The sequence below is a fragment of a genome, unplaced genomic scaffold, assembly GCF_019419815.1.
Source record: "Pyrus x bretschneideri cultivar Hongxiangsu unplaced genomic scaffold, Pyrus_bretschneideri_v1 Contig39, whole genome shotgun sequence".
NCBI lineage: Eukaryota > Viridiplantae > Streptophyta > Magnoliopsida > Rosales > Rosaceae > Pyrus > Pyrus x bretschneideri.
The window spans coordinates 2,914,613-2,966,855 of record NW_025999712.1 but is presented as its reverse complement, the minus strand read 5'-3'; the positions used below and the strand labels follow the sequence as shown (position 1 = coordinate 2,966,855).

Genomic DNA, 52,243 nt, shown 5'->3' with positions numbered 1-52,243 from the left:
CATGCCCTTAGCAATGATTTCTCTACCTGCAAGAAGACTAGCCCAGGCCCAAGAGGACCAACCCCCCTTACAACCCTCAAAGAAAGAACAATTGGGGAAGTATCTTTCCTTGATAACTTGGGCCCACAGTGACTCGGGATCCTGTAGTAGACGCCAGCATTGTTTTGCCAATAATGAAAAATTGAACTCCTTTAGGTTCCGAAATCCCATGCCCCCCTTCCTGTTTGGGCAAACCCAATGACTGCCGACTAACCCAATGGATTTTCCGCTCTCCCCTCTTTTGCCCCCTCCAGAAATTAGCAACTGCATCATCAATATCATTGCATATATTGTCGGGAAAGTAGAAGAAATTCATGGGGTAAGCAAACAAGCAAACAAAATGTAGCAAGTTGCTGAATGAACAAATGTCAAGGGTACCTTTCCTGGGCACCAAAATATCCAATAATAATCCTATCGAAAAGAAATATAATCGAAACCACAAAGTATTTACATAAAGATAGATTAGAGAGCAGACAGGGAGATTAGAGAGTAGATAGAGATGAATAGCAGAGAGGAGATGGTCTCTTCGTGGAATGACAGCTCTTGTCACCGGTGGAAGCAAAGGAATTGGGTTAGCTTCTACAAATTTGGATACTTAAGAACATTAATCTTCTTTTAGTTTCAATTTTCCTATACATGCAATACAATACTCTCTTTATTTCTCCACTTGTCCCATGTTTTCTTCTGTTTTAGAATTATGGGTTTGAATTATTTTCTTACTGCTCTATGTTAAATTAGTAAAGTTTTATTTAGGTATGCGATAGTGGAGGAATTGGCAGGGCTGGCTCCAGTTGTGCATACTTGTTCCTGAAATGAAGTTGACCTTAATGACTGCCTGAGTCAGTGGGAGAAGAAGGGCTTTTAAGTCACAGACTCAGTCTATGATGTGGTGCCAAAAACCCAAAGAGAAGAGCTTATAAACAAGGTCTCATCAATTTTTGATGACAAACTCAACATCCTTGCAGGTAGAAGACTAATCAGTTGAAATAACATATGTACATGAATCATGAATCATCATCACACTTCCACGACAAACTTAACATCCTCTCGTAAATAAATCTATTTGTTGTACACGTTTCAAATTTTATTAATTCGTCAAATTGTACGTTTTTAAAAACTCAAAGATGTACACGTATGTATGTACCTTTTATGTTTAATGCACATAATTTTCATGCATTTTTCAATAATACATATAAGGTAAAATTGTTATGTTATGCTAAACCTTTTCAATAATGTCTTGTATATATAAACAACGTGGGGATTGTCATACCGAAAGCAACTCTAGAGTACATTGATGAGGATTATGTTGGCGTGAGTCAACCATTTAGTTTAGGAATGTAATCTTATAATTTATTCCTTGTATAATTGGGATTTTTATTCCTGTTATGTGAGATATTGTACAACTATATATTTACTTTTTAGAGAGAAGAATAAACACACAATTCAAACCCTAAAGACTTTTATCTTGGTATCAGAGCAGGTTTCGGCCTGTCTCTAAACCCTAATCTTGTTCACTGCCATCTTCAGTGCTTCTCTTTATTGGCTGCGTAACAGCCATTGGAACCAAGCTCAGAAGTCTCGAAACAAAAGACCTATGTTAAAACCCCAAACTCAGGTCTCGAAACAAGAGACCCGATCCCGTTACAATCCAAACCCAGAAAAGCAAAACAAAACAAACAGCAGACCATATAAACCTAAACTACCAAGCCTTGTGTCTTGAAGCAAGAGACACCACATATTGGAAAAAATTAGAAATCTAAAGCAAAGATCACTTCCATGGCCGACAACCAAGCTATGAGTCATGTCATGGGTTTAGCGCAAGCCTTGAATGAGTTCTCCAATCCGACTTCTAGCGCGCACTGCCAGATTTCATCCCAGCGAGTTGGGCTAGCTGATCCAAAAGCCCAAATCCAAGTGGGGCAGCAAGCAGGGCACGCTGACACAAGTGTTGGGCCAATCTCTTGAGTCAGCAGTGAAGGGACAAAGGGCCTCCTGAGCCCACCAGCAGCAAACTGTCAGTTTTTCGGCCACGCGAGTGATCCGGAACCAAACAATTTGGACAAGCAGCTTTCATTATTGAATTTGATTTCATCCCAAGAACAATCCGATGATCCAAATAAAATTGGCATTGCATTCACAACATCCACTAAACGAGATTCTGGTTGGATAATTGACTCCGGAGCTACGGATCATATGACATATGATGAATCCTTGTTTCACCACTTAACCGTGCCACCCAAGGAGTGTTATCACAGCAAACGGTGAAATTGCTCCAGTTATAGGAGCATGTTCCATCGCACTTACTCCCTCTCTATCTCTGCATAACATTTTTCATGTTTCATTGTTGGATCATTTACTTTCTGTTGGTCAATTTACGGAAAAATTAGATTATGTTGTACTCATGTTTCCCACATTTTGCCTACGACAAGATATCCAGACATGGGCGATCATTGGGCATGGTACTAAGAGGAGAGGGTTATATTATGTGAATGATGTGGTACCAGTCACAAGAACAAGGTTAAGAGAATCTGGTTATGGCATCGTCGACTAGGTATCTTTTGGTTATTTAAGAAAATAACTTCTGTCTTTATTTAATGGCGTTTCAGACTCTGATTTTCAGTGTCAGGATTTCATTCTTGCAAAAAGTCATCGTACTTTTTACCACTTGAGTCTCAATAAAAGATTATTGCCTTTTGAGTTAATTCATTCTGATGTATGGGGTCTCTCACCAATAGTGACGTGCCACGGTATTCGATGGTTTGTTACCTTTGTAGATGATTGCACCATAATGACTTGACTCTATACCATGAAACAAAAGAGTGACGTTGGGTAAAATTTCCAACAGTTTTATCGGATGATTGGAAATCAATTTTCTCTTCCTATCATAGTCCTGAGATCCGATAATGGTGGAGAATATCTTAATTTTGAACTATCACAATTTTTTGCAGAATACGACATACTTCACGAAGCTACTTGTCCTCAAACTCCTCAACAACATGGTGTGGCAGAACGTAAGAACAGACATATATTGGAAACTAAACGGGCTTTTCTAACTGGGGCTCATGCTCCTCATGCCTATTGGGCGGATGTAGTTACATATTCCATTTATCTTCTTAATCGAATGCCCTCTCGAGTTCACAACTTCCAAACTCCTATGGAAGTCTTGACGGATTATGTCACTCTACTATCTTCTTTTCAATTATCACCTCGCATATTTGGATGTGTGGCTTATGTGCATCTTCACAAGAATCAACAGAGTAAATTAGATCCGTGTGCTATTTGTTGTGTATTTATGGGATTTAATAGCCAATAAAAGGGATATCGATATTACCATCCACCTACTCAGCATTTCTATGTCACCATAGATGTCATGTTTTTTGAAACCGAGATGTTTTTCATCTTTGATCAAACCCACGGTACTCTTAGGGGGCGTTAAATAGTAAAGACGAAGACTACAGTTGGTTTGATCTTCCACATGAACGAGTCAGTTAGCATGCTCCCAGTGGTACAGGAGAGGCCGAGACTGAAGACTTAGGTGTTATGAGCAATCCACCTGACTGTGCCTTACCAGAGCGTCGCGACACAACAAGCCAAAGCCTAGTGGATCTTGATTGTGAAACCCTTGACCGAGAGATAACTCATGCAGCGTCGAATAGTAGGCCTACATATTTATGGATTTAGTAGAAGGTAATAGGTCCGCGAGTGATACTGAGACTGTGCAAACAGAAAATAAACCTCATTTTCCTCCACTAGTACATGCTCATGTCCCCGTGGATATCCAAGAGGTACGTTCTCATACTGCATATATTGTTGAAAATTCCTATATTTTACTTCCTAGGCAAAACCGTGGGAAACCACCTGACAAGTTTTCTCTAGAAAGAAAAGTGAGATATGAAATTGCACAGTATGTGTCCAATCATGGACTATCACCCAAATACCAAGCCATGGTGAATTAAATGGCTGGGATTAAAATTCCAACAAAAGTGGAAGAGGCTTTGCAATATCCCCATTAGGTAGAAGCTATAGGAGTAGAGATGGAAGCCTTACAAAGAAACGGAACGTGGAATGTAGTGTCACTACCATAAGGGAAGACACCAGTGGTATGTAAATGGGTGTTCACCATAAAACGCAAGGTAAATGGATCCATTGACTAATACAAGGCAAGATTGGTGGCTAAAGGGTACACATAGACATTTGGAGTTGACTACCAAGAAACGTTTGCTCCGGTCACAAAAATGAATAGTATTCGAGTCCTTTTATCTTTAGCAGCTAATCTGGACTGACCTTTGAAACAGTTCGATGTGAAGAATGTTTTCTTACATGGAGATCTGGAAGAAGAAGTATACATGGATCTTCCACCAGGATATGAAACATCAAATGAAGCAAGGAAAGTATGCAGACTCCGAAAAGCTCTCTACGGACTTAAACAATCACCCAGAGCATGGTTTGGAAGGTTCACTGAAGCAATGAAAAAGTACGGCTATAGACAGGGAAATGCAGACCATACCCTGTTCATTAAATGCATGGGAGGTAAAGTTACTTTGTTGATTATCTATGTGGATGATATGGTAGTTACTAGTGATGAAACAGAAGAGATAAAAAGGTTGCAGGGGTATCTTTCATCAAAATTTGAGATGAAGGATATAAAAGGCTTGAAATACTTCTTGGGCATTGAAGTTGCTCGTTCTCGTGATGGTATTTACTTTCTCAGCGGAAGTATGTTCTTGATCTTCTCTTTGAAACTGGAATGTTGGCTTGTAAACCAGCTGAAACTCCCATTGTGTAGAATCATCACCTGGCGATACATCAGGATCAAGTTCCTACCAATAAAGAAAGATATCAGAGATTGGTAGGATGGTTAATTTATTTATCACTTACACGTCCGGATATTGCGTATACAGTTAGTGTTGTAAGTCAATTCATGCATGCTCCTAGTGAGGATCACATGGTAGCGGTGATGTGTATACTGAGTTAATTGAAAGGTGCACCGGGTAGAGGACTGATCTTCAAGAAGCATGGACATATGGAGGTAAAAGGGTATACTGATGCTGATTGGTCGGGAAACATTACTGATCGTCGCTCCACATCAGGCTACTTCACATTCGTAGCAGGAAATCTTGTAACTTGGAGAAGCAAGAAGCAAAATGTAGTGGCTAGATTCACGATCGAGGCAGAGTACAGAGGGATGACACATAGAATTTGTGAATTGTTATGGTTCAGGATTCTTCTCATTGAGATTGGGTTCAAGCTGTGAGATAAATAACCAATAATCCCGTTCAGCATGATTATACAAAGCATGTGGAGGTAGATAGACACTTCATCAAAGAAAAGTTAGATGTCAAATTGATTGATATTCCATACGTGAAGTTTGAAGAACAATTAGCAGATGTGTTAGCTCATGCGGTTTCAGTAAGGGTGTTTCAAGACTCACTCGACAAGTTGGGCTTATGGGATATCAACTTGAGGGAGAGTATTGACGTGAGTCAACCATTTAGTTTAGGAATGTAATCCTATAATTTATTCCTTATATAATTGGGATTCTTATTTCCTATTATGTAGGATATTGTACAACTATATATTTACCTCCTAGAGAGAAGAATAAACACACAATTCAAACCCTAAACACTTTTATCTGATTACTCATTCATAACCAATCTTGAATCTGCTTACCACTTGTCCCAACTTTCACATCCTCTTCTCAAAGTTGCACGAGTTGCTAACATTATTTTTTTGTCCTCTACTGCTGGTATGGTCTCAATAGATGTTGCATCTATATATTCTGCCACTAAAGGTGCTTATAGTTAATTTCCTTATATAGATTTCGACTTTTATTAAAAAATTGAAAGGTATCATATATTGTTTATAATTAGTTAAAAATTCATTCAAATATTAAAAAAAAAAAAAATCACTTTTAGACAAACACCTTATATCCGATTAAAAGCTAATTTTGTGTGCAACACAATCAGTGAACCAATTTCAACAAAGTTGCACAGAAGAAGCCGATAACACACAAACACAAAATTAAAATAATCACGAGGAAAGACTGAAAAAATCTCACCAAGGAGATACTTATTGACAAAAATACTAAGACAAAAAATAGATAAGTCACAATCTATAAGAAGATAAAAGAGGGAGGCTAGCAAAATGGGGAAAGGGATTGCCACCGGCCTCCAGTTGGAGGAAGGGCAGCAACTATGGAGTTTATATATTTACATTTTGGTAAAACGGGAAAGATGAGCGGCTATTATTTTTTTCTCTTATGGTGGTGAGAAGAGAAGCCTCTAAAGTTTGACTACAATGTTTTTGGTGTGTGATTTTTAGTTTTTGGCCAAAGTGTGGTTTTTCTATATTGTATCTCAGGTGCAATAAATCAATTAGCCAAAAACTTGGCATGTGAGTGGGCAAACGATAACATAAAGACCAACAGTGTGGCACCTTGGTACATCACAACTCTCCTTGTTGAATCTGTAAGATCATCCTGATCACGTTCTTGTGCATGCCTTTTATTTTCCTTTTTTTAATACAATATCGTTGTTGGAGCAGAAAAATCAAAACCAGGTTTAAAATACTTGTGTGAGATATTTTAACCATTTATATTACAAGTCCCTTTCATCTCATAACTTCAAGCCAAGAAGTATTCCATTGATGGGTTTGTCAAAAGTCCATAGTCGAAATTAGAATAAAAAGTTGGATTTTGAATTTTGACAAATGATAAATATATTCTATACTAAATTCATTTAAACTAAAGTGATGGTTGAGCAGTTGAACCCATAATACATGAAAAAGAAAGGAGGACATAAATAGTACCCTTCTAAAAACGCTAACAATAAAAATACAACGAAAAGAGAGGGGCTACGAAACCTAACCCTTCTAAAACTAAACCTAAAAGTCTAAAACTGCAAATTAAACAAATTAAGGAACATCACAAGGTTACACACACACACAAAAAAAAAAAAAAAAAAAAAAAAAGTGAGTCAAACCTGCATGCAGATATGCAAATTAATTTGAAAAGTGGTACCTAGGAAAACTAGCATAGTCTGAAAACAAAGTAGCATGAGCTGGCAACGGAGGAGAATCATGTCGTACTAAATTTGAAGAAGACAAGCCCATGTTAGCAAAATTATCCATAACAACATTTCCTTCGTGATATATGTGAAAGCCGTAGAAAGTCATCTTTAGAATGCGGTCCAAACAAATAGACCATTGCGTACAAAGAGGCCAATGAGGATCAAAATCAGTCAGAGCAAAAATAACATTAGAAAAGTCACTTTCCAACCAAAGGCAATGCCAGCGCCACTAATATGCAAACTCTACACCAATAACAATTACTGATAATTATGCAAAGAAATAGTTACGATGGCCAATCCTTTGGCAGAAGCCGCCAAGAAATTGACCATCACACGCCCAACCCCGATATTCCCCGAATACCAAGGTAGGTGCATGATGGCCGACACTCGAATGTGACGAAGCCATATTAGAATGTATGAGAACAAGAAATAAATAAGACTTATAAATTTAAATATAATTAATATGAAAATGAGGAACGTGTTAAGAGCATACAAGTAATCTAGAACACTAAAAAGAAATAATATAAAATTGAATGAAATAAGGAATGGGTCCTACACCGAGATGACTCAAAGATGCCGATGTGAAAGTGCCTTGATGCCGGGTTGTACGCCTCGAATCTAAGTCTTGAGGGGGTGCAAAACAAACATGATTGTACCAAGTTAATATATATATATATATATATATATATATATATATATATATAATACTGAAATAGTTATCAACATACTAACCCCTAAAGTTTTATGGAAATTCAATAGTATAATATGTAATAGGTTTTTGAAACCCTAGCATGCCATAAAACTTTTCATGAAACATATCACGTATATAATGTGGTAACTAGTGGTAGCAGTATCGTCCGAAGGCATAGAGAACTCCTCATTTAGAACATTTCATTTGCCAAACAAGCACCAACCTACGCCCGGCTGTAGCCAATATAAGTATCATTTGCCAAACAGGTACCAACCTACACCCGGCCGAAGCCAATATAAGTATCATCACTCGTAGCCAGAACAGTGGCCACTAAAAACATTGAATATAGTCTTTCCCAAAATATAATTACATATATCTCAAAATCATCTTCATAGCATATAGGCATCCATCATATATACTATAAAGAAGTGTGTAAAAGCATGTTCATAAGCAGTATACAATCATCCATCATATATACTACAAAGAACATCAGTTCGATAAAATATGATAATTTAAAATATTCTCAGTAAGCATAATATCTCATAAAACGTTTCATAAAACCAATCATTAAATCATGCTTTTGATGTATTCATTTTTACTATTAAAACATGTATTTTAGAAGGGGGTCCACTAACAGATACTTCACCGTCGAAGAGCCACGCAAACTAGCGAAGACAGAAACGTCACAAATAATTGTCCCTAAGCACATAAAGGGTCCAATTAATAAAACTCTATTCAAACGACTGAATTTGGTAAAGTGGATGTAAAAAATAGATCCAGGACATCGAGATTAGCCTAGGAAGGTTCCCGAACAAAACCTAAAAATGTCAACAAAAAGTCAACTTTGATTGGTCAAAATCAAAGTTAACGGTCAGACCAGTCAACAGTCAACAGGTCCGGGTTTGTCAACGATTCACTGGTCTGAGTTAGACCGAGTTGGGCTTGAGACTACTAGGTCGGAAGCCCAGGTTGGATGGCCTAAGAGCCTGTCTCTCTCTAGGTTGGGTTCGATTTACACAGGCCCCAAAGGCCCAACTTCCACACGGCTGGAAGGCCTGCTTCAAAGGGTTTAGGGCTGCAAGGGTTTGGGCTATGATGCAAAGGCTCGAAGTCTAAATCCCACATGACCCTACGGCTTGGGTCCGAAAGGATTAAAGGGTTTTCAAATGAGCTGGGCTTGAAGCCTGGCCCGATTGTTTTTGGATTTTTAAAAGAAAAAAATAAATAAAAATAAAAAAGGTTTGGGTTTAAAGCTCACAGGCTGAAACCCTTTGGTCTTGGGCTAAGGGTTTAGCGGGCTAAAAGCCCTAGGTTCCTCGACCCAAGGGCTTTGGCTATACCTGTTCTTGCTGAGGAATAAGGTCGGAGCCTCTCGAGCTTCGGTCGACTTCGTTGCTCACACTTAGGACTCAATCTAGGTACCAAAATGAAATAGAGACGAGAGGGAAAGATTTGTTACCTCTTAATCATCATGGAATGGCTAGAGGTGGCTGGTTCCTTATTCAAAACCCACTCGGCTCACCTAAGTCTGGGTTTAGGCGCCCTCTGGGTGTCTTGTTTCTTCACAGAGACGAAGGAGAAGGATGGTGCTACCATGGTAGACGTGGTGGGGTCACCGTCGTCGTTACTTTCATTGATTTAGGTGTGTGGATGTGTGAGTGAATCAAGGTGAGGGAAAAAGTCCGAGGGAGAGACGGTGAATGTGTGAGAGAGAGTAATAGAGAGCTCAAAGAGTGAGTGCTCGGGGAGAAGAAAAAGGAAAAAGGAAAAAGGAAATGGGTAGGGGTCTTCCACGTGGCAAGCGGGGGAGAAGGGAATTGAGGATAGAAAATCAGGGGTGGTCCCCCTTGGTCACACCATTTAAGGTCCAAAACAAACCCCTTTCAAACATATTTTTAAAACCAAAGTGAAATTACGAGACTAACCTTCCATTTCGTAAAACTCGTAAAATAAATCAAGACGGGTTGTCATAATCTACCCTCGTTAAATAAAATTTCGTCTCGAAATTTAAAATAACTTGCTACACTGAAAAGCTTGAAAATAGGGAGAAGAAAATATATATGTATAGAAGAAATCAAGTCAAAGTGGTTGCAGAAAAAGGAAAGTGCCATATCATCGCGATCGAGTTACAATGATTTCTAGGCTCATACTTTCTTTCCCAGTGTAAAAGTAGAAAACATACTTTATAAAGATATAAAGTCGAAAACATATATTGATGTAGGGTCAAAAATAAGTACACAAAATATGATAACGTCAAAATAGATAAGTAATAACATAGAGGTCGAAAAATTCATACTGAACTCAACAGTGAAAGTGGAAATGACTCGACCAAACATTTGTAACTTCAGAAAACACATACAACTATAATATGTAAGTTAAAATACTTGTACTGAAAATCAAAATCGAAAATGAAAGTGGGTCTCGCCCATGCATATGTAACATCACGTACCACAAGAAAAATTATCTTTGGGTCGAGCCCTAACAATGACTACTCAGTAACCTCTACCATAGACGGATATACCTACCCACTTGCTTAATGAACCCAACGAATAAGCTATTGATATCACAGTCGACCCACTGTGATATCGACCACCCATTGTTGTCTTGATAAGCAAGCAGTGATTTTTTAAGGGTGCATAATTTCTCACATCGTGAATTCGATCCTCTGGATATAAGTTTGCAAAAATTCCTCTGTCAACCAGTGTTGCCTGTAGAAGTTCTCGTACCATGTCGCCAAAAGTGCCAAAATACCATTTTGCTCCCCAACGTGAGAGTGTGCAAAGATCATCCAATTATCGCCTTGACCGTGATGTGGTACCATTCCAGAGTGTACCAATCAGATATGCTAAAAGCGTTTCAACATCCATGTACTCACGAACAATAAGGTCTTGGAGTGAAACAGTGGAAAGATGCGTTGAGGCGCACATATCTCTTTATCTTGCTACAATTTATAAGCATCATATCGTTGGAAAAGAACTACTATAGTACGATATGATGTTCATGAATTGTAGCAAAATAATGAGTGGTGACTATTCATTTCAGCGTGAAGATAGTGATTGATGATGCAATCCGCTGACCACCTGCACTATAATCTTCATCAGTCTCTTACTAAAAGACAGCTCAAACCTCACATCCACGTGGAACTCTTTCCAGTATTTCTGGTAAGCTTGTCAAAAGGTTATGCTCTAAACGTTCTTGTCTGAATCGATATGAAACATACCTGTTAATATAACTTGTCAGTTAATTTCGTTCAACAACTCGTGAAATAATTTGAACCTCCTGACAAATTTATATGATTTCAGTAAATTCGGCTTTTTAGCTTTTCTAATCTAATATGGTCTTACTGGATAATTGTCTGAATAGGTTCGGATGATCCAAATGAACTTGGGGTGAAGGGTAATAGAAAACATCAGTACGACAGTATGATCCAATTTTACATTGAGGAACAAACAAGCAAGGGAAGGTGAACATGAAAAAGTAGAAGTCACTGTTTATGATTATTTGGTTAATCATCGCAATATGCAACCGCGTTACTCTACTGATCTACCGTGCCTCAAAATTGGGAAGCCAAAACATCCAACCTATATCCCCCTTGAGCTTTGTGTGTTTTTCTATCGAGGTATTCAGCAACTACGCTTGCACAATGGGGAAAGTACACGATGGTGTAATCGACATTTCTATACTCTAGTTAAAAACAATGTTCGAAGAATTTAATGTGAAGCTAAGGGTCAAAGGTTAGGGGACTTGACTTCGTTAATGGAGTAAGCAAGAAAATTATTGATAGAACAATCACCGAGAATTGTTCTAAAGATCCACACGAATTTTCTCAGTGGAAATGAGTCTAAGAACATTGATTCGATCCCACCAAACTACCATTTACCAAACTTCGTAATAACTAGTGTTTACTCGCTTTTTCCAACATGAACTTCGAAAGTTTCAAGTAATTTCCATAAGGATATGACTCTACTTGGCATTCCTAGGGAATACATGTCATAAAATACAACACTGCTTTAGATTTCCAGTTAGTCTTAACCAACTCGTACCACTAAGATTTTTTCGTTTTCCAACATTCCGATGTAGATCCGACTTTGCCCCCAATTCTTAGGGAAACGCATGTTGCAGAGTGGCATCACAATTTCAGATTTTCAGCTGGTCTTAACCAGACTTCCTCTTACTGAAATTTCTAATTCACGTCACTTTAATGTAAAAACTGACTCCACCCGCAATTCCTAGGGAACACATGTTGTAGAGTATCGGTTCGATGTTGAAAGTCATTCAAAAAACCAATTCATCATCGATGAAGCATAGTCCCAACACGAGTTTCTTCTTCTTCCATAAGGTGTGGCTATTCATGCAGTATAAGGGTTGCACAACCATGTTGAAAGACAACAAATCTGGAAGTCATGACATCCAAATGATGTCATGACCGATAAACCACTATAGTAACGGAAAATCCAAAGTATGCTTTAAACAACCACGCTTTGATACCACATTGACATGCCCCACCCTAATATTCCCCGAACACCAGGGTATGTACATGCTGGCCGGCACCCGAAAGTGACGAAGCCATACTAGAATGCATGAGAACAAGAAATAAATAATACTTATAAATTTAAATATAATTAATATGCAAATGAGGAACGTGTTCAGAGCAAACAACTAATCTAGACTACTAAAAAGAAATAATATAAAATTGAATGAATGAAGGAATGGGTCATACAGCGAGAAGACTCGAAGATGCCGATGCGGAAGTGCCTTGATGCCGGGATTGTACACCTCGAATCTAAGTCCTGAGGGGGCGCAAAACAAACAAGAGTAGACCAAGTTGATATACATATAATACTGAAATAGTTATCAACATACTAACCCCTAAAGTTTTATGAAAATTCAATAGTATAATATGTAATAGGTTTCTGAAACCCTAGCATGCCATAAAACCTTAACTTATCACGTATAAAATGTGCTAACTAGTGGTATCAATATCACCCGAAGGCATAGAAAACTCATCATTTAGAACACGTCCTTCAGAACACTTCATTTTCCAAACAGGCACCAACCTACGCCCAACCGTAGCCAATATAAGTATTATTTCCAACTTACACTCGGCCGAAGCCAATATAAGTATCATCACTCATAGGTAGAACATTGACCACTAGATAAGCACAAAAACATTGAATATAGTCTTTCCCAAAATATAAGTACATCTATCTTAAATCATCTTCCTAGCATATAGTCATTCGTCATATATACTATAAAGAAGTGTGTAAAAGCATGTTCGTAAGCAGTATATAGTCATCCATCATATATACTACGAAGAACATCAGTTCGATAAAATATGATAATTCAATATATTCTCATTAAGCATAATATCTCATAAAACATAATCATTAAATCATGCTTTTCATGTATGCATTTCTACAATTAAAATATGCATTTTAGAAGGGGTCCACTCACAGACACTTCGCCGCCGAAGAGCCACGCAAACTAGCGAAGATGGAAACACCACAAATAATTACCCCTCCAATTAATAAAACTCTATTCAAACAATTGAATTTGGAAAAACAGATATCCAAAAAGGATCCAAGACGTCGAAATTAGCCTATGAGGTTTTCGAACAAAACCAGAAAAGTCAACAAAAGGTCAACTTTGACAAGCCAAAGTTAAAGCCAATGGTCAACGTTGACCAAGTCAATGGTTAAAGGGTCCGGGTCGGTTAAAAATTCATGGGTCCGGGTTGGGATTGAGACTATTGAGCTGGAGGCCCAAGTTGGATGGCTCAATGGCCTATCTCTCTCTGGGTTGGGTTTGATTTACACAGGCCCCAACTTCCACACGGCCCGAATGCTTGCTTCAAAGGGTTTAGGGTTGTAAAAGTTTGGGCTCAAATGCAAAGGCCCGAACACATAATCTCACATGGCCTTAAGGCCTGGGTCTGAAAGCTTTAAATGGTTTTCAAATAGGCTGGGCTTGAAACCTGGCCCGATTGTTTTTGGGTTTTTAAAAGAAAACAAAATAAATAAAAATAAAAAAGGTTTGGGTCTAAGGCTCACGGGTTGAAACCTTTTGGTCTTGGGCTGAAGGTTTAGTGGGCCAAAAGCCCTAGGTTCCTCGGCCCAAAGGTCTTGGCTACCTGTTCTCGTTAGGGAAGGAGGCTGGAGCCTCCCCGAGCTCCAGTCGACGTCGCTGCTTACACCTAGGACTCTATCTAGGTACCAAATTGAAATAGAGACGAGAGGGAAAGATTTGTTACCTCCTAATCGTCGTGGAATGGCCGGAGGTGGCCTGTTCCTTGCTCAAAACCCACTAGGCTCACCGGAATCTGGGTTTAGGTGCCCTCTAGGTGTCCCGTTTCTTCACAGAGACGAGGGAAAGTACTACCACGGTGGCCGTGGTGGTGTCGCCATCGCCGTTGCTTTCCTTGATTTGGGTGTGTGGATGTGTGAGTGAATCGGGGTGAAGGAGAGAGGGTGAGTGTGTGAGAGAGAGTGATAGAGAGTTGAGAGAGTGAGTGCTTGGGGAGAAAAGAAAGGATAAAGAAAGTGGGTAGGGGTCTACCACGTGGCAGACGGGGGAGAGAGGAACCGGGGATAGAAAATCAAGGGTGGGCCCCCTTGGGCACACCATTTAAGGTCCAAAACAAACCCCTTTCAAACACATTTTTAAAACCAAAGTGAAATTATGAGACTAACCTTTCATTCTGTAAAACCCGTAAAATAAATCGGGGCGGGTTATGCAATGACAATTTCTAAAAACTCCTCCACAAGCAATATGACTGGAATTTCCTTTGGATAAACCATTTGTATTAAGTTTAATCCAAGGAAACCAAGGAGAAGACCAAAGCACAGGACCAATAGCTGACACCTTGCCAAGGATAGGCTGGCGTCTTGAGAATAAGTAGGAATAAAATTCCCACCATGAACGATCCCAGAATTGATAGACATGCAAAGACGATGAAAATAGATTGGGTAACCCTAAAAAATAAACTTATTTCGAGATTTCCAAATAGCCGAAATAGTAGAAAGATCCGCAAAAATCCAGAGATTGTGTAGCTGTTAGGAAAAAGGCTTACGTAGGCATCCCAAAAAGCAACTAGAGAATCTGAAAAAGACATAGAGGTACATAATTGACATGCTAACCACTTCCAAAGCTGCCTAGATAGCCGACTACCATTAGTCTAAACATCTTAGATCACGTTCGATATATCTTTTGTTTATTCATGTATAGGTTCGATTTTAGACCTGACTTGTTTATAGCAAGTTTTTTGATGAAAAGTTTACAGCAAGTTTAGATCATACTTCTAGCCTTATTTAATATGTTTATGAAGTGCTTGTAATATATGTGTCCTACACATCAATTCTCTCTTCTATAAACGCAGTTTCTCGGAAATGACAAGAAATTGGAGATGATAAACTCTTGGTGCCCTTTATGACGTCCTAGAAAGCCAGAGGTTCTCTTCCTTGGTATCATTTCTATGCCTACCTGCATCCTCTTACATTACTAGGCAGACTATTATCGTCGATGGCAGGGTAACCGTCAATGGCCGACTACCGTTATTCTAAACATCTTAGATCGTGTTCAATATATCTTTTGTTTATTCATGTATAGGTTCGATTTTAGACCTGACTTGTTTATAGCAAGTTTTTTGATGAAAAGTTTACAGCAAGTTTAGATCATACTTCTAGCCTTATTTAATATGTTTATGAAGCGCTTGTAATATATGTGTCCTACACATCAATTCTCTCTTCTATAAACGCAGTTTCTCGGAAATGACAAGAAATTGGAGATGATAAACTCTTGGTGCCCTTTATGACGTCCTGAAAAGCCAGAGGTTGTCTTCCTTGGTATCATTTCTATGCCTACCTGCATCCTCTTACATTAGTGGGCAGACTATTATCGTCGACGGCGGGGTGACCGTCAATGGCTTGCTCTTCCAAGGAGCATGACTTGTAAATAGTTCTATATGTATGCATATGTAGTAGAAGAGAGTGCTTGAGATCAGGGAAAAAAAATATATCTTATCTAATTCCAAAAAATCTCTTAACGCTAGTTTGGACGGAACAGTGATAGAAAGACGATATTGATTTGCGGGGCTAATATTCAGTGACTACATTAATCGATTTTTAATTTCAGAGACCATCATGATTGAGGGGGTCAATTTCATGGACCATTTGTGATAAAAACCCTTCCTTTGTTTTTTTTTTTTTTTTTAATTTTAAATAAAATATTAAATGATCTTGCAGATGATTTTCTAATTTATACATTATTAATAATTAAACCATTTTTTTTTTATTTGTTCTAACATGTGGCATAAATTTGGACTCCAAATCAGTAAAATATAAGTTCCAAACTTTTCATTTCATCACTTAATCAAATTTGAGGGCTGGTATATAAAATTGAGAGAGGTATAATATTGAAATTGGACGAAAATTTAAGGTTACCCAAATTCAAATTCAAGGACAATCATTTTGCATAGTTTGTGACATCATAACAAGCAAACAAAAAGTTGCAAACGTCCGTGGATGAATTATGGGTTTGAATTATTTTTCTACTAGTCTCCCCCTCAAACGAATTCAAGTCCAAACAAAAGATTTGACAAAATTGATAACACAAGGTAAGTATGAACATCAACAAAAACGCAAAAGTTCGTGGATGAATTATGGGTTTGAATTACTTTTCTACTAGTCTCTCCCTCAAATGAATTCAAGTCCAAACAAAAGATTGGACAAAACTGATAACATAAGGTAAGTATCAACATCCACAGAAAAGTAAAAGTCCGTGAATGAATGTTCCGTTTGTTCAATCAACTATCTAGTTGGTATCACAACTTGGTCCTAAGGGTGTCCAATAATTGAGCTCTAATACCATTGTGTGCCTGGAGTCATTAGAAAAATTAACTCCACATCCGGCTAAAAGTTAAATAAATAAACTAAAACTGAAATGGGGTGAGAAATTAGTTCATCTTAGGAAAAGAAACTCAAGAATTATTTACAAGGCCAAAATACAAAAATTAATTGAACTACTAGCCTCGCATCTAATTCAATCTCATTCCATCTACCATTTTGATTGTCTATTTCTAAACCTGCAAAACAAAAGAGAAGTGAGTTAAAACAGCTCAGTAAAGACATAACTTTTTAACAGTAAATTGCCCAATTAGAGTATAAGAAATTAATATGTTTGTACAAGATTAAACAGGTAATAATATAAAGCTAAATGAAATTAATCGCACTGCTTAATTATCATGGTCACATGGGAATCTGACGGTGGTGGTGGTTTGATGATTGTGGTTGTTTGATTTTGGCGGAGCTTTTTGCACTTTGTGGTGGTGGTGGTCTGTGTCGTATGCGAGAAAGGGAGAGGAGAAGGCGCGGTCCACGATCGTTGAGGAGGAGCTCAGGGGGACGGTCCCGGAGTACATAGCCGAGACGACGTTGCAGGGAGGGGGATCGTCGCCTGCACTGGGTGGAGAGGAAGACGAAGATCTGCGTTTCAATTTTTTTTTTTTTTTTTAATTTTTAGATAAAATATTAAATGATATTGCAAATGATTTCTAATTTTTACATTATTAATAACTAATTTTTTTACTTTTAATTTGTTTTAACCATGGGGCACAAATTTGGACTCAAAAGTTAACAAAATGTGAGCTGCACTTGTTATATCATCACATAACGACTTATTTGACAGATTCACTAACGATTGTATGCCATTGGTACCAAATAAGAGGTATTTTATTAATCTTTTAAAAGAGAAGTAGTTGGTGACATTTCAACCTCTCTCTGACCACCATTATATGATTTACCAGCACATGTAATCGAATTCTGAACATGCTATGTGAAATATGAATTTGAAATTTGTCCTCAATTACTGAACCATCCTGTAACAATTGGATTGGAAGTTGTATCTAATTGAATGACATTGTACGATGTTGAAATTGGATGAAATATAATTTAGTCAAATTCAAATTGAAGAACAATCAATTTGCATACTTTGCCATATCATAACAAGCAAACAAGAAGTTGCAAGTTGCTAAGGAGAAACCATTAGTAGGCGGCTGGCACGCTTACTTTTCCGTGGCCACCGAAATACGACAAATAATCATTATCGATTAGAAATATACAATATAAACCACTAAGTATTTGCATATGGATAGATTAGAGAGCAGACAGAGATGAATAGCAGAGAGAGGAGATGGTCTCTTCGTGGAATGACAGCTCTTGTCACCGGTGGAACCAAAGGAATCGGGTTAGCTTCTCTAAAGTTGGATAATTAAGAACGTTAATCTTTTTTTTTAGTTTCAATTTTTCTTACGCAATACAGTATTCTCTTTATTTGTCCAATTGTCCCTTGTTTTTTTCTGTTTCAGAATTATGGGTTTGAATTATTTTTTACAGTTCTATGTTAAATTAGTAAAGTGTTTATTTAGGTATGCTATAGTGGAGGAATTGGCAGGGCTGGGTGCAATTGTGCATACTTGTTCCCGAAATGAAGTTGACCTTAATGACTGCCTGAGTCAGTGGGAGAAGGGTTTCCAAGTAACTGGCTCAGTCTGTGATGTGATGTATAAAACTCAAAGAGATAAGCTTATAAATAAGGTCTCATCACTTTTTGAAGGCAAACTTAACATCCTTGTAAGTAGAAGACTGATTATTTGAAATAACATATATGCATGAATCATGAATCATCATCACGTTTTCATGACAAACTTAACATCCTCGTAAATATTTTTGTTTGCTATAAACGTTTCAATAATTCCTAAATCATCATCACGTTTTCAATCTATGAATGCATCATGAATCATCATTACGTTTTCATGACAAACTTAGCATCCTTGTAAATATTTCTGTTTGCTATAAACGTGTCAATAATTCGTAAAATTGTACTTTTTAAAAAACTCAAAGATGTACACTTACGTATGTATTTTTTACATATGATGCATGTAATTTTCATGCTTTTTTCAATAATACATACAAGCTAAAATCGTTATGTTATGCTAAACCTTTCCAATAATATCTTGTTATAGATAAACAATGTGGGGACTAGCATACTGAAAGCAACGCTAGAGTACACAGCTGAAGACTACTCATTCGTAATGAGTACCAATCTTGAATCTGTTTACCACTTGTGCCAACTTTCACATCCTCTTCTCAAAGCTTCAGGAGCTGCTAACATCGTTTTTTTGTCCTCTACTGCTGGTGTGGTCTCAATTGATGTTGGATCTATATACTCTGCCACTAAAGGTGCTTATAGTTAATTTGCTTTTATAATTTTGACCTTTATAAAAAAATAAACATATATTGTCTTTAATTTGTAAAAAAAAAAAAACATTAAAAAAAAAAAAAAAAACCCTTCATTCAAATTCTTAAAAACTTCACTTTTAGACTAATATTTTATAGGGTTGTGATTTTCACACACCTTTAACTACTTTTCCCACATCCCTCCATATTTTTTAATACTTAATTTGTATCCTACTCTTTAATCTTCCATATATACCCCTCCTTATTTAATCTTTCATCAATTACCATAAAAAAGTAGGAAGGGTATATATGGAAGATTAAATAGTAGAATACCAATTAAGTATTAAAAAATAGGAAGGGGTGTGGAAAAAGTAGTTAAAGGTGTGTGAAAATCACAACCTTATTTAATATAAGATTAAAAACTAACTTTGTGCGCAAGACATGCAGCGAACCTACCCACCAATACAAACTTAAAACACTCACGAAGAAATACCCACAAAAAAACCTCACCAAAAAGACACTTATTAATAAAAATACTAAGACGTAAATAAATAAGCAACAATCTATGAAAGGATAAAGAAGAGAGGCTAGAAAAATGGGGCGAGGGATTGCCATCGGCCTCCAATCAGATCAAGAGACCGGCAACTATGGAGTTTGAGGCGAAAAGAGGAGTGGCTAGTTGCATAAGAGGTTGAGACAAGAAGCACCTAAAATTTATTTACAATGTTTTTGTTCTGTGATTTTTAATGTTAGACCAAAGTGTGGCTTTTCTTATTGTATCTTAGGTGCAATAAATCAATTAGCAAAAAACTTAGCATGTGAGTGGGCGAAAGATAACATAAGGACCAACAGTGTGGCACCTTGGTTCATCACGACTCCCCTCACTGATCCTGTAAGATTATTCTAATCACATTCTTGTGCATGCCTTTTATTTTCCTTTTTTTTAAATACAACCGATGTTGCGGCAGGAAAATCAAAACCGCATTTAAGATACATGAGTGAATTCTTTTAACTTCATATATTACAAGGGATGTACTATCCACACACCCTTTTTTAATTCTCACACACCTCTTGTTGATTTCTGTCTCTTGATCTTCTTTAATTCATCCAATCCTTTAATTCATCCAATCCAATGGTCAAAAATTAAAAGGATGTGTGAATATCACACCCCATATTACAATCATCTCATAACTTCAAGTCAATCCGTATTTCATTGATTAGTCTGCCAAAAGCCCATATAGTCGAAATTGGAATAAAATGTTGGGTTTTGCCAAAAGTCCATATGTCTTTTGTTTGTTCATGTATAGGTTCTTAGACCTAACTTGTTTACAGCAAGTTTTTGGGTGAAAAGTTTACACCGAGTTTAGATGATACTTCTAGTCTTAATTAATTTGTTTACAAATAGCTTGACCAATTATTAAGAATATCGCTAATATATGTGTCCTACACATCCATTCTCTTTTCATCCATTATCTCTTCTATGCATGCAGGTTCTCCGAAATGAAAAGAAATTGGAGATGATAAACTCTAGGTGCCCTTTAGGACGTCCTGGAGAGCCAAAGGAGGTGTCTTCCTTGGTAGCATTTCTATGCCTACCTGCAGCCTCTTACATTACTGGGCAGACTATTATCATCGACGGCGGGGTGACTGTCAATGGCTTGCTCTTCCAAGGAGCATAACTTGGAAACAGTTCTAAAAAGAATCTCGTATCTAATAATTCCAAAGTGGTGTGCTTTTATTGTATGTAAAAATAGATGACATCATTAATGTGCTATTAAATAAGAAAATAAAAGATTGCCAAACATTTGGTATATTGACATTTAGTAGCGTTCTATTGGAAGAGCTTTCAAGCCTGAATTTTTTTTTGGGTAAAATTTTTACCAAGACAACAAAATTACAACGAAAAAGGTCCAATTACAATAAGCACACAACGCAGATATAAACCTTCAGAGTAAAGCAAAAATGGCCCAAAACAAAGGTTTTGGCCCAAAAAACCGCAACAAATCTTAGCAGCCTGCTACTCCGCCACTGCCAAAACGCCACCAACCCACCATCTCAAACCACCGTTCCCAACAGACGCCTGAGATCGGCCAAACAACCCCCAAACTGGATGGATAGAAGACTCCGACATCCTCCAAACAACACTACCAAGATCGCCAGTTCATTGGAAATGATCGACATGTATGATTAGAACAATAGAAAATGCTTCTATAATCTATATATGCAAACTTCAAGCAATAGGTAGTCCAAGAAGCAGGAAATTCAAATAAATATATTTTATTGAGAAACAACAAAACTCCTCAAGAAGCATTGCACATCATCGTTTTCCTTACATGGCTGATCATAAAATTAATTTTCTGGATTACTGGACGGCATGTCTCTATCAATGCTCAACGATTCAAGTTTTTTTTTTTTTTTTTTTTTTGGGTTCTTGGAAAAAAATTAAGATAGGAATCTTATTACGTTTCATGAAATATGCCCCTTTTTTTCTTTTCGTTCAATTAAAAATTAAAAAATAATTCATTTAAATGGTGAGGTGAACTTAGATGAGAGATGTCAGAAAAACGCTTTAAGCAACATCAACTGAACCCTCCATAGATTACATAAATATGGTTTGGACAACTTGCTCATCAACTATTCTCAAAACTTCATATGTCCAGCTTGTTGTAGGGCCTGTTTCCAATTCGAAATGCTGTTAAATAACTAAGGCACTAGCAGGGATGATAATGTTAAGTAAAAATAGTTTAAAATGTTTTTTTGTTTAAAAAGTACTTGAACTGTTTTTTGGAAGAAGAACATGCTATGCAATGTTTAAGGTTTTTTTTAAGAAACACTTGCATTTTATTAAAAATTTCTATATGTTTCTTCTGAAAACGCTTATAAGAAAAAGTACTTTAAAAATAAATAAATAAATAAATAAATAATAAAGAAAAAAAAAGTAGTTTCAAATGGAGCCATATTTGCATCCCATCAGCCGAGATTCTTACGTATTGTCGTGTGAGTATTAAACTCATTCTGTTAACAAGATTGCATTAAAAAAATGTGGAGGAGGAATTGTATGCCTTTAAACAATACTCTCAATGACATGTCTATTTGCTGAAAAATAAACCAAAAACACATCGATCTCATTCTGGACGAACTGTAATAATTTACATTTGTTCTCTAGGTCTAAAATTATGTGTCTTTGCTTTCTAGTTCCAAAAGTTCGTTGAAATAGTGTTCTTTAAACTTCAATTCTTTATAGTGTATGATTCATTAATGTCATAAATCAAATTCAAAATGAGCTTTATAGAATACGAGTCTAGAATTCGTCATGAACTATTGGACCACCGTGTAATAATTGAATCGAAAGTTGTATGAAATAGAAAGACATTGTACGATGTTGAAATTGGATGAAATATAATTAGTGAAATTAAAATTGGACAATCAATTTGCATAGTTTGCCACATCAAAACAAGCAAACAAAATGTTGCAAGTTGCTGAATGAACAGATGGCACGCGTACTTTTCCCTGGCCACCAAAATATACAATAATTATCCTATCGAAAAGAAATATAGTCGAAACCACAAAGTATTTGCATAAAGATAGATTAGAGAGCAGATAGAGATGAATAGCAGAGAAAGGAGATGGTCTCTTCGTGGAATGACAGCTCTTGTCACTGGTGGAACCAAAGGAATTGGGTTAGCTTCTCTAAATTTGAATACTTAAGAACATTAATCTTCTTTTAGTTTCAATTTTCCTATGCATCCAATGCAATATTCTCTCTATTTCTCCACTTGTCCCATGTTTTCTTCTGTTTTAGAATTATGGGTTTGAATTATTTTTTAATGCTCTGTGTAAAATTAGTAAAGTTTTATTTAGGTATGCGATAGTGGAGGAATTGGCAGGGCTGGGTGCAATTGTGCATGCTTGTTCCCGAAATGAGGTTGACCTTAATGACTGCCTGAGTCAGTGGGAGAAGAAGGGTTTTCAAGTCACTGGCTCAATCTGTGATGTGGTGTCAAAAATCGAAAGAGAGGAGCTTATAAACAAGGTCTCATCACTTTTTGATGGCAAACTCAACATCCTTGTAAGTAGAAGACTAATCAGTTGAAATAACATATGTGCATGAATCACGAATCATCATCACACTTTCATGACAAACTTAACATTTCAAATTTCAATAATTTGTAAAATTGTACATTTTTTAAAACTATGTGTACACGTATGTATGTACTTTTTTACATTTAATACACATAATTTTCATGCATTTTTTCAATAATACATATAAGCTAAAATCGTTGTGTTATGCTAAACCTTTTCAATAATGTCTTGTTATAGATAAACAATGTGGGGACTAACTTACCGAAAGCAACGCTAGAGTACACAGCTGAAGATTACTCATTCATAATGAGTACCAATCTTGAATCTGCTTACAACTTTTGCCAACTTTCACATCCTCTTCTCAAAGCTGCAGGAGCTGCTAGCATTGTTTTTTTTGTCCTCCACTGCTGGTGTGGTCTCAATAGATGGTGCATCTATATATTCTGCCGCTAAAGGTGCTTATAGTTAATTTCCTTATATACATTTCGTCATTTATTAAAAATTGAAAAGTATCATATATTGTTTATAATTAGTTAAAAATTCATTCAAATCTTTAAAAAAAAAAAAATATCACTTTTACACTAACACCTTATATCAGATTAAAATTTTTAAAAGTATCATATATTTGTTTATATCACTTTTAGACTAACCTAAAATTTGATTACACTGTTTTTGGTGTGTGATTTTTAATGTTAGTCCAAAATGTGGTTTTTCTTTATTGTATCTTAGGTGCAATGAATCAATTAGCAAAAAACTTAGCATGCGAGTGGGCGAAGGATAACATAAGGACCAACAGTGTGGCACCTTGGCTCATAACGACTCCCCTCGTTGAACCAGTAAGATTATTCTGTTCAAGTTCTTGTGCATGCCTTTTATTTTCATTTTTTTTTAAATACAATCGATGTTGCGGCAGGAAAATCAAAACTTCTTTTAAGATACATGAGTGAATTCTTTTAACTACTTATATAACAATCATCTCATAACTTCATAGCCAATCCGTATTTCATGTTAACCAAGAAGGAGAAGCTTAAATGTAGAAAATCTAGAAAGAGAACGAAACTAATTCTTGTTATTTCTTTTCTTAGCAACCAAGCTAATACATTATGAGGGTATTTATACAAGAATCTTCCGCAGCTATACATTCTAACAACCATAACTAACTTATATAAGCTCATTACATGTGTCACAATCCTATACATTCCAAGCTTATGTATTATCTCTATCATCCCCCCTCAAACTCATTCACGGTGAAGAACCAAGCATGAGATTGCTGCAATAAGTTTGAAAGAGAGGAGCACTAATCCCTTTAGTAAGAATATATGTGAAGTGCTCTCGGGAAGACACAAACTGCACAAACAACTTCTTTTGGGCAATCCTTTCACGAATGAAATGAACATCAATCTCAATATGCTTGGTCTTTTGATGTTGAACCGCATTAAATGAGAGTGCAATGACTGACAAATTATCACAAAAAAGCACAGGAGCAAAAGACACTTTAATCTTCAAGAAGGTCGAGAGTTGCTAAATCAAATCAAGTTTAGCTGCAGTGGATGACATGGCCCGATATTCTGCTTCTGTGGACAATCGAGAAACAGTTTGTTGTTTCTTGGATGACCAAGATATTGGATTCGAGCCCAAGAAAACAACTAACCCAGTTGTAGACCTTTGATCATTCGGATCACCTATCCAATCTGCATCCCTAAATGCTTTTAAACAGACTTAGTTCCTTTCAAAATGCATTTAACTGCAGTATAATGAGAGACCATAGGTTGTTGCATAAACTAAGACACTTGATACACTGAGAATGCAATATCTGGATGAGTAAAAGTAAGGTACTGTAAAGCACCAACTATACTTCGATATGTTTGAGCACTTGGAAATGGAAGCCCATCATCATTCAATAGTTGATTATAGGGTAAGCGTGGAGTGTTACATGGTTTGCAATCACTCATTTCTGTCATGTTCACTAAGTCTTGAATGTACTTGGTTTGTGACAAAAACAAACCAGTTGTTGTATGAGATATTTGAATGCCTAAAAAAATAATGCAATGGTCCCAAATCTTTGATATCAAGCTCAGTAATAAGAGAATCAATGACATGTTGAATAGCAACTGTGGCACTGCCAGTTAGGATTATGTCATCAACATAAAGAAGTAAGACCACTATGTCAGAACCAACACAAAGAGAGGAGTCTGAATATGCAGATTGAAACCCTAGGGAAGGAATAAGGGATGTGAATCTTTCATTACAAGCCTGTGGTACTTGTTTTAAGCCATAGAAAGACTTATGTAGCTTACAAACCAAATGAAGATACTTGGGATCTTCAAATCCAGGTCGTTGTGCCATGTAAACTTCTTCTTGCAAGATGCCATGCAGAAATGCATTTTTTAACATCAAGTTGCCTTAAAAGACCAGTTAAATTGAGCAGCTAGTGCCAAAACTAATCTCAAATTGTGGTAAGCTTTACTGCTGGACTAAAGATCTCTCTGTAGTCCAATCATTCTTCTTAACTGAACCGTTCTGCAACTAATCGAGCTTTGTGCATTACAACACATCCATCGTCATTCTTCTTGTTCTTAAAAACCCATTTTACACCCTACTAAGTTCTTCTGAGATGGAAGAGTAACAAGAGACCAGGTACTTTAAGAGTGAAGGGCTTCAATTTCTTCCTTCGTACCAGTCATCCACACAAATGATTTCATAGCAGTTCTATGTAACTAGCTCAATGAGAGACATATCAATCTCACTAGATGTCTCTATAATACTCAAGAAAGCCTTGTGTTTGATAATACCACTCTACTTCTGGTCTGCATATGATGCATATTTAATGGTGCAATGGGTAACACCACTTGCAAATAGTCTAGACTAAATTCAGGACCCACGGAAAGTTGAATATGATCAGGTATTAGAGCAACAATGGACTGAGAAGTAGGAGATGGTAAAGGTGAAAGATAAACAACAGGTTATGAGACATGATCAATAGGACTAGAAATAGGCACACTCGAAGCTGAGGGTTGAATAACAAAAGTAGGAGATGAGGAATGAGAATGAGACAAAGGTACTACCAATATATTGTTAACATTGGGAACTAGTGTAAGACATGTTGGTGATGATGTGAAACATGATTGTTGTGGTAACATAGGTGAACTACCAGGTTGCTTGGACAGTTTCAGTAAGCTGAGATAAGGAAACTCAGTTTCATCAAAGTGTGGCTTTTCTTATTTTATCTCAGGTGCAATAAATCAGTTAGTAAAAAACTTAGCATGTGAGTGGGCGAAAGATAACATAAGAACCAACAGTGTGGCACCTTGGTTCATCACGACTCCCCTTGCTGATCCTGTAAGATTATTCTAATCACGTTCTTGTGCATGCCTTTTATTTTCCTTTTTTTAAAATACAACCGATGTTGCGGCAGGAAAATCAAAACCGCATTTAAGATACATGAGTGAATTCTTTTAACTTCTTATATTACAAGGGGTGTGCTATCCACACACCCCTTTTTACTTCTCACACACCTCTTGTTGATTTCTATCCCTTGATCTTCTTTAATTCATCTGTTCCGACGGTCGAAAATTAGAAGGGTGTGTGAATATCACACCCCATATTACAATCATCTCATAACTTCAAGTCAATCCGTATTTCATTGATTAGTCTGCCAAAAGCCCATAGTCGAAATTGGAATAAAAAGTTAGGTTTTGCCAAAAGTCCATATATCTTTTGTTTATTCATGTATAGGTTCTTAGACCTGACTTGTTTACAGCAAGCTTTTGGGTGAAAAGTTTACATCAAGTTTAGATGATACTTCCGGTCATAATTAATTTGTTTATGAATAGCTTGACCAATTATAAAGATCGTCGCTAATATATGTATCCTACACATCCATTATCTTTTCATCCATTATCTCTTCTATGCATGCAGGTTCTCCGAAATGAAAAGAAATTGGAGATGATAAACTCTAGGTGCCCTTTAGGACGTCCTGGAGAGCCAGAGGAAGTGTCTTCCTTGGTAGCATTTCTATGCCTACCTGCAGCCTCTTACATTACTGGGCAGACTATTATCATCGACGGCGGGGTGACCGTCAATGGCTTGCTCTTCCAAGGAGAATAACTTGGAAACAGTTCTAAAAATAATCTCGTATCTAATAATTCCAAAGTGGTGTGCTTTTATTGTATGTGAAAATGGATGACATCATTAATGTTCTAATTAAATAAGAAAATAAAAGATTGCCAAACATTTGATTTATTGACATTTAGTAGCGCTCTATTGGAAGAGCTTTCAAGCCTGATTTTTTTTTTTTTTGGGTAAAATTTTTACCAAGACAACAAAATTACAAAGAAAGAGATTCAATAACAATTAGCACACAATGCAGATATGGACCTTTAGAGTAAAGCAAAAATGGCCCAAAACAAAGGTTTGGGCCCAAAAAACCTCAACAAATCCTAGCAACTTGCTACTCCACCACTGCCAAAATGCCACCAACCCACCATCTCAAACCATCGATCCCAACAGACGCCTGAGATCGGCCAAACACAACCCCCAAACTGGATGGAGAGAAGACTCCGACATCCTCCAAACAACACTATCAAGATCGCCAGTTCATTGGAAATGATCGATGTGTATGATTAGAACAATAAAAAATGCTTCTATAATCTATGCAAACTTCAAGCAATAGGTAGTACAAGAAGGAAATTCAAATAAGTAGATTTTATTGAGAAACAACAAAACTCCTCAAGAAGCATTGCACATCATCGTTTTCCTTACATGGCTGATCATAAAATTAATTTTCTGGATTACTGGACGGCATGTCTCTATCAATGCTCAACGATACAAGTTTTTTTTTTTTTTTTTTTTTTTTGGTTCTTGGGAAAAAATTAAGATAGGAATATTATTACGTTTCATGAAATATGCCCCTTTTTTTCTTTTCGTTCAATTAAAAATTAAAAAATAATTCATTTACATGGTGAGGTGAACTTAGATAAGAGATGTCAGAAAAACGCTTTAAGCAACATCAACTGAACCCTCCAAAGATTACATAAATATGGTTTGGACAACTTGCTCATCAACTATTCTCAAAACTTCATATGTCCAGCTTGTTGTACGGCCTGTTTCCAATTCGAAATGCTGTTTAAATAACTAAAGCACTTGCAGACATGATAATGTTTAGTAAAAATATTTTAAAATGTTTTTTGTTTAAAAAGTACTTGAACTGTTTTACGGAAGAAGAACATGCTATGCAATGTTTAAGATTTTTTTTAAGAAACACTTGCATTTTATTAAAAATTTCTATATGCTTCTTTTGAAAATGCTTCTAAGCAAAAGTACTTAAAAAAAATAAAAAATAAAAAAGAAAAGAAAAAAGAAAGGGAAAGGTAGTTTCAAAGGGAGCCAAATTTTCATCCCATCAGTTACCGAGATTCTTGCGTATAGTCGTGTGAGTATTAAACTCATTCTATTACCATTAACGAGATTGCACTCAAAAAATGTGGAGGAGGAATTGTCTGGCTTTAAACAATACTCTCAATGACATGTCTATTTGCTGAAAAATTAACCAAAAAGACATCGATCTCATTCTGAACGAACTGTAATACTTAACATTTGTTCTATAGCTCCAAAATTATGTATCTTTGCTTTCTAGTTCCAAAAGTTTGTTGAAATAGTGTTCTTTATACTTCAATTTTTTATAGTATATGATTCATCTGTGTCATAAATCAAATTCAAAATGAGCTTTATAGAATATGAGTCTAGAATTCATCTTGAACTATTGGACCACCGTGTAATAATTGAATCGAAAGTTGTATGAAATAGAAAGACATTGTATGATGTTGAAATTGGATGAAATATAATTTTGGTCAAATCAAATTTGACAATCAATTTGCATAGTTTGCCACATCAAAACAAGCAAACAAAATGTTGCAAGTTGCTGAATGAACAGATGGCACGCGTACTTTTCCCTGGCCACCAAAATATACAATAATTATCCTATCGAAAAGAAATATAATCGAAACCACAAAGTATTTGCATAAAGATAGATTAGAGAGCAGATAGAGATGAATAGCAGAGAGAGGAGATGGTCTCTTCGTGGAATGACAGCTCTTGTCACTGGTGGAACCAAAGGAATTGGGTTAGATTGTCTAAATTTGAGCACTTAAGAACCTTAATCTTCTTTTAGTTTCAATTTTCCTATACATCCAATGCAATATTCTCTCTATTTCTCCACTTGTCCCATGTTTTCTTCTGTTTTAGAATTATGGGTTTGAATTATTTTTAACTGCTCTATCTAAAATTAGTAAAGTTATATTTAGGTATGCGATAGTGGAGGAATTGGTAGGGCTGGGTGCACTTGTGCATACTTGTTCCCGAAATGAGGTTGACCTTAATGACTGCCTGAGCCAGTGGGAGAAGAAGGGTTTTCAAGTCACTGGCTCAGTCTGTGATGTGGTGTCAAAAACCGAAAGAGAGGAGCTTATAAACAAGGTCTCATCACTTTTTGATGGCAAACTCAACATCCTTGTAAGTAGAAGACTGATCAATTAAAATAACATATGTGCATGAATCACGAATCATCATCACACTTTCATGACAAACTTAACATCTTCTCGTAAATAAATATGTTTGTTGTACACATTTCAAATTTCAATAATTTGAAAAATTGTACGTTTTTTAAAACTCAAAGATGTGTACATGTATGGATGTAATTTTTTACGTTTAATACACATAATTTTCATGCATTTTTCAATAATACATATAAGCTAAAATCGTTGTGTTATGCTAAACCTTTTCAATAATGTCCTGTTATAGATAAACAATGTGGGGACTGTCTTACCGAAAGCAACGCTAGAGTACACAGCTGAAGATTACTCATTCATAATGAGTACCAATCTTGAATCTGCTTACAACTTTTTACAACTTTCACATCCTCTTCTCAAAGCTGCAGAAGCTGCTAGCATTGTTTTTTTGTCCTCTACTGCTGGTGTGGTCTCAATAAATGGTGCATCTATATATTCTGCCGCTAAAGGTGCTTAGAGTTAATTTCCTTACATAGATTTCGACTTTTATTAAAAATTGAAAAGTATCATATATTGTTTATAATTAGTTAAAAATTCATTCAAATCTAAATATCACTTTTAGACTAACACCTTATATCAGATTTAAAAATTGAAAAGTATCATACATTGTTTATATCACTTTTAGACTAACCTAAAATTTAATTACACTGTTTTTGGTGTGTATTTTTAATGTTAGACCAAAGTATGGCTTTTCTTTATTGCATCTCAGGTGCAATGAATCAGTTAACAAAAAACTTAGCATGTGAGTGGGCAAAGGATAACATAAGGATCAACAATGTGGCGCCTTGGTTCATCACGACTCCCCTTGTTGAACCTGTAAGATTATTCGGATCACGTTCTTGCGCATGCCTTTTATTTTCATTTTTTTTAAATACAATCAATGTTGCGACAAGAAAATCAAAACCGCATTTAAGATACACAAGTGAATTCTTTTAACTTCTTATATTACAATCATCTCATAACTTCAAGCTAATCTGTATTTCGTTGATGAGTCTGCCAAAAGCCCATAGTCGAAATTAGAATAAAAAGTTGGGTTTTGCCAAAGGTCCATATGTCTTTTGTTTATTCATGTATAGGTTCTTAGACCTGACTTGTTTACAGCAAGTTTTTTGGTGAAAAGTTTACAGCAAGTTTAGATCATACATTTAGTCTTAATTAATTTGTTTACGAATAGCTTGACCAATTATTAAGATCGTCGCTAATATATGTGTCCTACACATCCATTCCCTTTTCATCCATTATCTCTTCTATGCATGCAGATTCTCCGAAATGAAAAGAAATTGGAGATGATAAACTCTCGGTGCCCTTTAGGACGTCCTGGAGAGCCAGAGGAGGTGTCTACCTTGGTAGCATTTATATGCCTACTTGCAGCCTCTTACATTACTGGGCAGACTATTATCGTCGACGGCGGGGTGACCGTCAATGGCTTACTCTTCCAAGGAGCATGACTTGGAAATAGTTCTGCATGTATACATAAGGGGTGTGATATCCACACACCCTTTTAATTTTCGGCCGTCAGATCGAATGAATTGAAGAAGATCAACAGACAGAAATTAACAAAGGGTATGTGAGAAGTAAAAAAGGATGTGTGGATAGCACACCCCATACATAATTGCATATGCAGCTGTAGAGACAGTGTTGCAGGTCTGGAAAAATAAAATCTTGTACCTAAGTGGTGTGCTTTAATTGTATGTGAAAATAGGTGACATTAATTTCTAATTAAATAAGTAAGTAAAAGATTGCCAACCATTTGGTATATTGACATTTTATTTCACTCTAGTGGAAGAGCTTCCAAGCCTGGATTTTTTTTTTTGGGTGGTTTTATTTAAAGGATAAAATCATTACCAAGACAACATAATTACAAAGAAAGAGGCTCAATCACAATAAGCACACAACACAGATGTGGACCTCTAGAGTAAAGTAAAAATGGCCCAAAACAAAAGCTTGAGGCCACCACAAAATAAAAAACCGCAACCAACCCTAGCAACTTGCTACCCTCCGCAACCGCCAGAACGCCACCAACCCACCATCTCGAACCATCATCCCAACAGACGCCTGAGATCACGCCAAACACGGCCCCCAAACCTGATGAAGAGAAGACTCCGACGTCCTCCAAAGAGCACCACCGAGTCGCCAGTTCATTGAACATGATCGACATGTATGATCAGAACAATAAAAAATGCTTCTATAACATGTTCAAACTTCAAGCATTAGGTCGTACTAGAACCAAGAAATTCAAATGACTAGATTTTATTGAGAAACAACAAAACTCCTCAAGAAGCATTGCACATCATCTTTTTCCTTGGCCCCTCAAAGATACAACAAGGCTGATATCCTAGATTACTGGATGACTTGTTCCTATCAATACTCTACGATACAAGGTTTTTTGTGTTCTTAGGAAAAAATTAAGACATGGATCTTATTACCAGTGACAAAGTCAGTATAGGGTCATTGGTTGCTCTTGATATCAACAACTTAAAAAACTCCATGTATATTTGTTTGTGTATTGTATTATAAACAACTAAGGCAAACGAAATTTACAACCCCCTCCTCCCACTTTTTTTTTTCTACTTTATTCTATCATAGTTGTCTTCCATCTCTCTTCTTGTGTGCGACTCTATTGTGATCACCACGTGCTCGATGAAATACCTTAGTTGACAAGCCTTGACAATCTTCAACATTACTCCACGGTATCTTGCATTCACCATTGACAAGCCTCTAAAATAAAAGTAGTTGTCGACATATGTTAGCATAAGCTTTCGGTATGTGTTGGTAGGAATTTGTAAGTGCCTACTAGGTGCTCGATGAAATAGTCCAATGAAGCTTTTTTAGTTGATATGATGATCAAATTATTTGAAAATTCTAACTTCACCACTGCTTATTATGTTCATGTAATATGTCCCTTTTTTTCTTTTCGTACAATTAAAGATTAAAAAATAACTAAACTTAAGTGCTGAGGTGAACTTAGACGAGAGATGTTACAAAAACTCTTTAAGCAACATCAACTGACCCCTCCAAAGATTACCTAAAGATTATTTGGACAACTTGCTCTTCAAGTATTCTCATAACTTCATATGTCTAGCTTGTTATAGGGGGCGGTTTCCAATTGAAAGTGTCTTTGAAAGAACTAAAGCTCTTTTAAATATGATGATGTTAAGTAAAAATAGTTCAAAATGTTTCTGGGTATAAAGAGATCTTGAACAGTTTTCTGGATTAAGCACATGCTATGCAATTTTCGAAATCCTTTTTCTTTTTTTTTTCTTTTTTTTTTTTTTTTGAAACACTTGTATTCATATTAAAAATTTCGATATGCTTATACTAAAAACCGCTTCTAAGTAAAAATACTTCTAAAAAAAAAAGTATTTTCAAACGGAGCATATCTTCTTCCCACCTGTTGCCGAGATTCTTACGCATCATCGTGTGAGTATTAAACTCATTGTTTGACCATTAACAACAGATTGCATTAAAAAATGCAAGGAAGAATTGTATGCCTTTAAACAATAGTCTCAATGACATCTATTTGCCAAAAGTTAACCAAAAAGACATCGACCTCCCTCTTGACGTGGGACTGTAAGCACACAAGTTCTCTTCCACTCTCTAATATTTTCCATTTGTTTTCTTGTTCCAAAAGTATCTTTGAAATAGTGGTCCTTTAATCCAATTCTTCATGTGTTGCATTCTTTCAAATTTTAAGCTAATCAACATTAGTACTCTTCACCTAAGAAATGAGATTTTGAGTTTAAATCTTGTAAATAACGAGTTTAATATAAATTTATTATGCTGACTTCTTGCGTACTTAGCCCGAATCCTTTGCTTTCTTAGTGTAAAAATCATTGTATATAAAATACTTTTTCTTTTCTTTTCCTTTTGGTTTGAGCTACTCAATTATTATAGCCAACTTGAATGTGTTAGCCACGCATTAGTTGTCAATGTGTCAGTGGATATCGAGATAAGTCTCAATGGCATGGCCAATACAGTCTGAGAAAGAGAAGATATATATCATGGATCTCTATACTGTGAGAATTTTTTAGTATTTCTAGAACATGACCTAGTACATTATATACGACATAACACAAGTAATAAGAGAAATAACTTTTAAACATTTCACCTTTATATCATGACATATAGTATATTCAATTATATTTCAAAAGCACTGAAAAAGCTCTTATATGATATATTATATACTATTGTTTTTGCCTGGAATTCCAAGGGAGCCAATTTTTTTTTTCTAAACTAAATTAAAAATGGCAAAGAAAAGATACGATCCGTTACTCTTAAAAAAAGAAGATTGGATTTTGCGACCTTTGTCGGTAGAATAAAAAGCTAGCCGGGTCTCTTTGTTTTGTTTCTTTAAACAGCCAGGTCATAATCAGATTTTTATAAACAAAGCGAATCAATGCGATTTAGTTTGTCCCTATAAAGACAGAATAAAAATTTGGATATTGAGTAGAATTTCGATTTCGATTAGTCACGCTTAGCAAGGTGTTGTTCAGATTTGAGGGATGCTAGTCACGTTTTATTCAACAGGAAGGTGTTGTTTAGATTTGAGGGATGGGAGAAACTATATCACTTTAATCTTCTCATTTTACTTTTTAGATCTCATTTTTATTATGCAATGTTGCTTCATGATGGAAACTGTTCCTGAAAAAGTGGTCTAAAAGATAGACATTTCTATCATCAAGTAATATTGCAACCTGAGAAGAAAAGCCAAAAATATAGAAAGAGAAGATCGAAGTGATAAGCTTGCTAATATTCCCCTTCAAATTATTTAGTTTCACAGTGCTATTGAGGTAAGAAAGTGAAAAAATAATAATTATTTGGCACGTTGTATATTCAATTAATTAACTCGTAAATGGAAAAATTATGAATTAGTACGCATAAGCTAGTGTGAGGTTCAAAGAAAATGAAACATACATAGTTGTCTCACTGGCTCTGAGTTCAAGAAACACTTCTATCAGATGACTTTTAAAAACACTTCTGTTTAGACGATTTAGGTTGATCATATAATCACATAATACTGTCGCCATGTGGAAGGTTTAGATTTAAATTTTTTCTCTCTAAGTTGAGGAAGATTATAGAGTAAATGAAGTTGTGATGATTTAAATTTTCAAAATCTAGTTGTAATTTTACATGCAGAGAATAGAATCCCCCACAAAAAAAAAAAAAAAAAAAAAAAAAAAAAGAGAGAGAGAGAGAGAGAGAGAGAGAGAGAGAGAGAGAAAATATCTCAAATTTGGGTGCATGCATTTTTCATGTGTTTTGCATGTGTTGGCACGTGTTTTACGGTACGTTATAACAAGTAACTAGTTCATCTCCAATATAAAAAGGGCACAGATGTAAGTGGGATGAATTGAGAGATGGCGAATGCAGAGATCAATGGCAGAGGTCGCAGATGGTCTCTTGAGGGAAAGACTGCTCTTGTCACTGGTGGAACCAAAGGGATGGGGATAGTCTTCTCTTTCACTTTTTGTCACTCACGTTTGTGTTTTCCCAGCTGATGAGAGCATCTACCTTGCTATTTCATTCCAGTTTTTGGTTGATACATAGCAAGAAAATCAATGGATACCATAGATACCAATGATACAAATTTTGAACTCTACTACCCTAACAAATAAGGTAGTTTTTTGAACCCAGCGGCCATACCCGTTGTTCTACATTTCCATTTAAACATGTTTATGCGTTATTACTGACCAAATCTAGCGACTAGCAACACAACCATTTTCTAACCTAGATATTCTACAGTACTTTGGATTATCTCTTTTAAGCGCTGGATCTTTGGTAAAAACAAAAGAAAATAAGATTTGACGGTTAAAAATTTCGGAGCACCATTGTATCTTTGTCTAACCTAACATTGCTAGAAAGTTTGAGAGAAGAGATTTTATGAGTGTGTAATGGATCTTTACAGTGCGATAAATGTGCGTAATGTGTTTATTATTAGGTGTGCTATTGTGGAGGAACTGGTGGGGCTAGGTGCAGCTGTTCATACTTGCTCTCGGAGTCAAGGGCAGCTGGATGATTGCTTGAGTCAGTGGCAGGCCAAGGGTTTTCATCAAGTCACTGGTTCAATCTGTGATGTGTCTTCAAGAGCACAAAGGGAGGAGTTAATAAACAAGGTCTCATCACAGTTTAACGAAAAACTTAACATCCTTGTAAGTACTCTATATTTATTAATTAATTTCTCAGTTTAATTTGTTGTACTAATAGTTAATAGAAAATAAAGTCATGATGAAACTCAAATAACTCCTAATTAGTTTTAGGTTTCATTAACATTTTTTGTTTGATTAGAGATTTTTTTTAATTGTTATAAATAGTTGTTTTATTAGTTGAACATGACTCAGCAATGCATACACAAACCTTGAGCTAGAGAAAGGAAACCAAAGTCATTCATTATTACGTAAAAGTTTAGTTCGGTTTCTTGTCAATATATATGTATTTAATACAGACGTTATCTGAGTAATTATATTAAATATATATAAGTATTCAATTTAAATATTTTATTTTTTTAATTATACAAAAAAAAACGTGCATTTTCCCTTTTTTTGGTAGGAGTAATACTAGAGAGATCAATTCTTTTTGTTCAAATCGTATGCACTCATTTTGTGTATGACATTTCTATGGCCTTTATTATTCATTGACACGTGTTAATAAACTTATACCTCATTAACTTCGTTGTTGTCAACTTAACATGCGTCAATCAATGATAAATCACAAAAATACCACACAAAATGGCACATAATATTTTTTTTAGCCAAATTTGCAAACTATGTGATGTGTCACCAATAAGAAATAAACACGTTAAGTAATAGTTAAGGATCATCTAATCATCAATAACCATGTCATATGGATTACAAAATTTGATTTAAATTAAGGGAACTATTATTAGTACTCCACAAATCTTATTCTACACATCTCACAAGTGTATTTTTATTTCTATTTATAGAAAATTTGAAATACAAAATGAGATTTTTAAAGTACCAATAATAATTCCCTAAATTAATGCTCTCACTAACATTATCTTCTTTTTTCTTGATAATGGAAAGGGAAAACAAAAGAGATTATTTTTAATATTATCGCCTGCTTTTTCAACAGATACGATAATGTATTAATATTGCTATTCTGGTGTGACAAAAGATAAGATAATACTGTTATTAAAGAAGAAACGTCAGATATCTTCTTCAAGGACAGGTGAGAATCCGTTCGGTTCCCCTCCAGACCTCCATGCTCAACACTCAGCCTCGCATGTGGCAATTGGTTTTTTTATATTTTTTTTATTTAAACAATTCATTTACATTTTTTAAAAAATTATTTAAAAAAAAAGAAATGAATTAAAACGTGAAACCACCCACTATCGTGGGAGGTTTTGTTTTTTTTTTTTCTTTCTTTAATTAAAAATATTAAATTCATTCAAAATAAAAATAGGGTTAAATACTTTAGCTTCTTTTGGTTCAATTGTAATTTATGAAATTCTTAAAGGGAAATTTATGGTATTTTTGAATGTTTCACCATTTTTGGATACTCACTTTATATATATATATATATATATATATTTATATATATATATATATATATATAGATAAAGGAATTCTTTTATTGGAAAAAAAATGTTGAATTATTAAAAAAAAATATATATATATATATATTCATTAAAATAACTTTATCTTCCATATCTCAGCAAAAACAAAAAACAAAAAATTTAATTTCTTTCTATAAAGTGAGCATCTAGGGCTGCAAATTAGAATGTTGTTTCTAATTCCAACACTAAGATTTCCAAATTCGAACCTGAAATTTCTAAATTCGAATATTTTGTGAAAATTTGGAAAATTGGAAAGCATTTAAAGATTTCGAGAATTCTAAATTTCCGATCCAAATTTTTCCAAAGTATTTCAAACTTATTCCAATAAAAATTCTCAAGAAATTCTGATTTTTTATAGTTATTTAGTCAAATTATATATCTTGTAATCAACTTTTGTATCTTATTGTTAATTTTGGATACATTGTTCATTGTTTTCATATAAAATATACACTTATATATTAATAAGGATTAGTATAATAGTATACTACAAAATTAATTAAATTTATACATAAGCATTAAGAATGAACAATAAACTGAAGGTACGCAAAAGTTAAAAAATATTCGAAAACTTATATAAAATATGAATTTCCAAATTATGTTCTAAAATTTTCATAATTACCCAATTCTAAAATTTCCAAATGTGCCTAAAATTCTGGACTTAAAAATTGTAATATGGTCCAATTCCGAAATTTTGAAACGGAAATTGAAAATGTTATTTTCGACCCTTGCAAAAAGACCCCTACGAGCACCAAGATGATGAAACATTAAAATCCCTTCATTAATTAGTTAGGACTACAAATGAATGACAAATTAATTCACAGGGGTACAATAGTAATTGAACCTCAAATTTTAAATTGAAGAATCCCACATATTGGGGTGGTTCTTTTTATTAGTTTTCTATCAATTTAATAAAGGTTGAGCGTTTAAAATTTAGGGCAAATGGAGAGAATTCGACCCAATTTCTAGATTCACACATGCTACAAAGTTTACTGTTTAAATGTCTATAATTATATTTCGTTTCTAAGAAAGAATAATTTATTTTAAAGACAAATGGCTAATATAGTAAGTCAATGAGAAACGCACATTAATGATACTCCCAGAATGAGATCTTAGCCTCTTACACAAATCATACCAAGTTGTGATAATTACAAAAATGACCTGAAGAAGCGATTTAAACGACGTGGATAATGATCTTGCAACTAACTATGAACGTCACAAGATGATAGTTCAACCAAATATGAAATATCAATGTTTATCTTAACTTATATGGACGTATGGATACCTAATATCAACATCATCTATGAAAATTGCCAATTTAGTCTCTGAATTATCACCTCAGTGAAAATTAGGTCCCTAAACTATTTTTTTCAGAAAAATCAATCCTTGTATTATAAAATCTGCCAGTTACATCCTACTGTTATATTCGGAGCTACTATATTCAATTTTCCATTAATTTAAGTCACATTACTTGCATGTGATACATATTAGAAGGTAGATTGGTAGTTTTTCATAAAGAAATAGTGTGTAGACTTAACTTTGGAGGGTAAATTGGTAGTTTGTCATAAGAAATAGTGTAAGTTAACTTTGAAGGGTAAATTAGATGTTAGATTTGCAACCTATATAAAATGTTAAGAGCTTATAGGCGAGAAAATGACAGTATTTCATTCTAAAGTGTGTCAAGTGACTTTAAGTTGACGAAAAATTGGATAAAAAAAAGCTTTAAATATAATAGTAGGGATAAATTAGCAATTTTTAATGAATTTAAGGACTTATTTTACCGAAAAATTATTCAAGGACCTAATTTTTCACTAAGGTGATAGTACATGGAGTAGATCAGCATTTTACCCTCTATGAAATATTAGAATATCTACTAAATGTTGAGGGTCTTTTTTGTATTTCTCACAACTTAGTATCATTTTTCTAGGAACTCATTCCAAGGAATTTTTTTTTTCAAAGTGCTGGGTATTCAAGCGGCATGCCAAATATCATAATACAATGGAGGAAATGATGTATGTTTTCCTGTTTCTCCACTTATTTTATGATATGTGGAGTACCCACTTGAATATGGTGCACACTAGAAAGATTTCTCCATTCTAAGAGTCGTTATTGTGCCTTTCCTAACTCAACTGCAATAACTCCATTATAAGCAACGCATAGTGGACTACATAGTTTTATTTTGAAAATGGACAAGAAAAACTAAAATCATGAATTTAATCTAGAATAATATAAAAAGCCGTAGCATGTCTGCAATATATATCCTTTTTTTAATTTATGAATTTAGCTTCTACGTACGTGAACCTAAAAATCCACTTCTGGTATTTCATGAACTCTTGGGCTATCAGCCAGCTAATCATCGTGCTCCCCAATGTTTGCCTGTAGATAAACAATGTGGGAACTTCCGAATCAAAACCAACAGTTGATTGCACAGCTGAAGATTACGCATTTGTTACAACTACAAATCTTGAATCTGCTTACAATCTGTCCCAATTTGCACATCCTCTTCTGAAAGCTTCAGGAGCTTGTAACATTGTTTTTGTATCATCTATTGCTGGGGTGGTATCAGTTGCGGGGATTGGAAGTGTATATGCTGCGACTAAAGGTACTGTTTTTCAGCTAATTACAATATATTGCTTAAAACTTTCTCATAGAAAAATTTTCTTACGAACAAATGATTATAAAAAAGATCATGTGATGATCTTTAGGGCTAGTTTGGTATTGTGGTGTTTATTTTATTTTATTTTATTTTTAAAAAAAAAATCTAGAACATCAAATGTGTTTGGAAAAACAAAACAAAAAAAAAGTTTTTTTTTCAAAAAACTTCTATCAATGACAGTAGAAAAGCAGAAGCATGGTAGACCATGACATTTTTTTTTTTTCAAACCACAGTAATCAGTGCCCATTTAATGAAATTTTCAAATAACAAGTATACCCCCACATATTTTATAAAATCACAATCTTTGCACCTACATTATTGTCTTTGACACTAATTATATATCACATTAAATTCCATATCATTTTCAGTCATTTAACATATTCACAACAATTTATATAAAATTTTATCAAACACTCAGATACTTTTGCTTGTTAAAAGCAATTTTACAAAAAAATAAAAAAATTTACCAAACACTCAACAACTTTATTTTATAGCTATTTATTCTCAGCACAACAGAAACATATTTTTTTTAAAGTGCAGTAATATCAAACTAGCCATTAGACCATACATATAAACTGTAATCTAGGTAGTGAAAATTGAGGAAAATTACTTGTTGGAAATTAGTTATTTATTTTATTATTATTTATGGTTTTTTTGTGAGTCAAGGATAAGATTTCTTGTCCGTTAAAGATTATGGTTTTGCCTTAGTTTTCACTTTAGATAGTAGTGCTTGTATTCATTATTATTAATGAGTCAATCACATTGTAGTTTTTTAGTCGTCATGCCAATCTTTTTCTTCAGTTGATAATATTATATTTGTTTATATATAGCCAATGTATTCTTCCGTTTGTTAGCCTTTTCGTCATTCGTATTAGTTTCAACTTTACTAAACCAAACACAATAAGCATGGCATGATCATACTGATAGACTTAAATAAGCATATCGATGTGTTTGCTAATATACGTATGCTGCGGTATGTCGATCAATTAAAATTTTGCAGTCACCTTGAACACCAGTAACCTGCTTTAATTATGACCATTGTGTTAAAGTGTATGAGTTAGTGAATGTAGGATTGTTACACTTGTCATAAGATTAGAAGGTATGTTTGTTAGGTAGTTAAGATTGTTGTGCATAAATAGTATTGTAGCTTGTATTACTTGGTCATTAAGAAATAAGATACACATTTATCTCTTCTCTCTTCTCTCTCTCTATCTAGAAACTGTTCATCCTTACATACATCAAAGATCTTCAATCAATACTGGTTTAACATGGTATCAATCGAGACGAGGAGGTTTCTGACAATAATATGATGGATAAATTTTCGTTTTTCATTTATGTAATTTCATTTTTAAACGTCATTGTGTTATGAAAGCTTGTGACTCTTCTCTCATAATTTATATTCAGGAGCAATAATTTCGTTGGCAAGATCTTTGGCTTCTGAGTGGGGAAAAGATAACATAAGGGTCAATAGTGTAGCACCTTGGTTCATTCGAACACCCCTCTCCGCACCTGTGAGATCTCTAAACTCATAGTCTTCATATGCTTGCAATTTTAACAACTTTTAAGTTTTTTTCCCTTTTTATAAGTTTTGCTACTTCGGTAGGTATGTACATTATTTAGAAAGGTTAGTTCTTCCAGATAAGTATACTATATAAGAGCGGTGCTCACGCATTTTAATATAGATAAGTCCTACATACAATGTTATAATGCACAACAAAGTGTTCAATTTTGTGTGACTGAATAGCACATAGAGCATTGATGTAATCATATATGTAGCGTGTGTATAATCATAGTAATGCACCTAATTATCAAAATACCAAAATCAAAATCAAATCTAAAGAAGTCATCTCCTAAAAAAAAAAGATGCTCATCTTATTCGTTCAAATTGAGGCAAGTGAGATGCTGACATCTATGCATTACTAGATTATAAAATTTGATGAGCAACTTTGGTTGACCTAATGCATTACACATATAAGCTTATCTTTGTTTTCTCTACAGTTTCTCAGTGTGGAGAAATTTTCGAATGCGATCAACGCCCGAACCACTTTAGGACGTCCTGGAGAGCCAGAAGAGGTTGCAGCTGTGGTGTCCTTTCTATGCCTCCCAGCAGCTTCTTACGTAACTGGGCAGAGTATTGGCATTGATGGGGGAATGAGTGTCAATGGCTTCCCTCTCCCAGAACCATGAATTCGAAATAGCACATACAAATGTGTCATTATCCAAATATAGCACTTGTAGGTGGCGCTAGTGCTAACTACCACAGATGGTGAATAAAATCTAGGTCGAGTGATTTCAATAAGAGAACTTTGGCTACTTTGGTAATTTTGTGTTTTTTTTAATTAAAAAAAAAAGATAATTATGTTGTGGCGTAAGAATGAACAACTGTTATATGTATTAACACGTGAGTGAATCTTTCGTAAACAATATTTTCGTAAGTTTATTTTACATTTTCTTTTCCGATTATCCTGATGGAACTTAATAACCGCGACATCAATGAATGCGTGCATGTCTTCCCACAACTTCAGCGTACAGAGATTTGTGAGCCAATGAATTAGAAAGCAAAGTCCAAAAGAACTTCTCAAAACATCTACGCTACACTACACGTCTCCATACTAGACTCTTCCATGCATTATAAAGTTGCATATCACATTAGCATCCTTCTTTTTTTTCATTAAAAAAATATAAAATAAAATAAAATAAAAACCCAAGATTATAAGAATTGTCAATAACCCTCTTGATTTTCCCTTCATTAAATGGCCTATATTACATGGTTCGATGGTGTGAAAATGGGTCTAAACAAGTATATGGGCTGAGCGTGTGAAAATAGGTCCAACAAATATTTAGAAGGAAATCAATTCAAGGAAAGGCAATGACTTTCACACTCAAAAATTGTTAAAAGAAAGTTCTAATGGTACCCTAAAGATTTGACGTCCAAACGAATAAAAGGTTGTTTTCAGCCTTGATTAAGGGCATAATAATATGTTGGTTGAAAATGACGGATCACCTATTTACATGAGGAACAATGCTTAGCTAGTCAAGCATGACTAAGAATACTTACTCAGAATTCTTTGTGTTCAAATTACAGACTTTTGTGCTTAAGATCAAAAATGTTTATATTATTAATCACACTATAAAGATCATATCTGTAAAAATTAAATTAAAATCAAAGTCGTTTAGTTAATCAATTGTAGCAAATACATAGACGGTTTGTAATACTTTTATCAATTTTGTTCATCTATTTTTATATAGTTTGATAACTAAAACGACCTTAATTTAAATTAATTTTTTGCAAAGACGATCTTTTAGAGTGATTTTTGATATAAAAATTTTCATCATAAACACGAAGTTTGATGAATTGACAACGAGTAATTTAGAGTAGAAACTCCTACTCAAACCAAAAAATTATTCTTACATGAGGTTACTTTCATGGTGAAGAGTACGTGGTGGATACAAGGAGAATGATGTGTCCCAGTTCAAGAGAGTGACCCATCGAGTGAGCAACAATAAAAAACACATACATGGCCTAACAAGGACCAAACCAAAGTCTAGAAAAATATGGTTGCTTGGTCTTTAGGTCACATTTGGAAACCTACCAAATCTTTCAAATTTTTTATGTGCTGGTGACGCAGCAGATTGATAATCTCATCGAGTGGAATTATTCATTCTCGAAAAAAAACAAATTGATAATCTCGTCGAGTGGAATTATTCATTCTTGAAAAAATTAAGGTAAATTATAGTTTCATATTTTCCATTCAAGTAAAAATACTATGTCTATTTATTTCTTTACGTTTTACGAATATAGTAACACAACCTTAGAACATAAACCAGGTGGAGGTGGATTTATCGTGAAGCTAGGCAAAAAGAGGTTGGATTCCATCACTTGTTTTTAATATAATTTCTAAGGAGTAGGTTTGGTACGGTAACCATACTATTTACCATATCAAATTTTTGGTATGGCAAAATTTAGTACCCTTATCACACCAAATTTTCAATATGCCGAATTTCGGTATGCTATAAAATTTGGTGGCCATATACGATAATGGTATTATATCAATTTGGTATGGGCTAGTGGCTAACATTTTTTTTTTTTTTGTCAAACGATATATTTATTAGATTAGATGTTGAATTGAGGAGCCGACAGAATTCAAACCAACGTCGTGGTGCAAGTACACTATGGTAGAGGCCACTAGTAGCCAACATATTACGCTAAAACTTAATATAATTTATAAGGAGTAGGTTTGGTACGGTTACCATACTATTTACCATACCAAATTTTTGCTATGGCAAAATTTAGTACCCTTGTCATTCCAAATTTTCAATATGCCAAATTTCGGTATGCTATAAAATTTGGTGGCCATATACGGTAATGGTTTTGTACCAATTTGGTATGGGCTAGTGGCCACCATTTTTTTTTTTTTTTTGTCAAACTATATATTTATTAGATTAGATGTTGGATTAGAGAGTCGACGGAGTTCAAACCGACACCATGTTGCAAGTACACTTGGTAGATGGCTGCTAGCCTGCTAGTAGCCAACATATTAAGATAAAACTTAATATCATCTTTAATTTTTGAAATAATCTAATATACCTATAACCTCTAATCAAGATCCATCATTTATTATTATTTCACACATTTAATAAGTTAAACCATGCATCAAGGATTAAAAATAAAAATTAGGATTATAAAATCAAATATAAGTTAAAGACTTCAAGTTAAGTTACAAACAAAATGAAACATATTAAAGATAAAAGTTAGTGATTAGAATATTATATATATATATAATTAAATATGGAAGAGGATCCTCTCCAGATCCACTTTAGGGATCCCCACATCTTAACCGTTTATCGTACATCATGCGGTCAATTTTCGTCAGATACAATTTATGTTTAATTTTAAATAAAAAAAATCAAATAATTTCTAACTGCACGATACATAATAAATGGCTAAGATGTGGGGATATCCTGATGGGATCCAATTCCATTAATTGAAGGGCTGAAAGGAGACGCGATGAGATTTTCAACGGAAAGGACTCCGGATCCTTCCAAAAAAATCCACCAGTCGGATTCCCCGTATTTGAAATTTGATCCAATCTATTATAACTTTTAAAATGAGCTCTTGTTTGTAGCCGTTGGATTAAATTTCAATGGCCCAGTTCCTGAACTTGGTAGATTTGGTGGAATGGAGCCAGAGATGATCCCTTTTCATTTTCAATCACTTTCATCGCATCACATGTGATTATCTATTTGTAATATCAGCTCATATTTTTGTTTAAGTGTGAATTGTATAGTTTTTTTAGATATTTTTTTAGATATCCTTTGGTGTGCATCAACTCATAAACTAGAGCCTTGAAATCATCACCGTGAAAACATGCAGATATGACCTTGACGAGATTTTGATGCTTGATATTTCTCAAAGCCTCATATTCGGCTATGAAACTCTTTGATGCTTCATGACTTAACGTGTTAAACACCTTCATACAAACTCGAAACTATCAACACCAGTCAAATTAACTGAAGAAAACCGATCAGTGGCTTTTGAGAAAGTAGCATATGACACTTACAAGTAGAGCAAGTCCGAATACTAAAAGGGATTATTAATTTCAAGCTATGAGCTAATCTTCTTTTCTTGGAGCTCTTTAGACTTGCAATTGGGCAGCTTGAGATTAGGAATTCCCTTGCAGAATCTAGTGTTGTCAACAATTGAAATAGCACTCTGATTTTCAAAAACACCTTACACTGATAATGGTCAAGTCTGATAGAAAACTCAAATCACCACCTTTACGGCTTCCAAGATGATTTTGTTGAATGTAAGTTGAGGGTCTTGAGATTATGAATCTTTCGAAAATTTGGAATCTGTCGATGTGTATATTCAACAATTTCATGATACGTACTAGATTTTAATATATGTGAATATTACACAAAAATACCAAGTACAAGAAGTAGTAATACACTCTTCACACAATGAACCTCATTGGTGATTATTTATGTTGCAAACTTCCATATCTACTGTGGTAACATAAAAGCTAGACTTCACAGGTAACACACGAAATTTCTCTATCACAAAAGCACATAAAAAAGAGTTTCTATCCAAGAAAAGTATTCCTAATGGAATGAAGCTCAGATGCAGCATCATTGATATTCTTTAGTCGATCTGTTGCAGATTCAGCAGAACAAGCAATTCCAATTCTAAATATTGAATTCAAGCACACCTCAACTCTATGAATTCTCGCACTGCATTGATTCAGATTCTTGTTCGTGTCTCCTTGAAGAAGTGGTGCTTCTGCAATCTCAGTAACTCGCTCGGGGAGAGCCATCTTGACAAAATTATGAAGGTTCAAGCTATCACCAAACATGTTGTCAGTGGGTCTCTTCCCTGTAAACATCTCCAACAAGAGAATGCCAAAGCTGTAGACATCACCATTCGTTGACACCTCACTCCCTATGCCATACTCTACAATTCAAACATCACATTTTTGAATTTTGTAAATTAAATACTCCAAAATAAAAAAGGAAATATAATGAAGTATATATCTAACATATATATACCTGGAGCTGCATAACCAACCGTTCCTCTTATTCCAACGGAACTTGTTTGATTCTGAATTGTTGAAACATTACTCGTTACTTGTGAGAGAAACCTTGCTAATCCAAAGTCAGAAACATGGCCAGTCAATTCCTTGTCCAAGAGAACGTTGCTTGGCTTGAGATCACAATGAACTATTGGCGTTTCACAATGATTATGAAGATAATCCAGTGCACAAGCAACACCAATGGCAATTTCTAGCCTCTGAAGAAGACTTAACTTCTTGGGTACATGATCTCTTAACTCTTCAGTTCCAGTAGGTGGATGCAGCCACTCCTCTAAGCTCCCATTGTCCATGAACTCATAAACTAGAGCCTTGAAATCATGACCATGAAAATCAACACTTGAACACACGGTCATAATCTTGACGAGATTTCGGTGCCTAATATTTCTCAAAGCTTCACATTCGGCTATGAAACTCCTCGAAGCTCCATGGCGTAACAAGTTAAACACCTTTACGGCAACAAGTTGAGCTTTATCATCGTCATGAAGAACTCCTTTGTACACATACCCAAAACTACCAGCACCAATTAAATTAGCCTCTGAGAACCCGTCAGTAGCTTTGAGTAGAGCAGCATATGACACTTGCAAAATAGTGTTCCCCAAAGTGCTCAATGAAATTTCTTTCCTTTTCTTCCTTGACGAGCAAAGAAAGAAATAGGAGAACACCATGGCCATTCCTAGAAGAGTAAGCCCAAATACTAAAGGGAGTATTAGTTTCAAGCTAGGAGACAATCTTCGTTTCTTGGTCTCTTTAGACTTGCACTTGCGAAGCTTTAAATTAGCAACAGGGCTACACAGATTAATGTTGCCAACAACTGAAATAGCACTAGCATTTTTGAAAACACCTCCAGTTGGTACCACTCCCCAAAATTGATTGAATGATAAGTTCAGATTATTCAGGATTCTAAAGCCTTCCAAAAAATGTGGAATTTCACCTGAAAAATTATTGCGAGAAAGGTCTAGATCTCGAACCCCTCTCACTGAACTCAAAGACAAAGGAATGGACCCGTTGAAGAAGTTTCCTTGCAAATGCAGGACTTCTAAACTCTCACAACCACCAAGGCTACTGGGGAGTTCTCCAGAAAACATGTTATTAGAAAGATACAGTTCACTTAGACTACGGAAATTCCCAACCTCCGGGGGAAGGGAACCTGTGAAGAGGTTATTAGACAAGTCCAAAGAAATCGATAAGGAGGGGAGTCTAAAAACTTGTTTGGGTATTGTGCCATTAAGACGGTTATCAGAAAGATACAACAATTGCAACCCATGGCATTCCCCCAGACCTGAAGGAATGCTGCCCTCAAGATAATTTCCATGCAACATAAGATGGAATAACTTGGTTAAATTTCTTAAGGAAGACGGAATATTTCCTGATAATTTGTTCATGAAAATTTCTAATGCTCCAAGGTTTGAAAGCTTACCCATGTCAGAGGGGATGTTACCTGTGAAGCTATTATTTCCCAAGCACAACAATTCCAAGCTCACCAGATTCCCTATCCCAGATGGGATGCTTCCATATATTTGGTTATTTTGAACCCAAAACATTTCAAGTTTGGTTGAGAGATTGGATATTGACATGGGCAATGTCCCTCCCAAATTGTTGTTGCTAATAATCAACCTTTGTAACTGGGTGGCATTGGTCAAGTCCGAGAGAAAACTTAAGTCGCCATCTCTACCGCTTCCAAGATTATTAAGTTGAATGCTGAAATACAGGAGGTTGCGAAGCTTTTGGAGATTCGGTACCTGTCCGATTAGGTTGTTACCCCCAACTTGAAATGAAATAAAACTTGTGACATTGGATATTGAGGGAGGAATGGACCCAGTAAGTTGGTTTGAGGCGACGCTGAAGACTCCGAGATTAGGAAGACTTTTGCTAATATCTGATGGAATACTCCCTTGAATTTGGTTATTTGACACGAAAAATATATCAAGCAAAGAGAGGTTATAAACGGAGGAAGGGATGCTACCCGACAACTGATTTAACCCCAATCCCAAGAAGGTTAATTTTTTCAATTGGCCAAGAGAACTGGGGATGTCTCCCATCAAGTTATTACCATTAAGACTTAGTACCTGGAGAGACGACAGGTTCCCCAAGGAAGGAGGGACCTGTCCCGTTACATTATTATTGTATGATAAAAAAATTTGCAGTTTCGACAGCAATCCAATTTCTGAAGGAATTTTACCCACCAACTTGTTGCCAGAGAAATTCACATGGATAAGGTCAAAGCAATATGATATATTGTGTGGAATACTGCCACTAAACGAGTTAGCGCCTAATTGCAATACCCGCAATCTACGCAAATTCCCAATTTGTGGAGGAATATCATGACTGAAGCTGTTGCTTTGCAGCCACAGCTCCCTTAGAAAACTTAGATTTCCTATGTTTGGGGATAGTTTCCCTACCAGATTTTGAGATTGCAGGTCCAGCTTAGTGACCCTTTGGCGATGTCGTCGACTGCACGTGACACCATGCCACATCCAAAAGTGCGTGGATTCGTTCCAGGAGCTCATCACGTTGTAATTATGGAGATCTTGCTTTATTTGAGCTTTGATGGCAAGCAGCGCCAGCCTATCCGTCGCATTCTCTCGGAGTCCCGATTGCAGGGAGCTCCTACAGCAAACGAACACTGCACTGAAAAGCAAGTATATTAAGATCAATTTGAAAACCAAAACCCCCATTCCTGATCTGGTTAACTATATAAGTAGAGAGAGAAGCAGACAGAAATAGAGAGATGGGTGTTGAGTTGTGAATTTGGTGAGTTCCATTTGTTGCTTGACAAGGAAATTTATAGAAGGATAGGACCATACGAGGAACTTACACCACAGTTTCTGGTTCTTGATATTCAAATATGAAAAGGAATAAGTCCAAGTAAATGATAACAACTTCGGCTAGTTTTTTAAGATGACTTCACTAGCTTACTTCCACTACTGGGACCCATTGTCAGGCACTTTCGGTACGCCAAGGACCAAGACTTTTGGCAACCATCCAAAATGAAAAAAACAAATACATGGAATACTATATTTTGGCTATATCATACGTCACGTTGATGTCAATATGAAAGTTATCTTGCTAGGCGACCCTAGCTATGAATGGAAATTTTGAAGTCTACATTTTTGGGGGGCTGGACTGTGAGATTGCTGATTTTCTCATAGTTCCCCTAAAGTACCACTGCAAGAAAGCTTGTTGTGGATGCAACCTTTCTAAAAATTGTAACAGTTACTAGTGAGATCAAGCTTTCTTAATTTTTAAACTTCATGGGGACTCAAGACTCGAGTGCACTGATTGAAAATTGTAACATGAAGGTCTAAGTCCCCATTAAACACGTTGTCAGTGGGTCTCTTCCTTGTAAACATCTCCTGCAAGAGAATTTCAAAACTGTAGACATATCCAGTTAGTTATTACCGCCTCACTTCCCATACCATACTCTGCCATTCAAACATCAGAAAATATTGTTAGCAAACTGAGAACAAAATAGTTGAATTATGCAAAGTTAAAAAATTAAAAAAAAAAAAAAAAAAAAAAGGATATTGTGGAGAGGATGTGAATATTTACCTAAAACCACATAACCAATCGTTCCTGTTATTCCAGCGGAACTTGTCTGATTTGTTGAAGCTTTTATACTGGTCAGTTGTGAGAACCTTGCTAGTCAAAGTCAGAAACATGTCCAGTCGACATGTTGTCCAAAAGAACAGCACTTGGTTTCAGATCACAATGAACTGTCGGTGTTTCGGAGTGATTATGAAGATAATCGACTAATCGAGAGCACAAGCAACATCTATGGAAATGCTGAGCCTTTGCAAAAGATTTAAACTCTTGGGTGCCTCTCTTGCTTCCTCAATATCAGTCGGTGGTTGCAGCCACTTCTCTAAGCTTCCTTTTTCCATGTACTCATACACCAAAGCCTTGAAATCGTTACCAAGAGAATCAAAACTTGAACATGCAGTTATAATCTTGACGAGATTTCAATGCTTGATATTTCTCAAAGCCTCACATTCATATAAGAACAATATGTCAGTACAAAACCAATTTATAGTACTAGCAAAGTACATTGTAGAAGCAATTTCCTGACTCAGAATTTCGTGAGTCATTTCTTAAATTACGTTTCTTGAAGGCATTAGATTAAACGGCATGCCAAACTAGAACGACTGAATGCAACCATGATCGTATTAATAAGCAATCTATCTATCAAATATTAAGGCGGAAGTTAATTTACCAAACAATAAATATTTTGTGACTTACAATTCCATTTTGACGTAGGGACACTGCTCAAATAATGACACCAAGAACACTGACTGTTTAGATTGACCCCTCAAAAAAGAGTAACCAGGTCAAGAGTATACCTGTGAAAAACATGATGACTGTTAGAAAATGTCTGCATATTCTGATACTACATAGATACGAGGAAAATGAACTTTTATTTCCAATAACAAAACAACAACCTGCCAGCACATAAAACCCAAAACAACAAAGTAGAAGTCGCTATCAACAAAGTGACCAATTAGTACTACACAGAGAACAGCGATAACAATAACACAATGCCTTCTCCAAACCATTCTGATCAGAAACAAGCAGATACAGAGACTATTCGCAATGACAATAATGAAGACATATTGCAGGACGCATGATATCTACATATCTACAGTAAATCAAGTTCTCTGATTTGATCAAAAAAAATGTGCACGCGTCAACTGTGCCTACCAGATTCTCATGCACGGAATCGATTAGGTTCATGAAGTCAAACAATTAAATCTCAGAGATCGAGGAGGAGCTCACCCAACAATTAATAGTATCAAAGAGAGGACCCATGAGACATATTGATACGTCTTGTGTTTCAATTTAACTGGAGTAGTAACACATCCAGGGGGAGCATTCCGTTGGGTAAGCCATTTAAACTGGGGGCGGATCAAAAATAAAAAATAAAAAATCCAAGAAGAAATCCGGAGACAAATCCGCCAATATGAGCAAAGTTGTCCACGTGTGGTAGAATTCCCACTGCTAAGTTTATTATGATGATGAAAAGGAGAGTAAGCAATGCTGCTAACTGCGGATAGAAATCTGAAACTGTAAGATCAAGGGGTCGTGCACATACTATTAAAGAGGTGCATCGTTGAGTATACAGAAATTTTATTTACCTTATTTACATACATTGTCCAATTTGATACTAGCTCTGAAAGCATGCTTCCGAGTAAACCAAAAAGTGCACCAGAAGCACCAACAGAAATACCATATTGAATAAAAAGAGCTGAAAGCAAACTCCCACCAAAACCAGACATAAGAAACCAATTCGAACTGCAGAAGAACAAATCAGAAAAACATTAGAATTTCAAACCAATTAGTTAAAACCGTTCATCAAAACGACTGTACATGATGTACAGATGTAGATCAGCATCAAACTATTATTTTTTCAATCTTTTTGAATAGACGGCATCTCGAAACATTTCAAAATGAGGTGCTACGTCTACATGTACAGGATATCCAAAACAATCCTTGTTCCCACAGATGTGATGGAAAACTGAAATAATCTCTCACCTTCTGTTTCAAGGAATTTTATTCTATAAAATTAAATTTTATGTCTAAAACTAAAGTTTGAACCCCATCTTCGGTGTATGAACTCTTTTCTTTGCTCACCGCTGAATAAAACGTCCTCTTGTTTCCGTCAAACCTAGCAACATACTGGTGAAAGTTATTCTGCAACCAGCACTACATGACCACTACTCTAGGATCACAATTCAATAAACAAATGCATAGAAATC

General features: G+C 35.4%; 4 protein-coding genes and 1 pseudogene across 12 annotated transcripts; 4 read left to right on the top strand and 1 right to left on the bottom strand.

Moving 5' to 3' along the window:
* Window positions 1-256: 256 nt before the first annotated feature.
* LOC103964731 lies at window positions 257-16,437 on the top strand (annotated as a pseudogene).
* A 1,437-nt stretch (window positions 16,438-17,874) lies between these two features.
* LOC103964708 (tropinone reductase homolog At1g07440-like) lies at window positions 17,875-20,832 on the top strand. Its single transcript, XM_009377675.3, has 5 exons — window positions 17,875-18,036; window positions 18,218-18,422; window positions 18,815-19,031; window positions 19,814-19,920; window positions 20,519-20,832. Exons 1-5 carry the CDS (start codon window positions 17,963-17,965, stop codon window positions 20,705-20,707), a joined length of 792 nt encoding a protein of 263 aa, XP_009375950.1. The 5' UTR covers window positions 17,875-17,962; the 3' UTR covers window positions 20,708-20,832.
* A 1,725-nt stretch (window positions 20,833-22,557) lies between these two features.
* Window positions 22,558-27,357, top strand: LOC103964707 (tropinone reductase homolog At2g29330-like). Its single transcript, XM_018651755.2, is given in 6 exon segments — window positions 22,558-22,708; window positions 22,890-23,097; window positions 23,349-23,501; window positions 23,503-23,566; window positions 23,841-23,947; window positions 27,030-27,357. Coding segments are annotated over 6 exon segments (795 nt in total). The 5' UTR covers window positions 22,558-22,634; the 3' UTR covers window positions 27,219-27,357.
* Window positions 27,358-29,106: 1,749 nt separating this feature from the next.
* Window positions 29,107-31,426, top strand: LOC103964710 (tropinone reductase homolog At2g29330). The gene is made up of 5 exons (XM_048564734.1): window positions 29,107-29,232; window positions 29,414-29,621; window positions 29,910-30,126; window positions 30,387-30,493; window positions 30,937-31,426. Exons 1-5 carry the CDS (start codon window positions 29,159-29,161, stop codon window positions 31,123-31,125), a joined length of 795 nt encoding a protein of 264 aa, XP_048420691.1. The 5' UTR covers window positions 29,107-29,158; the 3' UTR covers window positions 31,126-31,426.
* Window positions 31,427-45,769: 14,343 nt separating this feature from the next.
* LOC103964711 (probable LRR receptor-like serine/threonine-protein kinase At3g47570) lies at window positions 45,770-51,779 on the bottom strand. 9 transcript variants are annotated; one of them, XM_048564723.1, is made up of 6 exons: window positions 51,623-51,779; window positions 51,264-51,545; window positions 50,704-50,830; window positions 50,043-50,476; window positions 46,450-49,121; window positions 45,770-46,354 (listed from the first exon to the last, which is right to left on the bottom strand). In XM_048564723.1, exons 4-6 carry the CDS (start codon window positions 50,150-50,152, stop codon window positions 45,987-45,989), a joined length of 3,150 nt encoding a protein of 1,049 aa, XP_048420680.1. In that variant the 5' UTR covers window positions 50,153-50,476; window positions 50,704-50,830; window positions 51,264-51,545; window positions 51,623-51,779; the 3' UTR covers window positions 45,770-45,986. The 9 variants fall into 9 exon arrangements, with proteins under 9 accessions (XP_048420680.1, XP_048420681.1, XP_048420685.1 ...); XM_048564724.1 differs by having other exon boundaries at window positions 51,264-51,531; XM_048564728.1 differs by having other exon boundaries at window positions 51,264-51,382.
* Between the last annotated feature and the right edge of the window lie 464 nt (window positions 51,780-52,243).

Coding starts and splice junctions, on each gene's coding strand:
- LOC103964708 (XM_009377675.3), top strand. CDS start 17,963: ATGAATAGCAGAGAGAGGAGATGGTCTCTTCGTGGAATGACAGCTCTT. Junction 18,423..18,814: donor AAGGCAAACTTAACATCCTT/GTAAGTAGAAGA, acceptor ATCTTGTTATAG/ATAAACAATGTGGGGACTAG. Junction 19,032..19,813: donor TATATACTCTGCCACTAAAG/GTGCTTATAGTT, acceptor ATTGTATCTTAG/GTGCAATAAATCAATTAGCA.
- LOC103964710 (XM_048564734.1), top strand. CDS start 29,159: ATGAATAGCAGAGAGAGGAGATGGTCTCTTCGTGGAATGACAGCTCTT. Junction 29,233..29,413: donor GGTGGAACCAAAGGAATTGG/GTTAGATTGTCT, acceptor AGTTATATTTAG/GTATGCGATAGTGGAGGAAT. Junction 30,127..30,386: donor TATATATTCTGCCGCTAAAG/GTGCTTAGAGTT, acceptor ATTGCATCTCAG/GTGCAATGAATCAGTTAACA.
- LOC103964711 (XM_048564723.1), bottom strand. CDS start 50,152: ATGTTTCTGACTTTGACTAGCAAGGTTCTCACAACTGACCAGTATAAA. Junction 49,122..50,042: donor GATTGGTTATGTGGTTTTAG/GTAAATATTCAC, acceptor CTTGCTTTTCAG/TGCAGTGTTCGTTTGCTGTA. Junction 46,355..46,449: donor GGTTGGTTATGCAGCTCCAG/GTATATATATGT, acceptor TTTGAATTGTAG/AGTATGGCATAGGGAGTGAG.